The sequence below is a fragment of the Microtus oregoni genome, unplaced genomic scaffold, assembly GCF_018167655.1.
Source record: "Microtus oregoni isolate MIOR12 unplaced genomic scaffold, Mior012 000032F_ref0000030, whole genome shotgun sequence".
Lineage (NCBI taxonomy): Eukaryota > Metazoa > Chordata > Mammalia > Rodentia > Cricetidae > Microtus > Microtus oregoni.
The window spans coordinates 1868046-1940134 of record NW_024543091.1 but is presented as its reverse complement, the minus strand read 5'-3'; the positions used below and the strand labels follow the sequence as shown (position 1 = coordinate 1940134).

General features: G+C 39.6%; 1 long non-coding RNA gene across 1 annotated transcript; it reads right to left on the bottom strand.

Annotated features, from left to right (window-relative positions):
* Window positions 1-32999: 32999 nt before the first annotated feature.
* LOC121466026 lies at window positions 33000-63887 on the bottom strand. Its single transcript, XR_005976708.1, has 3 exons — window positions 63851-63887; window positions 62669-62719; window positions 33000-33061 (listed from the first exon to the last, which is right to left on the bottom strand). It is a non-coding gene; the product is annotated as an uncharacterized LOC121466026 (long non-coding RNA).
* Between the last annotated feature and the right edge of the window lie 8202 nt (window positions 63888-72089).

The window sequence follows — 72089 nt, the reverse complement described above, 5'->3', positions numbered from 1 at the left end:
TTTCCTGCTCCTGCAAAGTTCAGATCCCAGCACCCGCACTGGCTGGCTCACAGTTTTGAACTCCAGTTTCAGAGGGTCATGAACCTCTGGCTTCCAAGGGCACCTACACCCCCATGTACAAACCATAGCTAGACACACATACACATAGATAACTTTTCTTAATTAAAAAGGAAATATTAATTGTCATTTAAGATTCTAGCCTGTCTTTAATTACTTTATTCTGCTATTGTTAATTGAGGTGTTCAGTGAAGAGAGTCACTAATAAGCAATTGATAGCTCACCCATCTCTAATTTTTAAGTCACAAAAATATAAAATTATTGTAACAAAGTATGTGAATATTAGACTTTATCTTCCAGACTTCTAAAGGAAGCCCCAGGCGGAGAGCATAAATATGGAGCAACCCAAATGGAAAGCCCAACAGAAAGAAATGGAAGACTGGCTCAAGCAGAGGCTTTATAGTCAGGCTGTCCTGGCCTGAATTCGAGTCCAAACTCTACTACTCTTCAGGAATATATCTTCAGTGACTCCTTGAAATCTTATGTTCTCTTAGCTATAAGCTGAGAACAGTAATTCCCACATCAGAAAAGTCAAAGGTTGTTTTCTCTGCATCTACTTTTCTCCCTCCCTCTCTCACTCCCTTCATCCCTCCCCCCCCCCCCTTCTTTCTGTCCAAGCTCACTTAGCAGATTAATTATGAGACCTATTATAGTTTGCAAGACTTCTCAGTCCCACCATGTTACTGTCTGTCCTCCACATTCACAGAAGCTGTGGGGAGAACAGTTTTAGGGGGGAATCAGTTTTCTAAAATCATCAATGTGATGTCTTGCATCCCATCTATGATACCTGGCGTCTGCTCATAGACTGCTCCTCCACTTGATGCAGGACAATGTCAGATGCATCGGTTGTATTGGGGGTGCCCTGAACTGAAAAGGAAGGAGCAAGAAAGAAAGGAATGGCACGAGAGAAGTAGACTTTATGGCTTTATTCCCTGAATGTCATCTAATAAAGAAAAACACTCAAATTATCTTCAGGGATGCATTACTAGTGAGAGAAGCTATTATAAAAACCTTACATAGTTGATTATTCAATTCCTATCACATTAAACTATAGATATGGTGAGCAGATCAATGGTTACCAAGGACAAGGGGTTACCAACAGGTGACTCAAGAGGTTCAATTTTAGGGGACTACAAAGCTAGCAAGGTAGTTTGAATGAGAATGGCTCCCATAGGCTCATATATTTAAAGAATTGGACCACAGTTAGTGGAATTATTTGGGAATGATTAGGAGGATTCGGTGTGGCTTTTATGGAGGAGGTGTGTTGCTGAAGGTGGGTTTGGAGTTTTCCAAACCTTATACCATTCCCACTTAGTTCTCTCTTTCACTCTGCCTTCTGGTTGTGGACCAGATGTAAGCTCTGAGTTCCTGCCCCAGCACCATGCATGCCTACCTCCTGCCATACTCCCCATGGTGATGGTCATGGACTCTAACCCTCTGAAATGGTAAGTCCCAATAAACTCTCCTATAAGTTGGCTTGATCATGATGTCTCTTCACAGCAATAGAAAAGTAAGTAGACTAGGTCCTGAATCACATACAGTGTGCATACAGGTTAGCATAGCGACATTAGTTTATCTTGTCAGCTGAGAGTTATCCTAGATCTATTTTCATAGAAATGGCTGACATCAGGCTCAGGGCTAGAGAGGTTAATGAACAGGAAGCATCTAGTAGTGGGAGACATACACAAGGTCTAAAGACAGCAAACAGAAACCTACAGTGATATTCCACAGAGCCATTTTTTTTTCTCTAAGGCAGTCATAATAGTAATGTCTCTCTCTCTCTCTCTCTCTCTCTCTCTCTCTCTCTCTCTCTCACACACACACACACACACACACACACACACACACACATAGTATAAGAACAGTATAAAGACTGAAAACAAAACAACACCGACAAGAAGCACACCAAGGAACCCCGAAAGACGAAACAGTCTGAGCAACCATGTGAAGTCATGTCTAATCTGAAGCCTAGAATATTCATATGCTCATTGTGGTTCTAAATGATTGACTAAATAAAATGGGCAAACTTATCATGCAGAGGAATTCCAAATAATCTGTATAGATTAGATACTGGGCCATTTGGAAAGAGTAATGTGACTCCCCACTCAAAATGCACAGGGGCTGGAGCACGGAAGAGAAAACGTTGGAAAACCCCTACCTCAGCCAGGGAAGCAATGTTACCATCAACACAGATGAGCCCCTTTGACTCGCCTCTGTTGACACACTTTTAACTTTGTGCAATCAGACTTAATGTTTGGCCCTGCTGTTCTTTCCCAAACTCCACTGTGGCTAAAACAGCACACGTATCTAACTAGTACTACCCTTCAAGCATGGGAAGCTCATCAAAGCCAAGGAAACCCTCAGAAACAGAAATAGCCAACGGGCTTCTAAGGAGACATGGATGTGATGATTAAATCCTTGCTGGGATTGTACCTCTGAGTTCAATAGAATTGTGAGAATTCCCATGGTTTGCAGAATACATCTAACCTGGGCCTTCAGGCTACATAGGCTACCAGGTCTGCTGAATAACCTTCTGTACTCTGTTTGCTCTCCCTGCTGGAGAAATGGAGACAAGAAGCCACTGTTCTAACTAAGCATTCTCTTCACACAGCACACGTCTCCTCCTGGCCTGTCCAATGCACCTCACGGCTTCTGTTTCTCAGCTCACAGTTTGCAGCGTCTCCCTTTTCCATCAAAGACGGGGCTTAGTACGGCTCACATTTTTCAAAAACTAACTTTTACAGTGAGGTACAGAAGATCTCTATGGCAACATCCTTGCTAAGAAGTAAAGTATAACTTAATTTTTTAAAAAGACAGCCCAAGAGTTAACTGCAGGCTCAACAATCTTCCTCTTCAACTCCAGCATCTTCTATGAGTTTGATATTTTACAACAAACTGGATTGCCGTGGTATTTTGTGGAGCTGTTTTGACCTCTAAGGCAGATAGAATAGTAATGTCCTATATACACTTTAGTACAAGAAGAGCAGTATAAAGGCTGAAACAAAAATAAAATCAGCCTATGCTGCCCGTCAGATTTTGCTAAGCTTGTAGATAAGAGCAAAGGGTTCCTGCACAGGTTGACCTTGTGATTTCTTTGTGTCTACCTAGACTTTGCAATAAAATTTCTCATATTTAAGCATTCACACTGCCCCAAATAGAATTTTCAAGTGAAGTTATTCATACCTACAGTGCATGAGGCTTTGAGCCTCAAGTGCTGGTTAAATTTGACTTTCCTAATTTTATTGAAAAATGCACATAAGACTTGATATTTCCATCAAATGTTTCCCCGTGATTATTTTCATCAGGCCACTTCTTTTCTCTCCCCAGTATCTAGTTGGTGTGTAGTAAGCAAGAGGGCTCAGAAATAATAGGGAACTATAAACCAACCACAGTAGGTTAGAGGTTTGTTTAGAACGTCTCACTGGTGAAGGATTTGGGAGAATAAAAACGGTAATCAAGAGCCAGTTTTTAAAGAAAAGTGCGTAAGGAGGAGACCAAATTGCAGTCGACAGTGAAAGTGTGAAATCCAGCAGCTTCCGAATGACGATGCGAACTTTCCAGAAGTCCCAGAAGCTCGTTAAGTTGCACATGTAGACTTTGGGTCTGGCTGATCCCGCTGCAGGATTTTCATTTGCAAGTCCTTTCCAATATAGTTTTAATTTATTTTTAAAATTATTTTTCAAAGAAAAGCACACAAGCGTAAGATTCAAATATGTCAATTTCCCGAAGAATTAGCCAGTGAAGGAAGATGGAGATTTCCTTATATCTTTCTCCCTGTTCCCAAACCTCCACACCCCTCCTGTAAGTTAAGACTGCTCTGTTCAGCTTCTCATGATATTTGAGTGGCTAATGTTGCTGTCAGAGCAGCACTGGGATGTGAGGTGAGAGTCCTTTGTAGACAGTACAAACCGGAATACTCTCTTTTAGGGAAGGTGTAGACTGTAAGCCCACTGCCTTCTGCACTCAGCATCCATGCCAAGCCCCAGAGATACAATTAAGTCAAGCCCAATCAAGTCACCTTTGTTGATGTCATTAACTTGGTCTTTGCCTTCTGCCTTCTTCTACCTTTTCATGAGAATTGCATTTATCTTAAGCTCTCCGCAGATTTTTCCTTTAGAATTTCCATCTTTACTGATCTTTAGTATGCATAGCTAAAATTCCAGAATCTCAAGACAGTTGGCCTTGCTTCAATTCAGGGCCACGACTTTCCAGCCACTGCCAGAATGTCTGACCTTGCTTTGGAGGGAAACAAAGGCAGTAGCAATGACCTCCCAGAGACAGGAAAATAAGCAGACAAGCCGGCTGATAGCTTAGCAACCCAGGAACCCTGCCCAATGCTTCCCTTTTCTATCAACACACTTAGCAATTCTACACCCCACCTGTATGGAACACCATGCATATACCTTTCTCCTAACAAAGGCAACTGATTCAGTCGGATCTACAGCACCCTAGCAGCTCTTGAAAACTTGCTACTTGTGACCAAAGACACCCAAAACTAAGGTAAATGGAGCACTGTAGACTGGCTTTGGGCGCATACATAGTAAGGCAACCTGTGTCTTCTGACTGAAACACACCTATTTACCACCTGTGCCTATTCACGTTTAAATGTGCCTAAGATTAAAATCAGATATATCCTGGGAAGGGACAGGTGGTGCAAACAAAGACTTACAAAAACCATACCTACCAGTCAAACCAAAAGGCCACCTACATCTCCCCACGTCTTCCTCCATAACCTAACAACTCAACCAACTCCTGGACCCATAAACAAAAGTGCCCAGTAGTAACCAGAGGCTCTAGAACTCTCTAGCTCAAGCAGTAGGCTGCTCCCTTGCAGTGTATCTAACCTGCACTCTTGCATTGCTTCTGAATTGCTTATAACCTCTGGCTGCTTTGCAGTCTGTGTATATTTCTTTGATTCATGGAACAAGAAGCTCTTAACTTGCAACATCTGGACCAGACAGTGACCACCAGTAACAGAAGGATTACAGGGATTCGTGTAAATCCCTGGGATCTACTAAGTGCCTAACTGATATGGCTTTATTCTCAGTTGTTGCCATGTTCTAAATGTGTCCTGAGCCCCCGGGTTGGAAGATGAACTTTAAGCAGAACGGCACTGGGAGACGACTCCTAATGAGAGGTGCTTGGCTCCTGGATGAGCTAAGGCGACTATAAATAGAGTGTGCTCTTTTCGGCCCTTCTGTCCTGTGAGGCTGAAGTTGGCTTCTCTCTTAGCTGTCTGTCACCCACCTCCCCTATAGACACATTAAGAAGACTCCAGATGCCTACACCTCGGTCTTGAACTTCTCATTACTGGGAAAATAAGTCAGCTTTCATGGATTCCTCTCTGTGTCACTCGTAAGAGCGGCACAAAGCAGAATGAGACAAATGTGTTGTCTTCACACCTTTGTATTTTTTATGTTTCTTGATTTTTACCATTTATCTTTCCAAATGGTTTTATTTTACTTTGCTGCCATAATATTTTTATTCATTCCTCCAAAAGTTGAGGTTTTATGGGTTCTTTTACTTATTTCTTAGATTTTATCGTTATAATTAACCTTTTTCTTTACTAGTCATTGTTTGTTTTAGTTCAAAAACTGAATTTTTCCACCGTTTTTTTTTTCCTTCTTTTACTAAACACTCTGTATTCCCAAGCCTTTGAAGGTTCTTTCCTCAGGCTGTTTTTGTTTTAGCTGTTTTCCATTTATATATCTCAGTGTCAGACCTTTAGCATCTCTTGTTTTTTTTTTTATTCTTTTGCTCATTCTATACTTTACATGTCAAGGCCTTGATTTCTGCTCTTTTGAACCGTTTACCTTGTTGACTTGAACCTCTTTCTAGTGTCCTCAGCTTGCCATTGGCATTTGTTATTTGACTTGCTTTGTTGTTTATTTCATATAGACACAGGAGTTTGGAGTGGGCACCCCAGAAGCAGGAGTGATTAGCACTTATTTGTTCAGTTGTCCCTCCAACTGTCCCCATGGCTCTCACTACGGAAATCATGCTGCCGCCAGTGTGGAAAACCAACACTGACTAGGAACTCCAAACATCACAGGCTGAAATCCTCCCCAACCTCAGTAGTATTTATAGGAATGGTATATATACTGATTTTATAGAAATGGTATTATTTCCTTTTATCTAAAAATAATTTCTTTTCTAATTATAAAAATAACATATTCAGAGGAAAATTGGATAATGCATTTTGTAAACTTAAAAATTATATATGGTTTCATTTACAAGGAGATTATTATATTATTGTGGGCTGAGTGTATAGGTCTGTTTGCACTGCGCTTGCCTAACATGCAGGAAACTCCAGGTCTGATGTCCAGCATTGCATAAACTGGACATGACAATAAATACCTGCAGCTCTAGCTCTTGGGAAGTGGAAGCAGGAAGATAAGAAATCCAAGGTCATCTTCAACTACATAGCAAGATTAATGCCAGCCTGGCATAGAAACCCTGTTTTAAAAATGAAATGAATAAACAAACAGAATTAAACCCAATAAAATGACATGGCTGTGTTTTCATTTTCCACATGTATGATTATTTTCCTTTACCTTAAATATCTTTTTTTTTTTTTTTTTTTTTTTTTGGTTTTTCGAGACAGGGTTTCTCTGTGGCTTTGGAGCCTGTCCTGGAACTAGCTCTTGTAGACCAGGCTGGTCTCGAACTCACAGAGATCCGCCTGGCTCTGCCTCCCAAGTGCTGGGATTAAAGGCGTGCGCCACCACCGCCCGGCACCTTAAATATCTTTTTAAATTGAAAAAATATCTTCTCTAATATGATACATCCCAACCACAGTTTCCCCTCCATCCATTCCTCCCAAGGTCCCTGCCAAGCCCCCTTGTCCCCCAGATTCTCTCCCCCTCTGTTTTCTCTTCAGAAACGAGCAGGCCCCCAAGAGACAACAGTCATATAGGACAAAACAAGATATAACAAGACAAGGCAACGGCCCTCATACGGAGGCTGAACAGGCAACCCAATGCGAGGAAAAGAGTCCCACGAGCATTCACAAGAGTCAGAGACCCACTTGTTCACAAACTCAGGAGGTCCATTAACAATATTAAGCTAATATTTATAACATATACACAGAGTACCTGGTGCATACCCATGCAGATCCTGTGCTTCCTGCTTCAGTCTTCTGTGAGCTCATGGGAGATCTGCTTAGTAGATTTGGTGGGCCGTGTTCTTAGTGTCCTCCATCCTCTCTGACTCCTAAAATCTTTCCTCCCCCTTTTCTGTGGGTAGGGACCCAATGGAGACCTTCGGTTTAGATTCCCTGCATACTGACTGGTTGTGGGTCTCTGTACCTACTCCCATTTTGTACCAGAGAAAGCCTCTCTGATGAAGATTGGACAAGGTACCAATCTATGAGTATAGCAGAACATCATTAAAAGTCATTTCATTAATTTTTTTTTGCCAGTCATGTTTGGTTCTACCCTAGTCTCTGGTTCTACCCTAGGTCTCTGGGTTATTCAGTCTCTGGGTCCTGGCCATCCAGGTAGTGTAGGACATGGCCTCACTCTCCTGGCATGGGACTCAAGTTAAACCACATATCAGTTGACCATTCCCATAAGTTCTATGTCACTGTTGCCACAGTACATCTTCCAGTCTGTAGGTCAAGGGTTTGGTGATTGGGTTGGTGTCCAAGCTTCTCTTTTTGTAGTCTGAAGAATACATACTGTCTTATGCCAAAGAGACTAGAAAGTAGGGGTGAAGGCTCCATGAACATACCGGCTTGACTTCTCTATATTCAGTAAACTGTGTGGGTGCTGTCCCTGGCAATGGGATTCCACTGTCAGTTTTCAGAGAGCAACTTTCTGTCCTAGCATCAGCCTAAGGAATCTCTATGGGACCTCCTCAGCCAACAACTCAACCAAATGCAATGCAGTCTTACCAATGGAAGTCTTTCCCAGCTACAAAAACAGCCAGTTCAGAACTTATATCCTCCATCACAAGGAGTCCTCACTGGGGTCATCCTCACAGATTCCACAAAGTTTCAACTGAACTAGGTTTCCACACCACCACCAGCTCAATTTCCCCAATTCCATTTGTCTCTCCAGGTGGGGGTTGGGGTGTGGAGGAAGAGAATTCAGGGAGAGACAGCTAAAGATCTCTTTTTGGTAAATCTATTTTAATGATAGCCTATATGTCACCAATAGAGGGCTGAACTTAAGCAAGTCTTTATTTGGTCACTATTTCTTTTCACACAAACCTCCTCTGTTCATTTGAAGTTAAATCTTTTTAGGCTATAGTCTGTGCTGTATGTCCAGTAGGAGGAAAAGAGACCAGATGTATTCTTAATAGATAGCAATATCACTCATACTTGACACTAGAAGCTGGAACTAAATAAAGCTGGATTATTGTATAGACAAGAGATTATGAACTCAGACAGGGCTAATTCATGAGTCCTAACCAGTAACATACACACATGGGCTAGGCATGGTGGCAACAAAGGGAAGCTATGGAGGATGGTGGTGGTGAGCCAGCAAGCACTGGTCCCATTTCGAGAGGGCAACCTCACCAGTGTGAAGAGGCCTGAAATCAGACCCTGTATTCTTATCTTTTCCAATAGACATACGTTTGGTCTTGGAAAGTTGACAACTAAAGGAAACTTTTAAGAAATATTCTTTGAGCACATACACACACACACACACATACATACATACACCATATATAGATTATACACACATACACATATACATTTATTATATATGTGTGTGTATGTGTGTTTTTTTTCAAACCAAGCTAGAAGTTAAACCTAGCCTGGGGCCACAAGTCTGATGTTTCCATAATAGCTATCACGTGGCACTAGATCGAGAGCCAGTTACTAGTGAAATAGAGAATCTGGTTGAGGTTCACTGTATTTTTTGTAATTTTAGTTTTGGCTACTTATCTCTTTTTACCAGACATGTTCCAAAGGATAACATCTACTTTTCTAGAATAGATCCAAGAGTGGATCCATGCATGTTACTAGATGAGTAACCAAAAGGTCTTGTGAACCTTCCCTGAGATAAAAAAGAAAGTTGTTGGGAAGGACAGTGTTGGAAGAGAAAGGGGGTCTCCATTCCTAGATCTGATGGCCAAGCACCTGCTTCTCTGCCAATGTGATACAATATTCTGTATCTGGTACAGGTAAGAAGCAGGAGAAAGAAGGGTGATAGAGAAGTTTCAACCTGTATAGTAAAGACACAGTTGCACAGTCCTATAAGGGTTGGGGTAAGTGTTGGGACTGGCTGACTTGTCGCACATGCCTGAAAAGGGGAGTGAGGATTAAGAAAGAACAAGACAAGAGACAGAAGATAGAGTCAGGAGGGCTTCTAATGAATACTATAACAGCCTAAAATGTATTACTCATAGTCCTTATATACTCCAATCAAAAAGGGAGGGCAAAAGACTTCCCTCCCATGATACAAGAACAAATAAGCATAATTATCTCCTTACATCCCAAACACCAAGTAACCATGACCTAAGTTCAACACACTGTTTGAGGAGCAAGACATTATCCACATCTCTGGTAAAACATCCTGTTACTTGTCCTTAAGGAACAAGAATCAGTTTGAACTCTCTGACCTTTGGTCAAGATGGTATGGATTCAAAACTGTGGGCTCCCACAAGTAGGGAGGGCTTTGGAGGAATTGACCTACAGGAGACATACTCTGAAGTAAAGCTGTCATTCACTCCTACATGCCTCCTGCAGTCCTGGCCTGCAGAGCTTCAGCATGCTGTGAAAACCTCAGCAGTTCAGACCAGGAAAAGGACCATTCAGGTCCAAGCTAAGACAGAACCACGAAGAAGCAAAAGTGTTCTCAGAGCTGAGCTTTTCTTGGGATATTAACTCCAGGAGCCTACCAGACTCAAACTTGACTGCGGATAGGGAAGTCAACATTTGTTCTTTCAGAAGTGTTAAACAACGTTACCGCATGATGACGTAAGTCCTTTAGTTGCTGCAGAAGCACCACTGTGAGTAAAACAAACAAGCTTCGTACTGATAGAGCATTTGTATTTTAATAAATAAATCCTGCCTGAAGACCAGAGGCAAAGTGAAAGCCGCTAGAGCTCTGGCAATGGTGACACACACATTTAACCCCACGATTTGGGAGACAGCGGCAGATAGCTCTCTTGAGTTCAAGGCCACCCTGGGCTACATAAAATCACGCAGAAACAAATCCAGATGGTGGTTGCTCACACCCTTAATCTAAGTTCTAGGGAGTCACACACCTTTAATCCCAGCACTAGGGGGAACATAAAATGGGAGGAGAGAGAGGCTTTGTCTCTCTAGTTTACAGTTGCCCAGGCTTTGTATAGGTAAAACTTCTCTAGTTGCTTGGCTGCCTTGTTTTTCTGGTCTTCAGGCAAGATTTATTTATCAAAATACAAATAATAACCACTACATGCTTTCTTTTAACCTTTGAGGGAAGTGAGTATAAAAGAGTAACAACAATTATAATGTGACATCATAATGCCACAACAAGGGCAGTACAAGACATGTAGGAAATATCTAACTAAAACCAAGGTGCCTCAGAAGAATGAACTGGAAGTCTCCATAGAGTTAGGGTTTTGTCTGTTCAGAAGGCAGGGACTGAAAATTGTTTTATAAAGATACTCAGACAATAAAAAGAGACAGCTGCAAAGGAGAGTTGAGAGAAGTTTGGTGTGGCCAAAGAGTCACACTCAAGGATTGAAGCAATGAGGCATAATATAGCCCAGGAGACCTGGAGTTCTGGTAGGGACAGTTGAAGAAAACTACAGTAATGATTGTGGGTTTATGTGCTTAAAAACAGCCATTCTCTGGCTGAGCTGGTGCTTGAGGGAAAACTCCACCCTAGAGAAGCACTAGGATGCCTAGAGCTAGTCAGGAACCAGGAGTGATGCAAACATATCTGAGTTAGAAGGGTGAGGAATTGGGAACCACTCAAGGATGGAGGCAAGCACTCCATCGCACCAATTGGTTATCCAGGACCCACTGCAGAAATAGCATAAACTTCCAGCCCTGCTGGGTTTAGACATGACTGTGTTGTTCATATGGGTTCATGGTTATAAATTACTGGGAAAAATGGAGCCCAAGTTAGAAGTAATTAATTAGTGGTTTCTTACAGGGGAGAGTAAGGGGTGAATAAAGGAGTTGATAGCCTAGAAGCGCCCTTCCCATTAAGTCTGTGGTTGGACTTCTTTAAAAATAAATTCTGTAATAACTAAGCAGAGCTTCATATTCTGTAAGGATACTATTTTGAAAATCAGTTACAGTTTTTAAAATGTCTGTGTAAGTGATAATTCAGAAATTCCATTATGCAAAATTATTAGTTCTACTGATGGACCACAGGGAGTTGCATCACCTTTTGGAAATAAACCTGAAATAACCACAGAAAAGGCACATACAAAACCCAAATAAAGTGCAGGCCTCATTTCTCCATGGTGAAAGAGAAGGTTGCTCAATGCTTTCATTACACATTCATTAATTAGAAACACATTAGAGACTGAGAATTAAAGTGAGCTTATCCCAGACAGACAGCATAAGTCCGTGAACATGAACTCATGATACAGAAATAAAAACATATCTTTGCAAACACCCATTAAGCATTAATCTCAAATTCTACAAAGTCATAACACCATGCAGAACATTTTTATGCAAGCCAAGCAAAACAATGAAATCGGGATTCACCTCTTGTTTAAACAAAAAATGACAAAGTAAACTGTATATCAGAGCTGTTTCCCTTTTGTATACGTAAGCTCAACTGGCATTTTCCAAGCAGTTTTCAGTGAAGGAATATTTGATGTCATCTTATTCTCACTGTAATGAAGATTTAACGGAACTGTTTAATCTCACATATAGAGCATCCTGTCACATCACATTCACATAATAACTCAGGAAGGTAGGTACTATTTAAGGCTTAGAGAAGGTATGCAAGTTGTCCAACATGATGGACATGGTCATGTCTAGATTTTGTAGGAAGAGGCTCTTGTTTATTTCTGGCGGCCCAGACCCAAAATAATCACACAGAAACTATATTAATTGCAATATTGTTTGGCCAATAGCTTAAGCATGTTTCTAGCTAGCTTTTACATCTTAAATTAACCCATTTTTATTATTTTATGTCTTACCACAAGGCTCATAGGCATCTGTCTCCTTTGGTAGCTACATGGCATCTTCCTTACTCTGCCTTCTTTTCTCCTCTATCTCTGTTTGGAATTCTTGCCTTGCCCTATTCTGTACTGACATAGGCCCAAAGCAGCTTCTTAATTAATCAATGGTAATAAAACATATTCACAGCATACAGAGGGGAATCCCACATCAAGATTTTATAGCTCTAAACACAGTATTACTTTCTGGAAACACATAGCTGTTTTTTTCTTTAGTGAATAGAGATTTTGACTCCAAAGAATAGTTTTTTGTCTTTTGATTATTGATTTTAAAATCTTCATCTTGTTCTCTACTCTTTCAAATGTAAACATTAAAGCCCAAAAATCTCTTCCTCCACTAGACATGAATGTTCTAGCTACTCATGTAACTCCTCAATAAATATACATTAAGTTCTAGCAATGCCCTTGGAGCTGTGTGGGTACCAATAGACAAGATATCTTCCCTATGTTTACTATCCTAATGTTAGAAAAACATGAGTATATATTGGTGTTTTGCTATTTGGTATATATCCAAAATGTTGACAGGCAGGAAAAATAATCCAAACAGTATAGTTAGTTGTTCCTTCCTAATAGGGTCTGTATGAGCTGTACTGAGAAAAGACTCAGCTCACTAGTGTTGTAAATAAAGGAGCCATCACCAGAGATGCCACATAAAATAATAACAAATTTTATAAGCAAAGAGAGAGACTCTCAGATTTCACACCTTACATGAAATAGCCTTTAGAAATAGTTTAAGTAATACTATCTGGAATTCAAACAACAAGAAAAGAACCATCTACATAGACCTGTAAACATTAAAACTTTAAGAATAATGTTTTACAACAGAAAGCACTTTGGCAAGGTATAATCACCAGTGAATATTTCCAAACATTTAAGGGAAGGGGATGTCAATTTCTCCATAATCTCTCTCAAAAAGCAAAACCGCAAAAGATCCCTCCTTAATTCATTCTATGAGGTCAGCATTTCACTAACACCAAACCAAACAAAAAGATTACTGTATTTTTTTTTGAGAATAGACACAATTCTAGGCAAAATACTGGTAAAGGAAACTAAGCAACACATAAAATAAATTACCCACCTTAGCCATGTGGGAATGACTAGATGTATGCTTCTTGTTCATCTTCAGAAATGAACTGATGTGACTCATCAAATGACTTGTTAAAAATTTTTAAATTAAGTGATTATACTAAGAGATGTTGGAAAACATTTGACATATTCCAAATTATAATAAAAAACCCACATGATATTAGGAATAGATTAGGAGTTCCTCAACCTGACAAATAACATCTACAAAAGTACTGTAATTAATTGAATTTTTTGGAATTTTTTTTTAATTAAAATTTTCCACCTCCTCCCCTCCTCTCATTTCCCTCCGTCCCCACACCGCCTCCCCTTCCCTCTCCAGTCCAAAGAGCAGTCAGGGTTCCCTGCCCTGTGGGAAGTCCAAGGTCCTTCCCCCTCCATCCAGGTCTAGGAAGGTGAGCATCCAAACAGACTACTAGGCTCCCACAAAGCCAGTACATGCAGTAGAATCAAAACCCAGTGCCATTGTCCTTGGCTTCTCAGTCAGCCCTCATTGTCAGCAACATTCAGAGAGTCTGGTTTGATCACATGCTCCATCAGTCAGTTTTTAATGGTCAGAAACTGGATTTTTGCTAAAATCAAGAACAAGACAGAGGTCTTCCTCTCAGCACCCCTTCAGCATCAAACTGGTATCTCTAGTTGCAAAGAAAATCATGGAAAACTTAAAGGAAATGGACAACTTTCTAGATATCATTTACAAAAATTAAATCAAGACCAGAGAAGCAAATTAAATAGACTTATGACTGCTAAAAAAAAAAAATAGAAACAGTCATTAAAAGTCTCCCAACCAAAAAAAAAAAAAAAAAAAAGCCCAGGACCAGAACCAGATGGTTTCAGCTCAGAATTCTACAAGATTTTCAAAGAATAGCTAATACCAATACTCCTCAAATTGTTCCATACAATAGAAACAGAAGGAAAGTTACCAAACTCTTTTTATGAGGCTACAATTACCGTGACACCCAAACCATATAAAGACATTACTAAGAAAGAGAATTACAGACTCACTCATGAACATTGACACAAAACTACTCAATAAAATGCTAACAAATTAAATCCAAGAACAAATTAGAAAAATTATCCACCATGATCAAGTTGGTTTCATACCAGAGATGTAGGGATGGTTCGGCATAAGAAAATCTGTCAATGTAATCAACCATATAAACAAACTGAAAAATAAAAGCAACATAATCTTTTCATTAGATGCTGAGAAAGCCTTTGACATAATACAACATTCCTTCATGATGAAAGTCCTGGAGAGAGCAGGGATACAAGGAACATACCTAAACATAATAAACACAATATACAGCAAGTCAACAGCCAACATCAAACTAAATGGAGAGAAACTCCAGCAATTCCACTGAAATCAGGAACAAGACAAGGTAATTCACTCTATCCATATCTATTCAATATAGTTCTTAAGGTTATAGCTAGAGCAATAAGACAACAAAAGGATCAAGGGAATAAAAATGAGAAAAGAAAAAGTGAAACGTTCACTATTTGCTGATGATATAATAGTTTACATAAACAACCCAAAAGATTCTACCAAGGAACTTCTACAACCCATAAACATTTTCAGCAATGTAGCAGGATACAAGATTAACTCAAAATAATCAGTAGCCCTCTTGTACATAAGTGATAAGAGATCTGAGAAAGAAATCAGAGAAACATCATCCTTCACAATAGCTACAAATAGCATAAAATACCTTGGAGTAACTATAACCAAACAAGTGGAAGACCTATATGACAAGAACTTTAAATCTTCTCTGAAAAAAAGAAATTGAAGAAGACACCAGAAAATGAAAAGATCTCCCATGCTCTTGGGTAGGTAGAATTGACATAGTAAAAATGGCAATCTTACCAAAAGCAATCTACAGATTCAATGTAACGCCCATCAAATTCCCAGCAAAATTCTTCACAGACCTCAAAAGGATGGTTCTCAAATTCATATGGAAAAGCAAAAAACCCAGGATAGCTAAACAATCCTCTACAATAAAAGAATTTCTGGAGGCATCACAATCACTGACTTCAAACTCTACTACAAAGCTACAGTACTGAAAACAGCCTGGTATTGGCATAAAAACAGACAGGAAAACCAATGGAACCAAACTGAAGACCCAATATCAATCCATACACCTACAAACACCTGATTTTGGATAAAGCCAAAAGTATCAAATGGGAAACAAAAGCATATTCAACAAATGGTGCTGGCATTATTGGATATCAACATGTAGAAGAATGAAAATAGACCCATATCTATCACCATGCACAAAACTCAAGTCCAAATGGACCAAAGAACTCAATATAAAGCCAGTCGCACTGAATCTCATAGAAGAGAAAGTAGGAAGTACACTTGAATGTATTGGCACAGGAGACCACTTCCTAAATATAACCGCAGTAGCACAGACACTGAGAGAAACAATTAATAAATGGGACCTCTGAAACTGAGAAGCTTCTATAAAGCAAAGGACATGGTCAACAAGACAAAATAGCAGCCTACAGAATGGGAAAAAATCTCTACTAACTCCACACCAGATAGAGGACTCATTTCCAAAATATACAAAAAACTCAAGAAATTGGTCATCAAAAGAACAAATAATCCATGTTGTAGGAGGCAATTTGTTTATTTCCCAGCTGCCCAGAAGCTCAGACCCAAAATAATCACACAGAAACTATATTATTTGCAATACTGTTTGGCCAACACCTTAAACGTATTTCTGGTTAATTCATATCTTAAATTAAGCCATCTCCATTAATCTGTGTATCACTACATGGCTGTGGTATTCTGAGTAAAGTTTTGGTATCTGTCTCCAGTGGTTCTTGATGGCTTCTCCTGACTCCACCTTCTTTCTCCCAGCTTTCAGTTTAGTTTTCCCCACCTACCTCTGTTCTGCCCTACTATAGGCTCAAGCCAGCTTTCTTTATTCATTAACGGTAATCGCAGCATACAGAGGGGAATCCCACATCAGGTATAGACCTAAACAGAGAACTCTCAACAGAGGAATTTAAATTTCCTGAATGATGCTTAAGGAAATGTTTAACATCTTTAGTCATCAGAGAAATGCAAATCAAAAGAACTCTGAGATTCTATCTTACACCTCTAAGAATGGCCAAGATCAAAACCACTGATGAAAACTTATGCTGGAGAGGATATGAGGTAAAGGGAACATTTCTGCATTGCTGGTGGGAGTGAAAGCTGTTACAACCCCTTTGGATGTCAGTATAGCAATTTCTCAGAAAATCAGGAAACAACCTTCTTGAAGACCCAGCAATACCACTTTTGGGTATATACCCAAAAGATGCTCAATTGTAGCACAAAGACATGTGCTCAACTATGTTCACAGCAGCACTGTTTGTCATAGCCAGAACTTGGAAACAACCTAAATGTCCCTTGACTGAAGAATAGATAAGAAAAATATGGTACATTTACACAATAGGTTATATGATGGAGGAAGGTCATTGGTTAAAAAATAAAGAAACTGCTTGGCCCTCATAGGTTAGAACATAGGTGGGTGGAGTAAACAAAACAGAATGCTGGGAGAAAGAGGAAGTGAAGTAAGACGCCTCAGACAGACTTGATAGCTCTCCTCTCTGGAGTAGACACGATGAAGTTCCGACCCAGGATGGACGTAGGCTAGAATCTTCCCGGTAAGCTCACCTTGGGGTGCTGCACACATTATTAGAAATGGGCTGGTCCAGGTGCTAGAGTTAGCCTAGAAGAGGCTAAATATAATGGGCCAAGCAGTGTTTAAAAGAATACAGTTTGTGTGTTGTTATTTCAGGTAAAGCTAGCAGGTGGCCAGGAGCCAGGCTGTGGGAAGAGGCCCACAGCTCCTAATACAGTTATACTTTATTTTTTTTAAAAAAAAAAGTTACTTTCCTTTTATTGCTTGAATTTCCTTTTTTATTTTTAATTTTTTAAAATTATTTATTTATTATGTATACAACATTCCTTCCATGTGTGCTTGCATGTCAGAAGAGGGCACTAGATCTCATTATAGATGGCCGTGAGCCACAATGTGGTTGCTGGGAATTGAACTCAGGACCTCTGGAAGAGCAGTCAGTGCTCTTAACCTCTGAGCCATCTCTCCAGCCCTCCTTTTTTATTTAAAAATATTTCTTCAAGCAATATATTTTGTTAATGTTTTTTCCTTGCCCTTGAACTCCTTCCTGGTCCTTTCTACCCACCCGACTTTATTCTCTCTCTCTCTCTCTCTCTCTCTCTCTCTCTCTCTCTCTTTCTCTTTCTCTCAAAAAAAAACCCACAAAAAACTAAAGACAAAAAATAACAGGATACAAAATTAATATGTGACATGACATTCAGTTCTGTGTATAAGAGGAATAGACACATAAAATTTAAAATCACAGTGTTATTGATGTTAGTATGAAAGTGTGAATAATTAGAAATATAAGAGCATAGCAGTGATGGTTAGAAGTCTATTTAAGTACAGACAGAACACGTTTAAAAGTAAATGGTCCCCAAAGGCTCATGTGCTTGAACATCTGCCCACATCAAGCTGGGCATCAACCATTAACCAAGAAAATACCTACAGGCTTGCCCACGGGCAATCTGATGAAGGCATTTTCTCTTTCAATGTTTCCCTTCTCAGATAACACTACATTGATTGTATGAAACTGACAAAAAGCCAGTCAGAATACTGTCCTTGAACAGGGTTCTGTGAACCTAGTTTCCAAGGGTGTCTCTGTTTTCTGGTTCCGGAAGAAGCAGTTTCTACTCTGTGCTACCCCCACTCACTTATTCTACACTGCTCTCACCTTGGCCCCCATGATATAATACTCCCCTAAATGCCCAAATCAACAGGTCACCAAATCATAAATCTCTAAAATCATATGATTAAAAATATCTTCCTTTTCATAACTTAATTGTTTCTAGTATTTTATCTTAACAACATAAAAGTAACTACTATAATTACTGACAAATTAATTCTAAAGATTATATGGATGTCCAAACTGTACCAGAAATGCCTACACAAATTAACAGAGAATAAAAATCAAAGACTGGTACTATTCAACCTCAAAACCAATTACAAAGCTGAGTAATCATGACAGTGCTTTTATTGACAAAATAATAGACACACATAAATGGGAGGTAGCCTAAAAGCAGACCCACACTAATATAATCAGCTGAACCATGAGAAAAGAGTAAAAGCAATTCAACAGAGGAAGATTGTCTATTCAACAAGTTGTTCTGAAATGACCAGACGTTTACATGGAAAAATAAGAAGTCTAAGCACAGACCTTTGTATTAATTCATTGTGAACCATACACTTACGTAAAACCACAAAACTATAAAGTTCCAAGAAAACAGCATAGAGGAAAATCTAGGACCTTGCATTTAATGCTGGCTTATTTTTCTTCCATTTATTTATTTGTTTTTGTTTGTTTGTTTTGTAGGTTAGGGTCAAGGGCAGTGCAGATATGGAGGCCAGAACCCAGGTTCTCAGCTTTGCCATCTTCCTGCCAACCCCCGTGCTTGCTTTCTAGATAGTACACCGAAGATACAGCTAATGAAACAAAACTTGACAGTCCAAACTTAAATATAATTTGAAATTTCTTCTCTGTGAAAGATATTGTCAAAGGGTATATAGGCCACTGTCTATGAGAAAATTGTTGTAAATGACATCTCCACAAAAAGCTCTTAAGATTCAAATTAGTAAAACAAGCAGCTAGATTTTTTTAAACAGCAAGGAAAAAAAAAGACAGAACAGCTACGTCATTTAAGAAGTTACATCAGTTACAGTTAAGCATGAAACAACGCTCAACAATAAACATAAGGAAATTGCAAATTAAAAAAAACTGTCCTGCACATCTAATAGGATGGCTAAAATCCCAAACATCAACAACACCAAGTGCTGAGAAACTCATTCATTACTGGTGGGACAAATAAAAAAAAAATGGAATAGCCATCTTGAAAAAGTTTGGCAGTATAGTCTTAGCAATTGAATTCCTTTGCTACCCAGTCTATGGGTAAATTCATGTCCATAAAAAAAACTGTATATGGATAATTTTAGCAATTATCCTTGTATTTTCTCAAAAATAAAAGCAGCCTACATACCCTTCAACAAGTGAGCAGATGAATAAATTATGGTACATTTAGATGACAGACTAATATTGCATGCTAAAATGAAAGTGAGCTTTCAAGCCACGGAAGAGCATGGAGGAAATGCTAGCATATCATTGCTACATGGAAGGAACCAATTGGAAAGAATGGCATGCTGTGTGAGTCTAACTACAGATGGTCCCCAATTTGTGATGCCTTTGCTCATGCTGTATCTTTTCCCCTTACAACAGTGCAAAGGGGATATGCATTCAATAAGAGCTTTGCTTTGATCTTTTTCCAGAATACTGCTTTGCAGCACAAAATTCTTTAGGAATACTCCCCTTTTGGCAAGTGTAACTGTTCAGAGCACACTAGAGCAGGTAGGGTTAACTGAATGACTCTCAATAGATTAGACATAGTAAAAGCATTTGCAACTCATGGGCTATCGTTAACTGACAGTGTGTACATCAGGATGACTCCTTATCATAAGTTAAGGAGCATCTGTGTGTGACATTCTATAAGAGGCAAAACAGTGAAAAGGTATCTTTTCAAAGGCTTAGAAGGACAGACTTTTTCTTTTGTAAGCAGAGCACTTTAGTGCCGAAACCCCTTTGCATGATTCTTTAATGATGGCTGTGGGTTATAGCACATTTGATATCACCCACAGAATACATTCTGTCAAGAATCAATTTTAAAAACCTATGAAAGAGCTGAAGACAGCTGTTGGAGGGGGTTGCTTGTTGGTTCCCGGTCACTTAGCCCCCAAAATAATCACACAGAAACTGTATTAATTAGCTCACTGCTTGCCCCATTAGCTCTAGCTTCTTATTGGCCCACTCTTACATATTAATTTAACCCATTTCTATTAATCTGTATCACTACGTGGCTGTGGCTTACCAGATAAAGTACTGTCTGGCTCCAGCGGGGCTACATGGCTTCTCCTTTGACTCTGCCTCCTTTCTCCCAGAATTTAGTTTAGTTTTCCCTGCCTACCTACGTTCTTCCCTATCAACAGGCCAAGGCAGTTTCTCTATTCACTAATGGTAATCACAGCATACAGAGGGCAATCCCACATCCCCTCCCCTTTTCTGTTTAAATAAAAAAAGGAAGGTTTTAACTTTAACATAGTAAAATTATATATAACACAAGCAAGAATTATAGCTACAATATTTATATCTACTTTATCTTTTATCATAACTAAGGAAAGCTACATTATTACTATCTACTCTTAACTCCATCAAAGAATCCAGAAGGATGTTACATAAGTTAACAAGAAGTGCATTGTAAGCAACTTTCAAAACTCTAGACTTGACAGAGATTTCTTGCTGCCTAGACAGTCACTCAAAGTTCTTATGCACTATTGGGGCATTCATCTTCAGCCTACTGGCCAATAGTATCCAGCAGACATTTCCACGAAGTGGGAAATTTCAGAGATAGTTCTGCCTATATTGTCAGTTTTTCAGTCACTTTCTTCTGTATCCTGCAGAATGTCTGGCAAACTCTTTGATGTAGCAGGGACCCTGATGATTATCACATGTTTAGGCAAGTTCAGCAGTCATTTTTCTGCAGGTCCTGCATGTCCAGTTCATCAAGCAGTCCAAGCAAGAGCAGTTTCTTGCCCAAATGGCTAACAAACTCCATGAGGAGCCTCTTTAATACCCATCTTTCTCTTGAAGTAACTGGTGTTGCCAGGAGTAGATGTGTCTCACTGTCATAAAAAGTCATAAATTCTTAAAACATTGTAAATGTGATATTCTGAAGGTCTTTGAAATATTTGAAGAATCCCAAGCCATCTGAAATACATCTCTGTACATCTTAAAAATCTAACTAACATGACTACAAGCTTGACTATTATAGATGACTCTCTATTAACCTATACTATACATTACATTTTTAAATGAATTACATAAACACAATACCTTAACAAAGAGTAATATATATATATATATATATTATACTATATATAGTATATATATATAGAGAGAGAGAGAGAGAGAACATATCCCCCTTTAAATGTAAATAAACATTTACAAACAATATTTGTAAATATGTGTGTAGTTCTTCTCCAAACTTCTTCCTGCTGTTTATTGGGTGAAGTAATTTTTTGAGGGGTAGTCAAGGTCTCAGGGGGTCTTGTTCCATCAAATCACATTAGTCTGGAAGGAATCCATAGGTTCTCATCCTCTGTGAAAACAAATGAAGAACCCTCTTTTCCAAAGCAACAGACAGCCGCTGTTCCCACTGGTAGGAGTCCCACAACAGGACCAAGCCATACAACTGTCACATGTATGCAGAGTGCCTAGGTCAGTCCCATGCAGGCTCCCTGATTTTTGTTCAGTCTCTGTGAACCCCTATGAACCCAGGTTAGTTGATTCTGTGAGTTTTCTTGTTGTGCCCTTGACCCCTCTGGTTCCTACAGTCATTTTCCACCCTCTTCTGCGAGATTCCCTGAATTCTGCCTAGTGTTTGTCTATGGGTCTGCATCTGTTTCCATCAGTTGCTGGATGATGCCTCTCTGATGATAATTGGACTAGGCACCAATATGGTCACAGGAGATGACCAGTTCAGGCTAAGTATCCTCTACTGCTAGGAGTCTAAACTGGGTTCTTCCTTTTAGATTCATTGGAGATTCCCTTGTGGAGGTTTTACCTGACCCCAAAATGCAAGCTCTTTCCAGTAGCCTCTTTCAGTAATCTCTCCCCCCCTCAACCTGATTGTTCATGCCTTCCTCCCCACACATACACACCCTCAGTCCACCCATGAAATCTGTTTCCCCTTCTCAAAGAGTTCCAGGCATTCTCCCATGACACTCTCCTTATTACCCAGTCTCTCTGGGTATGTGGATTATAGCATAGTTATTCCTTATTCTACAGCTAATATCCAATTATGAGTGAGTATATTCCATGTTTGTCTTTCTCAGTATAGGTTACCTCACTCAAGATGATTTTTTTTCTAGCTCCATTCATTTGCCTTCAAATTTCCTGGTGTCCTTGATTTTAACAGCTGAGTAAATGTACCACATTTTTTTATCCATTCCTTGATTGAGGTATATCTAGGCTGTTTCCAGGTTCTGGCTATTACTAATAAAGTTGCTATAAACATAATTGGGCAAGTATCCTTGCGCTATGATTGAGCATTCTTTAGGTATATGTCCAAGAGTGATAGAACTGGTCTTGTTGTAGATTGAGTCCCAGTTTTCTGAGGAATTGCCACACTGACTTCCAAAGTGGCTGTACAAACTTGCACTCCCACCAGCAATGGAGGAGTGTTCCCCTTGCTCCATATCTTCTCCAGCATGAGCTGTTGCTTGCGTTTTTAATCTTAGCCATCCTCATACTGGGTCTATTTGCCCAGCCTTAATACATGGGGAGGTGCTTAGTCTTACTGCAACTTGATATGCCATGTTTTATTGATACTCATGGAAGACCTGCCCTTTCCTAAACAGAAATGGAGGAGGACTGAGTTGGGGGGGGTGGAAAAAGAGGGGTAATGGGAGAAGGGACTGGGAGGAGAGGATGGAGAAGAAACTGCAGTTAGGGTGTAAAATGAGTGAGTAAATTCATTTTAGAAAAACTGAGAGAGAAGTATATGGGAATTCTCTATCCTCTGAGTGTGCAGCTAGCCTCTCAACTGAAACATTCTGTTCTGAGGCTTATAAAACTCAAGAAAACAAAAAAGATACAAAATTCATGAGCTCCAGCCCTAAAGGTTCAAAAACCAGTAAGCAGTTGCTGGCCAGAGAATTTAAGGTGTGTGTCTTCTGTGAAGAGTCAACTCTTGCTGGAGTAGCTTTCCGGAATGCATCTGCCTTTCAGCCATTCATATGATGAGAAGTATACCTAACCCCGGCTTCTGAAACAACCCAACACACTCACTGCACTAGGGTGGAACCATTTCTTTGGTCTGCCCTCAGACATTTATCTGGTGAATAATACAATATATGTTAGAGACACTTGGAAGAGAGACACCTCCCCCCAAAAAAGTCATTTTACAACAGCACCCATTTTTTTCTACAGCTGCTTGAAAGAAACAAAACTGTCATGGAGGTAGAAGAGGGGCTGGGAAGGCAATGGGGGCATTTCTTGAAATTCAAGGTGTAGTCACATCTTCAGCTTCTAGAACACCTGCTAATCAGCCCCTGGAGAGCGGGAGGGGTGATGGGGCATTCACACTAGACTTCTAAATTAAGGCAACAGGAAAAGAGACTTCCCTGGTCCAAAATGAGCTAGAATTTTGGAGTTAAGGGAACTTTGTAAATTTTGGAGTTAAGGGAACTTTGAAAATAGATCAGGTTTCTATTTTCTTTTCCTGATCAGAATTAAAAGGAGCAAGTGAATTAGCAGATATGAGTATATCCACTAATACAAAACTGTTTTCTGAAGGGTTGAAGCCATAAGCAGGCGTCGTGTAGAGATTAGTAAAAGGATCCCAGCCTGTCCAAAACAAATTGGAACTATCCTTACTGTGGGGAAGGAAAAATTTACCAGTTCTAATGAAAAATCATTATGGGGATGGCTAGGACAGGGACCCCAGAATCCTTACTGGTGTCACAGGAACAAAGTGGGGTGAGAGGTAATCCTTCAAAATCAGGACAAGTTAAGGCAAGTATTCAGGGAGAAACATCCAGTAGATAATTTAAAATATGTGATGAACACTCAGAAGAGGGATTGGGGCCAGAGATAAAGCCAAGAGTTGTCGGCTTCAAGCTGTTGGGTGAAAATATGGGTACCAATGAGATTAGAAGCATAGAGGAAAAAAAATCACAGGACTACAACCCCTCAGTTGCCAAGTCTCTGAGATGCTCAGACTCTGAGTTGATGCGTGGCCAGTAAAACAAATTTACTGCACATCCATCCAGCCCTGCCTTTTATGTCCTCTTTCTCCTATTTAAAGACAAGGTAATTAATCAAAAGAGACAAAACCTCCCAAAAATTTGTTCCTCATTGCCCCAATCCTGTCCTCTCTGGGCCCCTCTCCAAAGTCTTCATTGAATCTTTAAAGCATGTTTGGAGCTGTAACCAGCTGTCCCTTTCAGTCAATACCTGCCAAGGAGCGTCTTCAAGTATGTGGCATCTGGAAAACTGGTCATTTAAACCAGTGATGAAAATAGGGTTTGTGGACATGACAGCTCATGATAATAGCTAAAGGACTAGAGGGATGTGTAGGTTAAGGGTCTTCCAAAATTTTTGTTTCTTTTTAATTCTTGGAATGCTGCCCTCATTGGCTTCCAGGTACACACTATTGTGTGAGTTCAATCCTTCCCTGACTATTGTTAGGGTCGACAGTAGCCCTGTCCTTTCTGGCCCAATTGTGTCTTTGGTTCTGTGCCATGTCTGCATTTGTCTACACAGTTCTTTATATTTCTAGGACAATGAGTGTCCAAACTTTGACCACTTTGAGAGAAGTTTGTATTTTCTTTCACCGTTCTTGTTGCTCATAATTTTAGGAATTTAGAGTCACAACTCCAGTTAAGAAGTCCTTCAGGGTTTTGTTTGGTTTGAGGTTTTTGGCCTTGGATCTAGGCAAAAGTACAATGCAAGTCATTTTTACCCACGTGTTTTAGTCTCTGTCTCCAGGATCATGTTTATTATCAAATGTCATGGTAACATCTTCCCTACCTCTCCTGAGATTTAAAGATCTGAGAAATGAGTAGTTAGAGAGAATAGAATCAGGCCACCTTTCCCTCACATCCACTTTGAGATCCACATGGGTGCTTTAGTTCAATGTGGGTCCATGAATGTGAACTTGGAAGACTCATTCACACACACAGAATTGAACACCCACTCCCTGTATACTCTAGCAACACTTGTGTCTCTAAGAGACTCCCTATCAATTAAAACAATTCTAAAGGAAGGCTAAAAACAATCATGTGACATACATTTGTTTTAAGTAATTCAGAACTGGATCCCTTTCTGCTTTTCAAAATTGACCCGTTATTCAAGCCCATTAAATACGTTCTTATGGGTAGGATGTGCCAGGTAGTTTACAAAGCTAATTAAACTGATACAATACCTAAGCTCTGGGCACTTATGATGTAGAGGAGGCAGCTTAAGTGGTTTAGAGGAATGAATTCAAAACAAAAGAAACCGAATGAGTGGCACACAGCTCTGCAGATATGTTACAAGAGGAGATGTGTCGATAGGTATCAACTGGCATCGAGAGGACCATCCATCCTGCCTTGGGATTTCAGTGGGACTGGGTGTTTCTGCTGTGCTATATCTGTTGCTTCTTGGTTGTCTTTGTCAGTCTTGGAGCCAAGTTCAACAAAACTGGGTAACGTTTCTTCTTCCCATTCTGTAGAAAGAGCTCCTCAGAAATATACAAGCATCTTGAAGACAGGTACCTGACCTTCCTCACTCCTTTTCTTCAGTTCCCCTACAGCTTTGCTTTTTCATGTGGAGCCTGTCCTGATCAGTCTAATCTGAGAACCATCTCTCTTCCAGGTTTTCTTCCCAGGGTTATCTGCCCATCTCCTAAGCACAAAGCCTACGTTTCTCTGGCCCATCCAAATAAGGTACATAGTCCAGACAGCCAAAATAGGAGAACAATAATGATAGTTAATGAAAGCACTGTAGTAACCAGAGTTACCACATAACAGGAGTGCCAAGCTCCCCAGAAAATCAAGCATTGTATTTATTTTGAGTAATTTAGCAAAGTAAATTAGGAAGAAAATGCACTATCAATGTTTTAATTTTTATTTACTTTTTAGAATTTATTTGTTTCTTTATGAGTATGAATGTATAGGTTACCACATGTGTGCCTAAGTATTAATGGAGGTTGAAAGAGGGTGTCAGATTCCCTGGAACTAGAGTTATGGACAGCTGTGAGCTGCCATGTGGGTGCTGAAAATTAATTCTGGGTCTTCGGCAAGAGCAAGAAGTGCTCTTACCTGCTGAGTCATCTCTCTAGTTCCCCGTTGCCAGCATTTTAAAGAAGAGAGCAAAGTTCTTGTTACTGATCTGTAGCATAGCAGGGTACATTTTCTACTAAGAGTGGCCAGGCCAGGTGGAAAGGTATGGCTGAAGCTGCCTACAGAAGGGATCTCTGAAACCATGTGAGGGTCACCAGGTAGGGTCAGGCTAGGATCTGTGATCTCTTGGGAAGCCCTGGAAGCCATTAGTTCTATCTGCTTTGGCTGACTCTGAGATATCCAGTCTCTGCGATCCCATCAAATCCAACACCGCCCTGAATTGGCGCCTCTGTGGGAAATGAGTATCTTTGGTGATGTTGGGAAGTCACCTGAAACACACCACTGTCTCAGTAGCTTCCTAGGAGCAAAAAGCAAATTCCTGCTCTATCTGAGAGCCACGATATCTATCCTCCAGATTTTACAAACTCTCCCCATCCTCTTTTTGCAGCTTCTCAAAAACACTCTCCTCTCTATACTGCTGACTGCTGATGGAGCTTGTATATCTTTTTAGTGGATTTAGGTTTCTCAAACCTCACAAGCGATGTGTCTTGCCAGAAACTTTGGCTTTTGGCCTGGAAACATAAACCACTCCTGAGATAAGTAGGCCAAATGTTCTGGCTTTTTGCTTAAAATAAAAAAAGAGAAAACTACAAGAAGGATTACAGGAGCATGAGAAGTGGAATGCAGACGTGAGAAGTCAGGGGCCGAGGGCCTAACTCTTCCCGAGGCAAAGGGGAGGCCCACAGATAGGTTGAATGATTCAAGATGAATCTTCAGAGCTATAAAAGGTATCTCTTATTTGACCTTTCAGAATATATATTTTTAATTGGGAAATATCTATATGAACTTTTCCCCATCCCATAGTTCATAACTACACTCTAGGTTGTCCAGAAATGTAACCTAAAACATCACAGATTTTACTGTGTGGTACTCTTCTAATGATGACAATAAAGCAGTGACCCTTAAAATAAAACTACAGGATGGTGTGAAACATTCTGCCATTGCATAGACACATACTCTGTAATATATATATATATATATATATATATAATATATATATTAGATATATATCTAATATATATATATTCTGCTATTGGATATATATTCTCTAGGTTTGCTTGCAGGAACTGTGGAGATCTAGTTCACCCATTTTTTTTCTACCAGCCTTACTTCCCATGCCTAATTGTAACATGCATAGATACTGACATGAATTTGAGTGATTGAGTGAAATCAGACATACCAACCATCCTAGGTCCAGTAATTAATACCTTGTCAAATAAGAAGACAGTAGTGCACTCAAGAGGAACAGCCTAGGAGTAATTATACAGTGGCCAGGTTAGGGTTTAGGAAGTGACACTGACTTATTGCTCTTCAGCTTCTGACATTGCCTGTCAAGATCAATTTATAATGGAAATGATTCATCTACCCTTCTCATTCGAAGATCAAGCGTGTGTCCTCTGCTCCAGGGAGACTAACTTTCCTTGGCAGACTGATGGAGTCGAGGCCTAATTAACATGATGATAAATCACATGGCAGCCATTGCCTATTACCCAAACCTCGGATAACCTAGCCATGATTAAGGCTGTCTTTTGCTAGTTCCTGTCCTTATAGAGGGTCAATCAATACAAGAACTATGCTGAACTAAATTATACTGTTTCTTTGAGGGCAATAAACAAAACAAATCCTGAATCCTTTGTAAGAGAAAATATAGAAAAGAATGAGGAGAAGGAGGAAAAAAAGGATAAGTACTGAAAATAAGACAGTTTGACCCCTACTCTTACAGAGCTGAGTGTATTCTCCATGTGTGGTTATAAGTCAGTGAAGCAGTGACCAAACAGTCTGCTCTGGGCAGGAGACACAGTCTGGCTTCCCTAGGACTGCACCGAAAAAATCAAAGATCTTTCCAAAGTACCTAAGGAGGCCTCATGTCAGTGATAGACAAGAAGTTGAAGCTTTAGTAAATGTTGCAAAAATGAAAAATGAAAAAGTTTATGTAACTTATCTACATGGCCATGTTGCTCAGTGGCCAAGCTAGCAGATGTGAGGTTAGTCTCAGCTCTCTGACACCTAACGTTGGGAATTAAATAGCACAATGACAATGTCTTCATCCAAGTCCCTGGCATGGAGGCATTTGGTAGGAGAGAGATCACACATGGGAGCCAAGGGGTAAAGCTTGAGGCCCAAGGAAAAAGGACAACAGCTTATTATATTTTCTACTACCAACGAAGTTCACAGTGCTCTATGTCAGGACTGATTTGATTTTTATAGAAATTGGATTACTCATTTGAAGCCTTTATAAATTCCATTAAGATGTTTATAATATCTATGAAGTAAGGTTGTATTTTATATCTCTATATCTAAAATGTTACTTGTGACTCATTTCGCTGAACTTTCTATGGAACACTACGATTTTTATTAAGAACAAACAGCCAACACTTACAGAAACCAAGTTTCAATTATATAAAATAGTTCAGCATTCATAGGCAAGATGAGATATAATGTCAATTCTGGCCACGTAGTGGCTAGTCAATACATCCTTGTCCAGAACAAAATGTAGAAATAATGGCAACACAGCTCTGTCTTCCATGTGGATTTTTTGGAATGGCAACTGGATTCAGTCACTCTTTCAACAATATTCTAAAGTTAGAACCATAATTTCCATGACTCTGATATTTTACTGAGGTATCGAAACATTTATGCAGGCTAAGGAATGGTGTGCTAGTTGATGCTGATTGCCAGCTGGATAGGTGTAGATTCACTTAGGAGGCAAGCCTCCAGGCAGACCTGCAAGCTATTATTTAGATTCGGTTGACCTCTGGGCATACCTGTGAGGGATTATCTTAATTGGGTGACAAAATTCTCTAGGTTTGAGTCCTGTACTGCTTAAAAAGGAAAAGTTAGCTTAACATGAGCCCTGCCATTTGTTTCCTGACTGAAGACACTGTGTGACCAGTTACACCTCACGCTTGCTCTGACCTCTAGGACCTCCCAGCCGTGGGGACTGCATCCTTGAATTGTGAGCTAAAACAAAATGCACCCTCCTAAATTGCTTTTGTCAGAGTGTAGTTACTATAGCAACAGGAAAAGAACTAAGCCAGATGGGGTGTGGATGTTAGAATTGAAGAACCCGTCCCAGCTTTAGTCAGGGACGACAGTGAGAGAAAGAAAACTTACCTCACATCCTCATTTTGTTTCAAGCACTTGAAATCTGGGGTAGGGGAAACTTTGGGTAGACTCTACAAAAAAAAAAAAATTTAAAGGAAATCACTGCTCTGTCCATATCCTGTCATGATTGCCCGTGTCATCAATGGCCTGGACAATCAAGGTCTGCATGCTGACAAGGGAGAAGCAGTAACACAGAAGAATGCTCTAAGACTCTAGTTACAGCAAAAGTCATGATTTGGTAGGGAAACACTTTGAAGGAGATTCCAAGAGCTGCACCAGTTTAATATTTACAATGGGAATCTGGTGAAGCAAGAGGCTACTGATGAGTCCAGTGTTCGTACAGGATTCTCCAAGCAAAACAGAAGGGAATGATCCATGACAAATAATTTGTCTTATAACCAGGCAGGACCTTGTCCTCTTGGCTAGACCATGTGGATACAAATCACAATACAAGGTTCTCGGCGTATACCTGGAGGCTACACCCAGCAGGACTCATAGCTGCAGACTGACAGGAATAATGGCCTCTTAGGCTTACAGCCAGGCAAGTCAGGTCCATTCAATAACTAACTTACCCCATCATGAGAACACAGACCTTTGCCTATGGTAGAAAATCTAATTCCGGTAGTGAGTGTTCAGTTTTGACTCTGTGCTATTGGAGGCTAGCGGACAGTCTCCCTGCACCGAGCATGTGGTTCTGACTCTGTAGAGGTAGAATTGTCAAGTCATACATAATGCCACTGTATGTCTCTGTGTGTAACATGTGGGCATGTGTTTGGAGGACAACTGTGGCTGTTATTCAGGTGCCATCACTTCTTTTGGAAACAAGTTTCTCACTGGCCTGGCACTCACCATGTAAGTTATGTTGTCTGGCAGTGAACCCCAAAGACCAGCCACCTCTGCCTCCCCAGTACTGGAATAGCAAGAGTATAGGACCATGTCCAGCTTTTTTCTTTCGTGTATGAGGGTGTGTGGACTCAAGTACATAGGCTTGCAAGACAGGTACTTCTCTGACTGACCCACTTCCCCATCCCTAGAGTTCTACTCCAGTTTCCTGAGGCACCGTGATTCCGTCTTCTCTCCTCTGTCATGTCCCATGCCCTGGCTCTTCATGGACGCACAGCCACAGTATCATCCTAACATCACTTTGTTACTTCTGCCTTGCACAATCACAGAACTCTCAAAACTCCTTTCCTGTTCCAATCCACTGAGCACATTAAGGCTATATTAATTTTTCTTTAACTGCAGTTCTGATATAATTTCTTTGCTTAAAGGGGGTGAGGGGAAGGTAAGAAAAGAAGAGAAAACCCTTTGGTGGTTCCTACCTGTTGGAGCAGTAACTCGCCAAAACAGGCCAACAGGACTTCCCTCTGTCTTCCAAAACAGCATTACTCCAACCTCTCCTAGCCTCTTTTTTTTTCTGCTATGCCCTCTGCCTTCCTGTCTGTTGTAGTTCCACCAGCCAAAATACCTTCACCCCTTCGAACTGATCGCGCATGGAGCTTTCACTGCAGAGACAAAATGGCCCTTCAGAATTCAACTACCTATCAGTCCATGATTCATCTCTGTAGCTTCCATGCACCCAAGAAATCTGTCCTAAGACACATTCACCATATTCCCCATAAGGACATGGTGACTGTTTTCTTCCCAATCATACTGAAAAGCCCAAGGTCAGGTGTTCACTGTTGAAGGTGTCATATTTTCCTGACTTATGATGAGAGTCATCTATCTGTCTTAAAACTCTAAACCCTTAGAATTGAATCAGGTTCATAAATAGACTTTGGAGGTATCCTGGGAGTTCTTTATTATGGGTCTAAATTATTGAGTTTGTCTGTTTGTATTGATTAGACCACAGAGATAATACATAGATGGCTGTCCCCCTTAGGACAGTATAGAATCAGTAGGCATTATATTTCACATTGGAACTTTTGCAATTAACTCTTTTTTATTATAATTACTGACTTCCAAGTGCTCTGTCTGCGCTAGCATATGAATCATGATTACCTCACAGTGTGGGAGTCTCGTGGAAATAGATCCAAGGGATATTCATCATTAGGCAGAGTGTCAGGTATCAGTGAGAAGTTTATAACTTAGCTACTTTTTAATTGCTTTGTTTTATTTCCTCCTATTTGACAGAGTAAAAAAAATTGCTACTTTTGCCAAAGAGAAACAACTTAAAAAATAAGTTAAAATAGGAGCGAACTCTGCATGCATGGTGTAATTTAAAGTAAAATTATAACACATTATGAAACTCGAAAAGAGTTGCAGCTGTGGTTTGAAAACCTTAAATATATCATTGAAAAGAAAACTGACTAATAAACAATCTCCCCCACACTAGCAAATCAGTGTACATATGCAAATAAAATTAATTCATGTTGTAAAAGGTTAAAAAGAAATCCATAAAACATGTAGGAAGCTCCCGTTCTCCAGGATAGTTACAGGGGAGAGGCAGAGGGACGCCGACTCTGTTCAGTCAGGAAGATCAAGAGAAGATAAAATCAGGAAGCCAGAGTCTCAGAAGGCAGATGGGAGGCAAACCAGGAAGTAGAACCAAAACAAGCAATAAGGAGGCCACAGAAACTAGACAGGAAGACAGAGCAAGCCAGTTAAGAAAGGACACTAAGGAAAGGGATGAAGCCTGTGAGTTGAAGCTTCCAGCAATACCCACCATTGCTCACACTAACTTTGGATAAGTCTGGAAGCAACATTGCAAGTTAATCAAGCCAGCTGTATATACCTGACTTTTACTTCCAATCTGATTTAAGATTCTTGACTTTATAATCTAAATATGATCCCAGCACATATTTAAAACACCAAGGACTTGAGTATCTTAAAACACTTAGTGGGTGTGGAAGAAATGAAGAGTGTATGTTGCTCTTGCAGAAGACCAGAGCTCTGCTCCCTGGACCCACAGTTCCAGGGAATCTGACACCCTGGAAACCTGAACTCATATATGCACACATCCACACAGGCACACACACATACACACATCTTTCTAAAGTAAATCCTAAACAAGAAATTAAAAAATGAGCGAGATCGATATCTACTATTATTGTTTCATTTTGACTGATTGTTCTATGATTTCTAACCAGGGTCCTCGCATATTCTAATGCCTGGGACAGTCCCAGTGAGCATCCTTGGGCCAAGCATAGTTCTCACAGTCAGTCTCAAAACCTCCAAGACTGAGAACAGGACTTAGAAGAGAAATTGTATTACATGTCTATGTACTCGTCTAGTTTGTAGTGCCGTTAGAAAGCAGATCTTTATTTCTGTAGAATCCCTGCTTGTCAAGTTGTTTACTGACCCTTAAAAGAATATTATACATGTAACTTAGCTTTACAATAAGCTTTACATTTAGGTAAACAGATTTTAGTGAACTAGTAGCAAGGAGAGCTTCAGGTCATCCTTACTACATAGCAAGGTGAAGGCCAGCCTGGGCTAAAAAGATCCCGTCTCCAACAAAACAAGGACCAGCAAACAAAATAGATACCTCACATAAAGACTATGAATTAAGTCCCAATCTTTTCTAGCTTATATTTTCGTTAAAATTTTTCTGAACATTCATGCATTTACCTTTAGAATTGGGTTGCTCTCAGCCTCCATCAGAGAAGCTCCTTTTTGCAGTGGGCAGCAGTCTATGGAGGGATGCAGAGCTGGAAAGAGCACGGAGGATGAGAGACTGCGTTCTCGGCCCCCCCCCCATGTGACACCTTATTACCCCACCCGCCAGGGCTCAGGAAAGATTGTTTAAGGGGAACAGAAGGAACGTAGGAGCCAGAAGCTAGGGAGGAGCGCTGTGAATTGCTGTTCTCTGACCGTGGCAAGGCTATTGCATATGAATGCATGACTGTTGAAGTACCTGCCCAAGACCAGCGCAGGATCAAGCCAACCAAAATTCTGACGTAGATGAAAAATGTAATTTCCAGGCCCCACTCTTTTCTGAGGAGTTTTGAAATTGATAACTGCTAGGGTAAAGAGAATCATTCTTTATTGACAGAGTGGCCACTGATAGCCTTACCATGCTTCCATGAATGGTCCCATATCCATGTATATACGGGTAGCACTAATTGGACTTCCTATGTTACAAAATAAAGAGGAGGTTGAGAGAAGGGGGAAAAAGAGGAGGAGAGGAGGAGAAAGTAGGGAGGGGGATATGTTGGGAGCTATGGGGAAGAACTGGAGTATATGTGATCATTTTTCAACATATACATATAGGAAATTCTCAAAAACCATTTCTTTAAAAATTTCAAAAATGTTCATCTGAGGGAAGAAAAGAAGTATAAATAGTATAGATTTGTGTGTAGAAAATATGAGGGGATTCCATTTCACGGTGTCAGAAAGCTTTAAAAAACTCTAAATCTAAGGAAACAACAAAGTCTCTAATTTACAATTCAAATAAGTAAAAAAATCTATAAATTAAAAATAGCCAGAATACATTTAGCTTTAGTATCCTATGCCAAGGACCAAGGGATTGAAAGAACAAACCACGCTGAGCTAGAGAGTCTCGGTTTTAAAATTGAATCTCTAAAACACCAGCGCATGAAAACACCGTGTTCTCTTACGTGAAGCTCAGATGAGGCTCTTAGCAGCTTTTTGGGAGAAGCCGGCTAACCTGATGATGGTGATGGTGGTGATGTGGCTCCCAAGTGGACGGGGAGGACAGAAGAGGAAGGAAACATAAATGCATGGGAGACTGTGGTCCACAGTGTGGGTGATATCAACACTAAAAGAGCAGATTAATATGCCCACAGCATATTATCTAGAATCCACATGGTCACCACAGCCGGAAGGGGGCTGCACGTTCATAGAAAATATGACTGAGAGGGTCCCCAGGTTCTGAGAACAAGCCTTGGTAAAAGCTATCACAAATCACCTCCCCGGGTTTAGAAGACTAGTTTGGAGTCCATTTCCGTACATGTAACACCTGAGTCAGGAGACACACTGGTAGCTTTAAATTTTACCTCATGATATAATTGCAACATAAAAATAAATCTGCCAGACTGGCTCAGCAGAGCTCTTGTAATTGGAATGTTGCTGTGCAAAGAGTATTTTTATATATTTTGAATAGGTGTGCACATTCACTATTTCCATTAGCGTCTCTATGCCCCCTCCCCAAATTGAAAACAAATAAATATTTAAAATGTGATTTTCTTTAAATAAAAAAATCAGAACACCTACAGTTTCCTAGAAGGAGAAAACTGCCCCAGGTTCGAATGGAATATTTTTCCTGGCAGGCCAAACAATGCCCATTGCATTTTTCTGTGAGGAGCTGAATGCAGAATGCACAACTCAGAAAGAAGGTATTTGTTTAACTATAAAGAATCCACACCATTAATTGTATTTCTTGTCACAGCGTTTGCTTTTGACATCTGACTTCTGTGCACAGCTACTCCAAAAATATATAAGTTAAGAAAAAGCCAACAGGCTTACTTTTTTAACGCTGTGTTTTACAATACCTGTCTATTAAAGATTTTGTGCATCTTAACAGTTAATCTGTGCAGGTTGGGAACAGAGTCCCTTAGGTCAGTGGTTATCAACCTGTGGGCCATGACCTCTTTGGGGGCGGGTCAAATGACTCTTTCACAGGGGTTACATAAGATCATCAGAAAACACAGGTGCTTGCATTGTGATTCATATCACTAGCAAAATTACAGTCATGAAGTAGCAATGAAAATAATGTTATGATTGGAGGTCACAACATGAGCAACTATATGAAAGGGTAGCATTAGGAAGGCTGAGGACCACTGTGTTAGGGTATTGTAGTGGTTTCAGTAAGAATGCCCTTATAGGCTCATAGATTTGAATACTTGGTCACCCACCAGAGAGTGGCATTATTTGAAAAGATTAGGAGGTGTGTCCTGGTTGGAGGAAGCATGTCCCTGGGGTGGACTTTGAGGTTTCAAATAGCCCATGCCAAGCCCAGAGTCTCTCTCTTTCTGCTGCCTGTGGATCCAGATGGAGAACTCTCAGTTACTTCTCCAGCACCATGTGTGTCTATGTGCCACTAGCTCCTGCCAAGATTATTATGGACTAAACCTCTGAAACTAAGCCAGCTCCAGTGAAATTGTTTCTTTCATAAAAGTTGGTATGGTCATGGTGTCTCTTCCCAATAATAGAATAGTGACCAAGAGTGGTAGCTCTTCATTCCAGAAATTTTTACATAAATTACAATATATGTAAATGTAACTTTCCCTCCAACTTCCACACCTGCCATTGTTTGGATAAGGGCTGTGCCAAAATTTATTCATCTGTGTGTGTGTGTGTGTGTTTTTAATTCCCTAAAACAGCTCAAACAGTGAATCTTTATAATTAAGTTGAGTGCTCTCAGCCCAAACAGTGCCTTACACTTATTCCGGTTTCTGGTTCCTGTTCCTTGCAATGTTGGAGACACAGCGTGAGTGCCTTGGACATGTTGACTGTTTAACAGCCATTGTAACAGACAAAAGAGCCCATCCTCAGAACGGTGATTCCAGCAAATATAGGAATGGAAGGTGCTTTTCAACAGGGCAGAGAAGAGAACCACAGCACAGTAACACGATCTACTAAATTTCACTATAAAAACCATGATCTCTTTGAGGAATCTTGTACAGAGAATAGACCAGAAGTCTTAAAAGTAAGAACATGAGAACAGAGCATACGCAGAGCACTGTACTAGTCTAGAAACCTGCCTGTGTAGCCTGCTGTGTGTTCGGGTGCTCTAAGCTTGGAATCTACAAATGTGCCTGACAGCCCTCCTTCAGCAAACCTAAGGGCCCACACTCTATGGTCATTCTCTGCTCAGAGCAGCACAGTAACACCTCACCTAGCAGATGTTTTGATATAAAAGGCCTTAACAAAGGATACTGCTTGCCGGGGAAAATAAGAATAATTAATAGCTTTCATCTTTCAGCTCAGGAATCTCATCATAGCATGTCAGTGTGAGGGTATAGAACTAAAATATTACTCGCAGACCACGGTGTCAATGAAGTCCAATTTTCATTGACAAGAAAGTGCACGTATTTAGCTGGCAACTAAAGCAAAAGGTCCTGAGGGTCGATTACTGCTGTGTATACCACATAAATGAATGAAGTCATTAATTAACCTTTCAGAAATTTAGAATGATCAATTGGTAGTTGTTGGAAATAATTAACAGCACCAATCATGAAACGTGTTTGCTGTTGCATTGCTAGGCTAAAGATTCAACAGGCTAGTTCACATAAGCTCACAACATTCCTGGGAGGAAGCGCCATGAACAGCCCTAGAGAGATCACTGAGGCTCAGGGAGGGTCCCTTTCCCAGTCCCATCACATAGCCAGTACGAACTAAGTATGATCATAACTGCCCGTATCCGCGGCAAAGCCTGACCCGTGCTGTCTTCAGAACGAAGGAAAGATGAAAAATCAACGTTCCTTTGAGAAAAACAACCTCACAAAGTTTGCTGGAAAAATTCTGGACGTGTGCATGCCACTCCTTTCCACTCTGGTGCTTATATTCAATCTGTTTTCAGAGGAGAGAGCGGGGCGGGCACGTATTAATCACCTATACATCCATGACGCACTGGCTATCAGCAGCAAAGCGGTGGGAACCGAATACTGCTCAAGGGTTCTCCTAGGCAGTTGGTCGTGGTTAATGACACATGATGTCATGGAGTCAGTTTCATTCCACTTCCCCCATGATGCAGTGAAGGGTGAAGATACCAAATGCCCAAGCTGGGAGCCAGTCCAACTCAGTTCCTATTCTTTACAGTTTACAACATTATCCTAGCTTTTCCCAGTCTTGCTTTTTCTTCTTCAAAAAGGAAATGTAAAAACCACAATCCTGCCCACGAGGAGCTGTCTGTAAGAGGCTCCTCCAAGCTCCTCACATCATCCTGGTCACAGAACAGTTGTGGTAACAGGAAATGCTATATACAAAACCCTCAGGAGGGCAAGATTCTTAGCACCAGATAGCATTCTTGCGTTCAGTAGAAAAATCCTTCAAGAGTCTTTCAAAAGCAAATGCTGCTGCAACTACAAAAGCCCATCCAAGCAATTCTTCTAAGTTGTCAAAATATTGCATCAGAAACTCTCCAGAGCCTATTCAGGCTACCTAAGCCTAATGTCCCAGAAGCAGCAAGTGGTTTCTATAATGATATTGATTGAGAAGTAAGGTCCTTAACAGAGGTTCTCTGGAAGAGAGGAAACATTATTAAGAGACAGCAAGGATGTCCAGATTCATTGGCTGCTTCTGAATGGCAGCCCCAACCAGTGGCTAAAAGTGTCAGCAAGTCTGCCACAGCCAAGCTAAGGGAGGGTCAGCTTGTAGCCAGAAGCCAGTCCATAGCTGATAACATGGATGTCTGCAGTAGGCTTGCCATCATGGCCTGGGGTTACTGTGTGACTTTGTTTTATTGGAAAGAGGATGAATAATCTTTAACAAAACCAAATTTATTGACAACTGTAACTAACCTACAGAATATTCCATAAAAGGTCACTTCTTCCAGGCATGAGCATCATCTGTTGGTTTTCTCAGTTCCTCTTATAAATGAAATGTTATTTAAATGAATACTGTGTCACATGTTATCACCAAAAGTCACATGCTTTTACAAGCAATGTGTGATCTGTTCTTTCTTCTTTATTGGTCTCTTAATGACATTCTTTTGTGGAGACATTAACATTGAACTACATTGGAAACCGTTAAGTTTGTTTAAACACCACAGGCAATGAGGCTAATTCTACTTCTAAAAGATTTCTCTGGACAGCCAAAGATATGAAACAGACCTGGAAGCGTGTCAGATATCACTAACCTTAGAGACACGGCATATAATACAATTCATTAAGCATAATTGAACTAGAAATCCTACTTAAAATTTAACAAAGAACACCGTATAAACTGACTTTTTGGAGTACATCCTTCTCTCAGTGCAGGATCAACACCCATTAATTTTAACAGACATAACCTTCTCATATATCAGCTGAAAGATTTTACCTTCTTCTGTGTAATACAGGCTGTATAAAGAGAAATACTTCCACAAGGAAAAATGGAGGAACCTGCTAAAGAGTACCCAGATAATAAAGAACAAAGGCACTGTAGTCAATCAAGTGTAAGTGAAAAATTATCCTCAGATTAAGAAAGTTTGTTTCCTAAGAAAAAGAAAATTTAGGAAAAATAACATTGAAGCTGTATCTGGCTGACTGCTTTCCCATTCACAATCCAGCTCTTCTGCCCCCCATGTGGATGGGAGTGTGAGGATAGAGCAATGTCTCAGTTTCCAACACCAAAGGAACAGCTTGTGTCATCACACAAAGGGCCATCAACAGACACTTGTTCAACTGAAAAGGACTATCCACTGTTCCTAAAACTGCGTCCAGTTGTTCACACCTCTGTGCTTAAGTTTACACTAATCCCTCTGCCTGAAATAACCCCTCAAATACCCAAACCCAGTCTTCATTAATCCCCATCCAGTCCACAAGAAACATGCAAGCCAGAAGGTTATTACTGATACTCCCAGGAGAATATTGATATCTCAACATATTATATTATCCAGTTATATTCAGAAACTTACAGAAAGCCCCAAGAAGAATTTGTTTAGGTGAATCATATCTCAAAAGTTATTCCAGGAATTAAAAAATAATGTATTTAATAGTTAATTAAAACAATAGTAGGAAATTCATTAAGTATCTGTACAAACAACACATTTTTTATTTTAAAAACTATCCACATGCCCCAAACTGTAGTGATACTGGAATTGCTTAATAGTTTTTAAATTGTTTAAAGTCACACTTTGTGGAGAATAGACAGTTAAATTCCAATATGTGCATCACTCCTCAGAGTATTACAATACACTGTTTTCATTAGCACATCTGAAGAAAAACGGGCCTAACGTGGCATGTAGTTAGAAGAGGGAGGAATATTTGGAACCCTTTTCAGATAAATGTAAATACTTTTCTTTGAAATACACAACAGTTCAATAACTGGGGTAGTTCCTTAATGTTACATGGCATCTGGAAAAAATACTAATGGACTTTTAAAACTTTGTTGCATTAAGTTATTATTCGGTTTTCATTTTGAATAGATATTTTACCTATACGTGGTTTTACAACATGTGTCCATGTTTTTCTAACTCCTTAGAGTATGCCATCTGTAACCTGTAGTGAGCCGGGGATCACCATTACAAGATGGCGCCGACATCCTGTCTTGTTGGAAATAAACAACTCCATATTTGGATATGGCTTTGAGAGCTGCACGTCCCCGCTTCCCGCATGCGCGGTGGATGAGGATCCTTGAGCCTATCCCGATGCGGTCTGGTGTCAGCTGTTGGTGGCAGCCAATCACAGGGCGACCCATGTGCCAATTCCCTATTTAAGCGGCTGCCTAAGCGCCCCCCCCCCCCCGCCCCTTCGCTTCCTGCTGCCTCCCCCCTTAACTCCCTGCCCCTTCACTCCCTGTTCCTCGTTTTCCCGCCCTCTCGTCCCATGCTCCCCATCAATCAAGGGCACTCCAGTAAAAGCGTGATCTGAGTGGAATCCTGATATGGTGGTCATTCTTCGTCGCCGGTCGAGAAGTCCACCCCAGTAACCAAGTTAAGAAATGACCACTCTAGAATATAATAGTGAGAGAGAAAAGAAATAAAATATTTGTCTGATTTCCTTTTCCCAATTCTGATCATAATACTGATACTTCCTATGTGTTCTCCTAGATGTAAAACAAAACAAAAAAAAAGAGTAGTTAGGAAGTTAGGAAGAAATCACTAGATTAACACTGACATCTGTTATTTTATGAGTGCCTAGTGTTCTGCGCACACACCCAAAACACACACACACACCTTTTTTTTCTGAGCTATGAGAGATTATAGCGCCCTAACTTTTTTGACCAAATGCTTCAGTTTGTATTTCTTTACAAGGAAAGAATCTATTAGAATGGCTAAACTATAAAATATTGAAAACATGAAGTGTTGACAAAGATGGAAAACAACAGCAATTCTGAAAGGGCTGGTGAAAATGCAAAAAGAAAAAAAAAGACTGGAAACAGCTGTATTGTGTCTACCAAAACTAAACTTACCCTTGTCTTATAATTCAGTAATTACATTTCTTAAAATTTACCCAAATTAATCAAAAACTTGTATCCACTAAAGCTACAAATGAATGCCCACTCATTTGTAATTGATAAGACTTTCATCCCAGCTGTTTTCCAGCACATGAACATGTATGCAGACAATGGGATATGATTTAACATGGAATGAAAATGAGCTAGCAAGCTAAGAGTACTAGGAAGCCACCATCACTGTTTCTGTGTGGAAGAGGCTAACCTGTACGGGAAATATTAGGAAATATTATGTGATTCCAACTATATGACATTCTCAAAAGTAAAAAGACTAAAAACAGTCTGACCAGTGGTTGCCAGAGTGTGTATGGAAAAGAAGGCTAAATATTGCTGAAGATATTCAGGGCAATGAAACTATTGTGTGGTGTTACCGCAATGGTGGGTACCAATCATTGTGCTTTTGTAAAATGTCATAGGTCAGCCCACACTGAGAATGAACCTGAATGCGAACCATGAGCTTCAGGATTATAAGGATGTGTCAATGTAGGTTCATCAATGCTGAGAAATACACCAGTTAGTGGTGGGGACAGGTGTAGAAGCCTGAGGACAGGTGTACACAGGAACTCTCTGTGCCTCTTACTATACTGTGCTTTGAAACTAAAACTAAAGTTTATCAGTTAAAAAGGGAATACTGATTCATATAAGCACAGTTCAAATATCAAAAAACAAGCCAAAAATTCCTTTTGATTTATCCAATCTCATTATCCAATTTACAGAATTCAGTCAAATTTCATGAATGGGTCCACTCATGTGTTGTAGAAGGCCACTTGTTCATTTCCCGGCTGCCCAGACTCCCAAAATAACCACACACACACTGTATTCATTAAATTACTGCTTGTCCTATTAGCTCTAACTTCTTATTGGCTAGCTTTTATATATTAATTTAACCCATTTCCATCATTTTATATTTTACTACGAGGTTCGTGGTCTACTGGCAAGGTTTTGTTGTGTCTCTTTCCAGCAGAGGCTCCATGACTTCTCTCATTCCACCTTCCTTCTCCCAGCATTCAGTTTAGTTTTTCCTGCCTAGCTCTACTCTACCCTATCAGGCTAAGCTAGTTTTTTTATTCATTAACCAATTGTATTCACAGAATACAGAGGGAAATCCCACATCACTATGCCCTTGATTAATATATCTATATCTATATCTATATATATGTATATATATATATTTGCTATAAGGTAACACATTGCATTCAGTTGTCATTTCTTTTTATTAAGAGACTAACACCAAATGGCGGCAATGGGCTCGTAGCCAAGTCTCAATGATATGGTGGGCGGCTAGGCGCGCTACAAATTATCCCATTAAAAATAAGTGATCTGCCTTCAAAACGGACAGACTCTTCTATCATACACATTCTACATTTAAGCCTACTCCACAGACAGTTAAAATTCATATATCTTCAGCTCTAGAATTTCTAGCTGCTTCTTTTTGAATGATTTCTATTTCTCTACTACTGCAGTGGAGAATGCCAAATTTCAGTTGTCTTAGTGTATTGCATACTTAGCATATCAAGTTACAAGCTAGAAGGTTGTAACTTGGCCCTTTTGTTGATTCAGTCTTCCCTTGTAATTTTTAGCATCTATGCATCAATAGCAAGTTCAATGATCAAGTTCATAAATGAAACAATATTATAGCTTAAATCACACATGGAACTTCATACACCAAAAGTAGGAGACTTCAATCCCCCAGTCTTGTGAATAGACAGTTCATTCAGACCAAACTTAAGCAGAGGAATACTGGAGCTAACTGAGGTTATACATCAAGTGGACCTAACATTTATCCACACATTTCACCCAAACACAAAAACATATACCTTCTTCTCAGCACTTCATGGTACTGTCTGTAAAAGAGACCACATATTTAGACACAAAGCAAGTCTCAACAGACATTAGAGAATTGAAATAGCACTCTGGATCCTATCTGACTACCACAGATTAAAACTGGATAGAAACAACAACAGAAATCTTATAAACTCATGGAAACTGAACAGCTCACTGCTGACTATAAAATGGATCAAGACAGAAATTAAGAAAGAAATAAAAAAACCTTCCTAGAATTGAAGGAAAATGAATGCACAACATACCTAATATGTCCAATGTGGACATGATGAAGGCAAGTTCACAGCACTATGTGCCTACATAGAAAGAAAATTATGCATTACTAGTATAAGAATCTCACACTAGTAACAGCACACAAAATGACAAACAGACTGAGAAATAAATCAGGGAATCAACAGTTTTTTAAATAGTCTCAAAATAATACAAAATATATAGGGGTAACTCCAACCAAGCAAGTGAAAGATTTGTATGATAAAAATCTTGACATTGAAGAAATAAATTGAAGATAATATCAGAAGATGAGAAGATTCCCCATGATCAAGGATCAGTAAAATTAATATAGTGAAAATGGCCATCCTATCAAAAGCAATCTACAAACTCAATCACTCAAAATTCTAACACAATTCTTCATGAATATTGAAATGACAATTTTTAGCTCCCATATGGAAGCACATACAGAAAACAGAAGCTTAAACAATCCTGATTTATAAAAGAACAACTGGAGGTATCACCATCCCTGACCTCAAATTGTACTTCAGAACCATAGTAATAAAATCAGAGTGATACTCGCTCAAAAAGACGTGTTGCTCAATGTATCTGAACTGAAGATCCAGATATAAATCCACACATATGTAGACACCTGTATACACTGGATAAAAGACAATATCTTCAGCAAACGGTACTGGTCTAACTAGTTGTCTGCATGTAGAAGAATCCAAATAGATCCATATGTATCACCTTGCACAAAACCCAAGTCCAAAATGGTTCAAAACCTTCAACATAAGTTTTAGATACATTAAACTTGGTAGAAGAGAAAGTTGTGAATAGCCTTGAACTCAATGGCAAACAGTACTAATAGCATAGACACAAAGATCAACTGTTAACAAATGAGACCTCATGAAACTCAGAAACTTCTGTATGGCAAAGGATACTGTAGTGGTTTAAATAAGAGTGATCCCTTCATAGGCTTATGTATTTAAATTCTTGGTCACCAGGGAGATGCATTATTTGAGAGGAATTAGGAGACATGACCTTGTTAGAGTAGGTGTAGTCTTGTTGGAGGAAATGTATTCCTGGGGGTGGGCTTTGAGGCTTCAAAAGGTCAAGCTAGGCTCAGTGTCTCTCTCTTCCTGCTGCCTATAGATTCAGATGTAGAACTTTCAACTTCTTCTTTAGCACTGTGTCTGCCTGCGTGCCACCATACTCTCTGCTATGATGGCAATGAACTAAACCTCTGCAATGATAAGTAATCCCCTAATTAAATGCTTTCCCTTATAAGAGGTTTTTGGTCATGGTGTCTCTTCATAGCAATAGAATACTGGGTAAGACAAACTCCACAGAATCTTCATAGGATTCTTGAGTATTAGAATAAGTAGGTCTCTGCATCTGTATATGTTTCTTACACCTCTTCTTGGGTTTTTTCCTTTCTATTTGTTTGTTTGGTCCTATTCTGATGTGTTAGTTTGTGTTTAATCTTGTTGTATTTTATTTTGTTATTATCTCTCAGAAGCCTATTTATTGTCTAATGAGAGACAGAAAGGGGGTAGACATGGATGAACAATATTTTAGTTAGGCCTCCTATTACTTTAAAGAGACATCATGACCACAGCAACTCTTAATATTTTTATTGTTTATTTGAAGTTTGGGAGACAAAAATAGGATGATCTTGGGGACTCATTTCCTAGCAAATGCAGACTTTCATAAACTACAGGCCAAGAAGAAATGCTACATCATGTATAACCAAGGCTGATGGCGCCTATGAAATACCATGCAATGTTGTCCATTATACTCCACATGCATGTGTATACATGTACACACATGTATACAATCATTGTATATATAAAGTAAGGAAGATATACATTGATCTATCTAAATTTATTGAAAATAGATTGTTTTCTCATACAAAATATCCAAATCAGAGTTTTCCCCTAGCTCTACTCAATCCCAAGTCCCTTGCACCAGCCCTTGATCTGGATGTCCTTCTGTCTATGTGTTGCTTTTATTGGTTATTGAATAAAGCTGTTTCGGCCAATGGCTTAGCAGAGTAAAACTAGGTGGGAAGTTAAAACAAAGACAAAGAGAAAGTTTAGGCCAAGTCAAGGAGATATCATATAGTCGCCAAAAGGAGAAAGCTTTCGAACATTACTGGTAAGCCACAGCCTCATGGTGATAAACAGATTAAAAGAAATGGGTTAATTTAAGATGTAAGAGCTAGCTAGGAATACACCTAAGCCATTGGCCAAACAGTGTTGTAATTGATACAGTTTCTGTGTGCTTATCTGGGCCTAGATGGCTGGGAAACATAAGGGCAGCCTACCTTTACATTCCCTTTCTCCCATATCCACACACCTCTGTTTCTCTTTAGAAAGGAACAGGCCTCAAAGAGAAAGCAAACAAATACAACAAAACAAGATACAATAAGACAAAACAGAAGCCCTCATATCAAGGCTTGACTGGGCAACCCAATAGCAAGGAAAGAGTCTCAAAAGCAGGCAAAGGAGTTAGAGAAACACACTTCCACTGTAAGGAGTCTGGCCAAAACACCAAGCTAACAACCATAACATATATGCAGAGGACTTGGTGTAGACCTATGCAGACACTGGAGCTCTTTCAGTCTCTGTGAACTCATTTGAATTTCTGCTTAGCTAATTCCATAGGCAATGATACCCTATTCTCTATCCCCTATGATTTATATACAAAAGCTCCCTCTTCATGAGATTCCCCAAACTCCAAGGGAAGGCACTCAATGGGAACCTATAATTTAGGTTTGCTGTGGGTCTATGCCCCTGTGTCCTTCTGCTGCTGGAGGAGGCCTCCCTGGTGAACCAGACAAAGCATTGATCTATGAATATAGCAGAATATCATTAGCAACAATTTCCTTGACTTTTGTTTTTCTCTGCCTGGTATGGGAAGATACTGTAAAAGACACTAAAAAAGAAACCTGGAAAGCAATCCAGTTAGAAAACCCTCCACCTATAGTCTGCCCTGACTGCAAGATCTGCTGGAGAAATGGTGGCATAGAATTTGTGACACTGGCCTACCAATCTCTGGTGTAACCTGATGCCCGTGCCAGGAGAGAGCCCACATCACACACTGCCTGGATGGCCAGGAACCTGAGAGTGGATAGCCCAAAGATCAAACACAACTAGTTCCTCCTGCAAAGACCATGGCAACTCTTATAAAGGAAAACATTTCATTGGAGTGGCAGCTTAGAATTTTAGAGGTTTTATCCATCATGAAAACATTTCATTGGAGTAGCTTGCTTACAGTTCAGAGGTTCAGTCTATTATTGTAAATGGAGACTGCTCATTTGTTCCCAGTTGCCCAGACATGAATAATCACACAGAAACTATATTAATTACAACACTGCTAGGCCTATTATCACAGGCTTCTTGATAACTAACTCTTACATCTTAAATTAACCCATTTCTATTTATCTATGTATTACCACAGGGCTGTGTGGTCTACCACTAAGGTTCTGGCAGCAGCTTTCTCCTTCAACAGCTACATGGCATCTCTCTGACTCTGCCTACTCTCTCTATATATCCCTTCTAACTTGCCTATATTCTGCTCTTTCATAGGCCAAAGCAGCTTTATTTATTAATCAATAAAAGCAACACATACAGAATAACATTTTATATCCCATTATCATCATGGCAGGAAGCATTGCGGTGTGCAGACAGACATGGTGTTGATTACATCTTGATCAGAAAGCAACAGGAAAGACTCCACATCACACTGAGGGAAGCTTGAACAAAAGACCTCAAATCCCACCCCTACAATGACACACTTCCCCCAACGAGGCCACACCTACTCCAACAAGGCCACATCTCCTAATAGTGCCAGTGCCACTCCCTATGAGATTATTGGAGCCATTTACATTCAAACAGCTACAGGAGGGAAGGTGGAGAAGAATTGGGAAGAATAAAGTGAGAGAATATATTATGTGAGGGGAAAATCCATTTTCAATAAAAGGAAAAAAGGAAAGAAGAAAAAGAATATTAAAGTTTGAAAAACACTCTTCCAGAAGTCAAGAGGAGGGCTGGAGAGATGGCTCAGAGGTTAAGAGCATTGCCTGCTCTTCCAAAGGTCCTGAGTTCAATTCCCAGCAACCACATGGTGGCTCATAACCATCTGTAATGAGGTCTGGTGCCCTCTTCTGGACTGCAGACATACACACAGACAGAATATTGTATACATAATAAATAGATAGATAGATAGATAGATAGATAGATAGATAGATAGATATTTAAAAAAAATAAGTCAAGAGGAAGTACTTCTTAAGTGAAGTTTAGTAAAGATTCCACACAGAATATGTGATTTCAGCAAAGATCATTTTTAGTGGAAATCAAAGGACAAAATTGGCAATAAGTGAAACTAGAATGTGGTTAAATAAAACCCTAGATATAGTATCCTTTGAACCAAGTAGAGCATTCCCAATTGCAAAGTAGAGAAGTTTGCCTTAAGTTTATAAAATGAGAATTGTCATCATTTAGTCTGGCTCCAGGTAGTTCTGGGTTGAGCAGTAGGGATGAGTAACTCAACAATGTCATCCAAAAAATAGATCCTTTCTATTTTGTTGTTATCCAGTTTCCCAACTATTTCAACTCTGAGGTTCACTTCCCTCATTAGCCTCAAGATATTTGCTCAGCTCAGAGTGTTCCATGAAGCATTAAGTATGTCGACTTTGCTTTATGTTCTCTTTAGAGATAAAACATATTTTCTCAGAGCCCTCTCTAGATTTCCCTTCATGTGTCATTGACCAGTACTTTGAAATTTCATGTGGTTCTACCAATTGCTTGGGGAAATAGTGCCACCATTTTTATGGGAACATAAGAGCTCTTCTTCATTGTGGTAGTAACACAAAATGAGCAGCCTCTTTGGAAGATGGTTTGAAGTTTTCTTACAAAACTGAACATATTCTCATCATATGATCCAGTAATCATGCTTTTTTATGTCAAGTGGTCATGAATTATCTTCTTGTCTGGGGAAGAGCCCAGCATCTCTTGAAAGCAATATGCCTAAGAAGAAAGTGAACAAAAATTTGGGGGTTGGTTTACAAAGAAAAAATATATCTATTAATCAAACTAAATGCCAGGCATCCTTCAAGTTTGTCTTCTTGAATCTAATTCTGTAATCAGCCTTCTTTATCTTAAGAAAGTGCCACCCTTGAAACAAATAGTTTTTTTTAAAGCAATAGATAAATATAAAGATGGAAATCATAGTTATCTAGTTCTTCACTCACAGCATGGCTTATAAACCCAAAAGAAATCCTTCTGTACCTCAAGTTTTAAAGAGCAGTCTCGGTTTTATTTTGGAGACCATCAGTTGCCTTAATAACTCTAAACTACATCACATTAATCATGTAAAATCCAGGCCCCCTGTTCACTGGTTTGCATTTGGTCTTCTGATACAGAGACTAACACTTAAGATTTATTGAGTGACATCTGGTTAATTAAATGTCTATTTCCTCCTGCCTGTTAAAGGGATCATAATACAGACAGACAACATTGGGAGGATAATTAAAGTGCAACCAGAGATCAGGACTAACCCTGAAACTCACTTTAATTAAAATTAAAATGGGAGCAATATTCGGAAAGAATTACTGCCTTTATCTGAGCTGTCTGTATACTTGAAACCTTACTTTGGAAATCTGTATTGTGCCTTTCTTTATTTTTTGTGTGTGGCTGAAAGTTTCACTTTTCACGGATATCTCTTGTCCAAATATTTTTACATTCGGCCTTCAAGAAAGCTCACCCTTAGCATTCATAAGATCTATAACAAGTTCAAACAAGACAAAAATCTCAGCACGGAGAAGAGGAAGTGGACTCAAAGTTCCACCCCTAACAGAGAAGCTATTTGCAATTGATACCCGCTGGGGAAGAAAAAAATCAGTTCTCTCCAACAGAGTGACACTGGGCTTATCAAGTACACTCCAGGGCAGGCCCTATGCCCAGAAGTAGCTGCCCAACAAATAATAGATTCCATGTCTTGGGTTTGGCTCTCTCTCCCTCCTTCTCTCTCTCTCTCTCTTTCTCTCTCTCTCTCTCTCTCTCTCTCTCTCTCTCTCTCTCCTCAAGTGTCTAATTTTTGTTTTATTTGGGTATTTTTTTTGGTTTGATATTTGTTTATTTGTTTTTTGTTTGCTTTCTGAGGATTTTGTTTAGAAAGAGAGAGAGAGAAAAAATATGAAATCAGAAGTAGGGATGTGGGGAAGATCCCAAAGGAGTTGGGGAAGGGGAAAGTATGTGACCAAAATGTATTGTATGTAAAAAATAAACAAATAAATAAATTTTGGAAAGAAAAAAGATAACCATTAAATCAATTACGAAATATCACTCACCTGCCACTAGTTAATTCTAGGGCTGTCAACAGTAAAAATGAAGTAATTCAAACAAGGCAGGATAAGTACCTTATCTGACAATAGTTGAGAAAAGAATAGTGATGTTAAGCCCTGGAACCCTTTCTGTCTGGGGGTGAGATAAGTCTCATACATGCATATATGTTTGATAAACTTCAAGTCTCTTTTGCCACCTTCCAACTTCTCCCTTAACTCCCATTGTTATTCCTCATCCCCAATTTCATGTGTTCCTTTTCTTCGTAAACTCACATAATTTACTTAGTGCTGCCAGACAGGCACTACTGTAGGGCCAGCTAATGAGGTGAGGGTAGCCTCTCAAGGGCTGATTCCTGGAAGGAAACAAAACAAACAAAACAAAACATGAACTGGTTCTCTCTCTCCAAACAGTCATCAGTTGCCAATAGCCCCCCCCCCCCCAGCCAGTGATGGGACTTTATGACCATCTCCATCCACGATGTGATTTTTATTGCCTTAATCTTGCACAGGTCTTGCACATGTATGCATGGATGCTGTGGATTAATATGTGCAATTGCCTTGTTGGCTCAGAAAATACTAAGTTTTACTAAGTTTTCCACTGGGCAGGCTCTTAAAATTTTTCCACACCCTCTTCTGCAATGATACCCAAATCTTGAGAGGAGGAGGGTGTGATACAGATATTCCATTTAGAGCTGAGCCCTACACAGTCTCTAATTTTCTGCATGTTGACTGGTTGTGGGACTCTGTGTTAATCACCATCTACTGCAAAAGGAACCTTCTCTGGTAACAGTTAAGAGATCAAGCCCATTTACAAAATGATAGTGGTAGGTTCATCCTAGGAGACCAACTACTGACCCATCTAGCTAGTTTCTTAGCCTCATTAACAAGAATAACCACCAGTTTCATCTTGTGAAGCAAACTTTAAATCCTGATAGAAAGTGGTTGGTTACTATCATAACATTTGTAGCACCATTGCACCAGTGGCAGATCTTGCTAGACATTTTGATACTTAAGTTAAAAGGTTAATACTTAAGAAACTGATGATGACTTTTCTCCCCATGAGGATGCATAGCAACTTCTAGCATTATGAAAATTAGCCAATAGGAATTGTGCTTCTAGGCTAGTCCCAGCTTGAGTTTTCATGTCCTGTGACTCAAGTATGTAGTGTCTTTAGTAAAAGAGTCTTACCATCAAATTCTGGAGTATAACCAAAATCAATTACAATAGCCTGCAATCTTTGATGGTCTATGGGACCCCACTGATGAAAAAAATCAAAAAGAAGGGACTCTTTTCTGGCACTGGGCATATCTGATAGTCCATGATGTCCGGAAGAAGCATTGTCCCCTTGGTAATGGGTAACTCCACTTGAAATATTTTATGTGCATATGCATACATTTTAGAAATATTTACAGTATTAGGTTCCATGTGGCTTTTGCTTTTTCAAAGATCAATAGTGTTAGTTTTCCTTCCATGTACTTTCCTCCTCTACCCTTTCCTCCCACCACTACCCAGCTTAGCCCTTATTGCTCCATGATTCCGACTTCGCTACCCGCGTCAGGTCTCCTGTCCCTGAAAGCCACCTCCCCCAGCCATTTACTAGCTTCCCAACTTCTGTCATTATTCTAATTTAAGCACACATCTAAAAACTCAAAGTCAGAATCCATGCATGAAAGAGAATCACGCATGTGATGTCTGTTTTTCTGAATTGGAGTTATGTCATTTACAATGATTGCACACAGCCCTATCCATTTATCTGCCGATTTTATAGTCTTCTTGTTTCTCAACAGCTGACTAGTACTCCATTGCCTAGATGTGCACCCTCTCTATGTATTCACTAGCTGGTGGACAGCAAGGCTATCTCCACATCACAGCAATTGCAAACAGTGACGGGCATGGATGAGCAAGTATGTCCAAAGGATGTAAAGTCCTTTGGGTATGTGCCGCCTCAGAGTGATACAGCTGGATCATGTGGAAGATCTATTTCTAGCTTTCTGAGGAACTTCCACACTGATTTCCATGGTAGCTGCACGATTTCACACTCTCACCAACAATGGGTAAATGTTGCCCTTCCCTTCATTACTCACACCAGCATTTGTTATTTCTTTCCCTGACCATAGCCATAGCCATTCTTATTAGTCTAAGATAAAATTTGAAAGTAGCTTTCACTTGCATTTCCCTCATGAATAAGGATGCTGAACGTTTTAATATTTTGCATCCATCCATTCATGTTTCTTCCTTTAGAACTTTCTATTTAGTTCCATGTCACAATTTTAATCATGTTATTTGTTTCCTTGATGCTTGTGAGTGCTTTGTATATTCTAGACACTCGCTTTTTTTCTAATTCTGTAAGTTTCCTTTCACTATTAAGAAAAGATAATAAAACCATTCCCTGCTGTGCTTATAGCCATATACTTTATGTCTGCCTTATTTTTTTAAAAGCTTATAGACTAAATGTTAAAGAAAGTCTCAAGTACATGATTTGTGTGTTCTAAATACTCTGCCTACTTTGGAGAAAAGAGAAAAGTATTTTAAAGGGGATTAGAAGATTCTTACTTCTGATCCGGAGTCCTTATTACTGTTCGGATTGCAGTACATGTTCAAATCTCTGCACCTCAGTTTGTCTTGACACCACTTCTTAGGCACATCATATGATTTGACTCAAGGAAAATGGAAATTATGGTAACTGGGCCTGCCTGTGCACTGTGAAGATTAAATGAGAAAATCTGTTCAATATCTACCTCCTAGTAATAGCCTATTCCTACCACTACCAAAAAGCAACAATGCAATGGTGATTTGCAATTTTTCCTTACAATGTCATCCTAAGTAAAGAAAAGACATTTTGAGCACCATTGACATTTGCGACTTTTTAAAAAAGAAGATGTTAACTGATTCAGACCCTGGGCTAGACATAATCAGGCTGTCCCTAAATCTGACTTCTCTACAAAGCCCCTACCACATTTACAGACAGGGAATTTGGGCATTTTTTTCTGTGACAGTATTTCTAGACTAAAATTGAACAAGAAAGCCCAGATCATAAGATTATGGTAAAGACAGAGAATATTTCTTTATGTCACTCATTGACAAAATGGTAACTTACAGATACTATTGAAGAAAACAAAGTTCAATTCACCATGGCCAGCCCATACTTTCAAACCTTCTTCTTCTTCTTCTTCTTCTTCTTCTTCTTCTTCTTCTTCTTCTTCTTCTCTTCTTCTTCTTCTTCTTCTCTTCTTCTTCTTCTCTTCTTCTTCTTCTTCTTCTTCTTCTCTTCTTCTTCTTCTTCTTCTTCTTCTTCTTCTTCTCTTCTTCTTCTTCTCTTCTTCTTCTTCTCTTCTTCTTCTTCTTCTTCTTCTTCTTCTCTTCTTCTTCTTCTTCTCTTCTTCTTCTTTTCTTCTTCTTCTTCTTCTCTTCTTCTTCTTCTTCTTCTCTTCTTCTTCTCTTTCTCCTCTGCTTCCTTCTTCTGTACTATCTCTGTCCATGACTACATCTAAACATTCTTCTTTAAGTTCTCTTTATTCTTGCAGTCTCATCCCATCCTTATCACCCTAGCACCATAGTATATTTCCCTGTCCTGCCAACTCAATATATTTCCCTCATCCTGCCCAATCCCCTGAACTCCCACAATGCAATCTCTCATCTCCTTGCTCCATCTTGTTCTGCCATGTCATAATTTCTTTAGTTCTTGTCTTAACTCTCTCATGCTTCCTCAGCAGAGTGAAAAACTCTAAGTGGCTTTCATTTCACGAATAATTGCTGCCTCTTGAGTGCAAGACATGATCATATACCAGTAATGGTTGAATTAGATTGGATTAAATTTAAATGAGTTTTCATTAATGAAATATTTCTTTTGATGATGAATCATTGTTTCTGTTCATTAAAGTTTCATCTTACCTTGGGAGTAAAACTGTAATTGTACAATGTGCATTGAGATCAGGAGATGAAATATCTAAATAAACTATTGATAAAAAATGTAAAAGAATCATTTTATTCCAAAAGTCCTAAGAAAATGTGTTTCAGATCTTCTAGTTCTCCTGTTTGATAAGTCAAGATAAAACAATGGCTATGTAAATGTTTGCAAAGGGGACCATTATATAAATATACTTTGGAAGTATTTAGTTGCAGAATGCAAAATGTCATTTCCTTGGCTTGAAACCATGAAAGAAATTTCAGTACTAAGAATAGGAAGACAAAGTCTATTTTTGTACCTACCCAATTGGACAGATTTATGGCACATCAATAAGAGCTATTTTATGGCCATTTTTACAACAAAGATGAACTGTACCCTTTAAAAGATTCAGTTTTTAATATCTGGAAAGGGCATCTCAGAGATTTTATTTTGCAATTTTTTTCTCCCATGGTGATGACTATATGACTGACAATCACCTTGCACATAACCACCAGGACAAAGTTTTTACTCATTCAGACAATCACTTCCATTTTCTCTGGGTCTATCAGTTTTTGTTTTTCATATTAACATATTAAGGATAATTTAAAAATTGTAGAAAATAAACATTGGATAGGTGTCACTATTATATCAAAAGTTTCATGAATATCCTATAAAAATAGGTTTTCTCGACTTCTCTGTATGATTTCATCATTTCTCCCTTTCTTCATGTACTCTGATATCACCTAATCCAGGCCAAACAGGGCTTTCTTCTCAAAGACTCCTCAGTGGTTCTCAACCTATAGATCATGGCCCCTTTGGAAGTTACATATCAGCTATCTTGCATATCAGATATTTACATTATGATTCACGACACTAGAAAAGTTATAGTTATAAAGTAGCAACAAAATAATTTTATGGTTGGAGGTCACTACAACATGGGAAACTGTATTAAAGAATCATAGTATTAGGAAGGTTGAGAACTATGGCTGCACAGTGATTATTTTATTATTATTTTTTAGTTTTTCATGTGGTTTCTGACCTCCAGCCCTACATCTTGTTAGGGCTGGACAGGAGATGGGTGACCCAGTAGAAATGAATGTTGACAACTTGACATGTCCCTGGAACCTATCTAAAACCACCCCCTCCGATCTCCCAAGGAAATTTACCAGAGTGAGAATAACTAGCAATGGACCTTGTTGAAATCATGACAGCAATAAGCAAGAGTCATGATTTCATAAAAGTTTTATAGAATCTTTCTGTATGTCACAGTCCCACCTTACACTACACTACACCTCACCTTAGATTAATTGTGACTTTTAGAGATCATTAGTCTTTCCTCCATAGTTCTGTTTTTTAACATTAGTCCTTTATTTCTGTGCAAAGATTGACTTTGCATATCCAGTTCTGGTAACATTACAATAACCAGAGCAGAGTTCACATTGGGTAACGTGATCAATTCTTTCAAAAGCACTGTAGACCTTCCTAGAAGTGCAACCATTATTTCACTTACTTGCATTAATGACAAGGGAAGCTTTTTATAACATATTCACATTACCATTTTTAGAAAAACTGAAATTTATTTCATTCTAGAAACACATTAATCTGCCTCTGCATCCAGATGACTTCTTATGTAACACTTTAGCATATCCCAAACTTATCCTACCTCATTTTATAATTTCACTTCTTAAATACCATTTACCATAATTTTTGCTACTCTCAGAGCATAACATCTCATTTGTAAGACTTTACAAAAGGTCCTTGTATACAGTCTGCTTGGGTTTTTTCATTTGTTTATTTGTTTTTGTAAGCAAGCAGTGGCTAGAACTAATTATTCCCATGAGTTTTTTATTTTACACAAAAACAAAATTTGCAGTCCTAAAATGTTGAATGACTATAAATCTATATTTACCTGTTTGATCATTGCCTTCATAAATCTTCTGGACCCAGTACCCCTAATTAGTATCCAAAGCATCCCAGGTGTGCACAGATGTGCTTGCTATCTGCTTATGCATGCTTATCTATATTGATGAATTAAGGAAACATGCTGAGAAATTTATTTTGCAATGTGGTCAAAATATACTTTGCTGTTTACATCTTTATTTAAAAGAACTAAATTCCTGAACCTGGAATAGAGACTAGGGAGATGAGAAAAACTTATATTGGTATATTTAAGAAAAACTTAAACTGGTTAATTTGTTGGGAATTAGTCAACAACAGTCAATTTGACTCACACTAATAGAGTTTATTAATGAGTAAATTGAAACTAACTACATAGTGCTAGATTATAGTCAGAAACATTCTCATTGCTGCACCTCGAACTAAAATCGTACTGACGTATTGATTCAAAAATAATCTTTTAATGTGTACACACCTAAGTTAGTGTTCATACCTATGTTTCCTGACTCTGCCCATTGAGAAGCTATAACATTCCAGGAGTGACGAGCATACTCAGTATCTTGATGCTGACTAATCCTATTCAACAATGAAAGGAACAAAGGATCCTGGAACAAATGGATGATCACAGGACTAAGGCCAGAAAAAAGTAAGATAAGCATGAAGGGCTATAAGGTAAAGAAATAATAAATAAGATGATGGAGATGTCTCAAAGGGACCTCTGAATCAATATAAAATTCTTCTCAAAGGCCAGAACTAAAATTATTTGACCAAAAAAATAAATAATGAATCAGTCAATTGCAATTCAACATATAGAATGCAGTTATGAGTCAGTAATTATGTAACTAAGTGAACAGACAAATGGGAAAAGGAACAGTCCCCTCCTATAAAACAGTTGCAGGTGATACACGCATGCACAGCTCTCTCTAGACAGTAGCACCTAACTCACCACCTCCTCTGCACGACCTCCACTTGCTGACTTGCTTTCAAGTATGGGGACAGGTCTAGATGTTCAGAGGTAAACCTGATGAACAAGGTTAATAGTACCATTCATAAATAATGCTGGCAATCTTCCCTTGCTATGCAACGAGAAGAACATTTTTCTTCTGTTCTACTTCTAAAAATCTCATCAACTCCAATCCAGTCATGAGAAAGAAAACATCAGGTAAAACCAAACTGAGGGACTTCTACAAACTCTGCAAGCAGCACTTTTGGGAATGATTAATGTCACCATAAACAAGAAAAATCAGGAGGCATCAGCGCGGCTGCTGAAGGACACACAGCTGAGAACAGCTAACGAGGCCTGGAAATAAATACAGTGTGCCCTTCGTCTAATGGGATCCTGCGATGGGGAAGCACACAACAGAAGGAGATTTAATTTTTAAAAAGCGAGGAGTTCAGTTGGTTGGAACATCACCGTTGGTTCCCTCCTGGTGACAAATGTGCTACTGTTAATATGGGAGACTCTGGTACATGAGAGCAACACCAGTTCTAATTGGTCTGAAAAATAAAAACCCCGAGTCAGATACAGGGGTAAACACTGAAAGATGGCCCATGCTCTGATCTTCAGGCAAGTTTTATTTGTTAAAAGACAAACAAAATATCACCTCACATGAGAACGCGGTACAGATTTTCTGTGCATTTAACAATATGCAAAAAAAAAGTTGGGTGAACTGGAGAGATGGCTCAGTGTTTAAGATCACTGAAGACATTTGCAGAGGATACTAGCTTGGGTCTCAAAACGCACAGTGTCGCAAACCATCTGTACCTCCATTTCAAAAGGATCCAATACTTTTTCTGTTCTCCAAGAACATCAGCCAAATACGTGGTGTGTGTGTGTGTGTGTGTGTGTGTGTGTGTGTGTGTAAAACATGTGGTATAGGCAAACTCATACACATAAATTAAACAAATATTTTAAACTATTTCTTTATTTTATGGGTATTGGTGTCTTATCTGTATGTATATGTTAGCATGTCAGATCCCCTTTTTAAAAAAATATTGGAGCTGGGTTCAGTTTCCAGAACCTAAAATTAGCAGTGCAGAACCAATTGTAACACTAGCTCCAGGGGGTCCAACTACCTTTTCTGACCTCTGAAGGTACTCACCCACGTGCATATATACACATATAAACACAAAAATTGCTTTTAGAAGCTTATTTCCACCCATATCCATGTATAAATATAAAATTATTTTTAGAAGATCCTTTCCATTTTAAACATGAAAGCAAGTTTCAGTGTATCTTCTAAAATAAGGAAGTGTAAATTTCAGTTGTTTTCCTTTGGCATGATCAATATAGTCCTTTTACATATGCAAATACAAAAGAAATACACTTTTAAAATTTCTTGAGAAAAACCTAATCACAGTGAACTAAGTCCACTGCAATATTTTGCCCCTAGAGGGAGAAGCTGAGAGCTCTGGTCAGGTACACTGACTTCACAGTAAGTGAAGGCAGCTTTTAGTGACTCAGACTTTCTTACTTTAGTAAAAACAACTTTGAGCAGCACAGGTTCTGGGTGTAGTGAGGGGCTGGGGAGAAAAAGGCCTCCACAAGCACACACTACAAACCTTCGTAGATGATCAGGGAGGTGCCCTGAAGCCACCGTCAAGGCTGGGTCACATCTAGGGATAGACCACTCTTTAGGAACTCTGAACATGCTTTCAAAGCAGTCATCTTATCCCAACTGATTGGCACTAGAAATCCCTCCTGCCCTTTAATTCAAACACAAGAGAAAACGGACCCTGTGTTTAAAACATGGGGAGTGCTAAAAAGACAATAAGAAAAATGTGGCAATCAATGCTAAACTTACTAGGACTCTAAGAAGTGGGCAGTCTATCTCTAATTTTTTTTAAGGAAGTAGTCTGAGGAAATATAGGTTATGATGAGAATGAAATCTTCAAGTTCAAAGTCAGGAGTCAAAAACCCAAACTCCTACCTACTTTATGTGGCTGCTTTAAGGCAGGGATATGAGAAAACAGACGCCAAAAGGTCATGGCCACAACCCAGCCCCAGTAGACGTCCATCTACGGGAAAGTAGACTCAATGTGAATAAATGTTATTGTTATTTTTCTTGTCTTATTTGTTTGAGACAGGGTAATCCTGACTGGCCTGGAGCTTTGTATATAGACCATGTTGGCCTTGAACTCACAGAGACTCACCAGCATCTGCCTCCTGGATCCTCACCTTTAGTGTGAGCCAAATCAAATGTATCTGTGGTGTGACGAGATGGGAAGCCTTTCATCTACAACTTCTGGCCTAATTACATCATTGCAGTTCTGGACAATCAGAAATTAAAATGTTTTTTGGTGTTGTGAGTGAATCAAACTCAGAGAAGGTATCTATGAAGGCTGGCCTAACACACATTTCTGGGAGAAAAGCATCTCAGGACAAAGTAAGGCAAATCCCTACTTTAAAAACTGATAGATTTGGGAACCAGAGGAAAAAAAATCAATCAGTAAATTGCTTGTCTCACAGCCACTAGGATGGATCCCTACCACCTACACACACACAAAAAAAATATGTTATTTGAAGAGGTTTGTTGGGGTTTTTTTTGTTTTGTTTATGTATTTGTTTGCTTGTTTAGAGGCAGGTAGGATCTTATTATGTAGTTGAAGCTGGCCTTGATCTAACAATCTTTCATCCTCAGCCTCCCAAGGGCTGAGCTTACAAGCATGTATCGACATATACAGCTCAAAATGAACTCTTTCTTCCCTTTTTTTTTAAAAAAAAGAAAAACTTATCAAGACTATTCCCAGTGCTGTTTACCTTCTTCTTGGCCTATACTTTCTGTAATGAACTTGTTCTGTGACTGCACCAATAGGCATCCTCCTCTCAACAATTGGGTCATCTTCCAGCGTCCCATCTTTGGCAATGCCTCTGGCAGCAGAAGTTGAAGCAAGTGTTGTGACATTTTCCCACACATTCATTCTTGTGGAGATTTTGATGAGGTCACTGTTTGAGGGGCCTCACTCATGTCATTGAAGTCACGCGCCTCTCTACGACAGTAAGATCATCCTTGCCACTCTACTTGCTGCTTGTCTAAGCTTCAAGGCTTTGGGGCCTAGAGAGAAGGCTCAACAGCTAAGAGCACTTTCTGTTTCTGCAGAGGACACAGGTTTGATTGCCAGCACTCACATGTCAGCTCACAAGCATCTAAAACTCCAGTTCTAAGGGATCTGATGTCCTCTTCTGGCCTCCAGGAATGTACAACATGCAAGCAGGCACAACACCTACACACACTTATTATTTACTCTTTTTTATCCCGTTTTGTCTTCTGTAAAATGTCATGTGAATTGGCACTGGGTACTATGGGTACAGTGCTTTCTTATCTGTGCCTGAGCTAGGTAATAGAGATCAATCACCACCAAACATTCAATAAAGAACTATGCCATGCACTTACACTGTCTAAGGAGTTAAGAACTGAGTGTCAGTCCACTTCATACAATTACTCATATACCACAAACAGACACAAAGAAAGAGGAAAGAGGGAGAGAGGGAAGAAAGGAAGAAAGGAAGGAAGGAAGGAAGGAAGGAAGGAAGGAAGGAAGAAAGAAAGAGGCCTGTATTATGGACCAGATGTCACACACTCTAAAGAGCATATTCTCATGGTCTGTGACTCACAGCAAGTGGAAGACAGAAATGTCTTCATTAGATGTAAAAATAATTGAAAATTTTAAATAGGTATTTATTCAAAATAAGATAATGTGGTAAGTATATACCTTAAATTTAAAGCCTATCGACAACAAAAAGTAATTTTTAAGGGCATGTCACAGTGGTAATCAACTTAGCTATAAGAAGTCTAATTTCTTAAGTTTAATTGTTGGTGTCTTTCATATATACATATATAAACATTTTAGTTGATTCTTTGGGAATTTTACATCATACATCCCAATCCCACTCATTTCCCAGTCCTTCCATGCTCACCCTCCACCCTGGTAGTCTCCCCATCGACCCATGCCAAAAGAGAATTAAAAAACAACAAAAATCGTGTTTTAAAAGGAGAAAAAAAAACACTTTCCTCCTCCATCTTTTCCGCCTCTCCATCCCACACTCATATGTCATGGTGGCCTTGGGAACTTCAGTGTGCCAGACGGTGTCACCCTCTTGCCCAAACAGCTTTACTTGAAAATGTTCATTGCAATGAGTTTTTGGTCTGATGCAAGGCTTCTGGAGTCTGGCACACCATCAATACTGGACCCTTTCTGAAACCCCTCTTGGATAGCCTGCTGTTGCTGTAAGTCATGGAAATCCTGCAGTTATTATTCTACAGGACTGGTCCCTTCACTTGCTCCAGCAAGTCATAGATAGGGTAGGTGTTAGGATGGGCCAACTCAAAGCCCTGGAGGTGGGCCTGGGTGGTAGCTGAGCTGGCCAGTCTGGGCCTCTACTGGGACCCCCCCCCCTTCATGCAAGGGTCAGGGCCAGCTTGCTCACATTCACTCCATCTGGCTGGTGGGGGGAGAAGGGACCATTCTCCCCAGAGGTGGTATCTTTTAACATTCTATTTAATAAAAATTTTTGCAAATACCCTGCCCAAAATCAGAATGGAATTTGCTATTTTCTATTTAAAAAGAAAGTTGTCAATTCAATTCAAGAACTCAAGAGCTCGTTTTGCCATTTAATTCTCCAAGAATCTTTATAAAGAGATAAATATTAATTAGATAAGTGAATCAAAGATATTTATAGTGTGAAGAACACTGTTAAGAAGAACAGTCTACAAAAAAAGGGGAAGTGGGGAAATGAAAGATGTCTCCTTTAAGAGAGGAACAGTGAGAAGATGGGCTCCTAGCTATAGAAGCAAACTGAAGGAAGTGGCTGGCTTCAGAATGTTAATACCATCACTGCAATTTACTTTTAATATGAGTAATTAATCAACTTTTGTCACTTTCTGCAATACACTCCGAACATTCTGTATGACTCCCGTCCTTCACTGTGCTCCTTCAAGTTTAAAAGCCTGAGGCTTTCAGAACTTGCCTTGTGACATTGGCGAGGTCCTTTTTTTTATAGACTAATTAACATGCCAAGAATTTCAAACCAGCCAGAGATACAATGGTATTATTTTCCAGTATTGGAAACGTTTTTCATGCCGGCTTCAAAAACCTTGGATACATTGGTCTTGTCTTCTCAACACCACTCAGCTGACTACAGTAACTAACTTCAAATTGATTTCAGAACACCCCTTCCTGCCCATTGAAGTTCAGATGAGGAAATACTATCATAGTATGCAAATTTCTCTCATGTGAGTTCTCCGTGTCAGCCCTTTCCGGTGTTATCACCAGGAAGGAATACATTTACACTTCCAGAGGTAAAGTTACACACTCTAAACCAAGGGCCATTGAAACTAATGTTGACACATGTATGAGCAGGCACACACAGCCAGTCACGTTGTGCTCATCAGTGTTGGGGGATCTGGAACAAATGCTCAGTTCTGACTTTGAGTTATAACCACTAAAGAGCTACCTAGTCTTTTAAGGCTTTAACTTCCGATGCACCAATACACAACTCACATTTGTACCAGCTTCAACCAGCATATTAAAAAGAAGTCTACAAACAACAGCATCTCCTGCTGCCTTGCTACACATGAAGAAAGATTCTTACCCAAGGGGTGACGATCTGAACACATATTTGTTAGAGTTTGCATCATGTAAGTAAATGTACTTTTTTTAAGATTAAAAAAAGAAAACCAGAATGGAATAAAGACAATGGTCCTCCAAGATAGAGCAATATGAACATTCTAGGGCATGTTTATTCCATTTTTATTTTCCTATGTCTTGTGTTTTCCTATGCAAATTCCAGGGAAAAAATAAGTTTTACATCTCTAAATTAATTTTGACCTAATGTTTTACCCAATCCACAAAAATGGAGCTCTGTGGCAACCTCTGAATCCTACGTCTCCTACTACTGTGAGAAGTGCAGAGACTCCCACCAACATAGAGCATGACTCAAGAACTCCTGGCCTGCACATATTCAGTTTTCCTCACAGCCAATAAGGCAAGGCAGAAGAGAACCGCCATCAGAGGGACAGAGACAAATTGCTAGCCTGAAAATGCTTTTAGCCTGGCTTGATTTTTCATTTCCGTCCTCCCCAAAGTGATCAGGCTCTCCCATGGTATTTTGCTCTTGGCTCAGTGACCCATCCATAAACAACAAGCTCAGGGCATCCCCCTGTTGCAGCTCTGCTGCTTGTTCCTTCAAAACCGCCCTCTGAAATCACCCTTCTATTTTGCTTAGGCAATTCTCCCAAGGCCACTTGGGCCAAAGCTCCAGGCTCCTGGGTACAGATGAATTCTAAAATCATCTCTTCCCTCACAGTCTCATGGTGAAAACACACAGGCTTCTCCTGTCACAGAGAGGTCTTCTGCACCCCTCAGAAAGCAAACGTCATGAAAACAAAGCATCAGCCAGCCTCACTTTAATGGGAAGTGGGTTGGCCTTTATTGGGCAAACTAAAATGGCATATGAGCATGGACAGGAGTGTCTGGAGAAGAAAACGAGATGAGGAACCTGGAACCAGCGCCTTGTGTTGGCAATCAGAGGATTGCCTCACAAAATGAAAATCTACCTTTATGAACTAGAAAACATTTTCTAATGCGTGGTGGTGTCTATGCAGCAGAAACACTATCCTGCACAACAAGTTTAGGTATGGTTTATTGGCAGTGGGAGGTATGTATAATCCTTGGCCCAGTGACTCTACTTGTGACCTTAAGGGGGTAACCTGTAGCTCACAGAAAGGCAGATTTATACCTTCCCAGTTGACAATGTCAACAATACAGTACTCATTAAGTAAGGTACCCTTGCTTGACAAGCAAATGGAGGACAAGGTTTGGCAAATACCAAGAGGAGCTGACTGCAAGGCAGCGCGTAGAAATGCATGAACCCTAAGAGGAGTCTTGGGGAGTCAGCAATGGGTGTCCTAGTCTTGGGGAGTCAGCAGTGGGTGTCCTGGAGGACGGAGGAAGGGAAAGAAGCAGAAATGAGGAAGGCACACAGCTTTGACTAGAGGAGTAGGACACATGGGTGTATACCTTGACTCTGCCTCAGTGGGAACTGGGGTGACCGCTCCATAGATTCCGTATCTGTAAAATATAGAGAACGCTGTTTCTTAGAATTTTGGAAAGGATTGAGGAAGGTGATGTTAAGATAATATATATATATATATATATATATATATATATATATATATATATCATACTACTGGGATGAAAGATTTATAAAATTTGTATCTGTAATTGTCAATTTTCTACAATGAACAAATATTACTTCTTTAATGAAAAAGTCACTTCAACAAGTGTAAGCAAATAAGAAACTGTGATTCTCAGGCAAGCATTACTTAACAGCAAGGGATATGTCTGGGAAATGAGTTAAGTGACTTTGTCAGCGTGAAAACATCACTGGGTATTCTCACACAAACTGAACCAGTTACAACATTGTTGACCTATGGAATCTCACAGGACCACCGTCCTGTATGAGGCCTACTGTTGATAAAAACATCATTGAAAGGGGCTGGAACAATAGTTCAATTGGTCTTGCAGAGGACCCAGGTTCACTTTCCAGAACTGCGGAGTGGTTCACCACCATCCCTAACTCCAGTTCAGGGATACTCAATGGCTTTGCCTGGATCTGTGAGTACCTGGTGGTACACAGATATATGCAGTCAAAAAAAAATGCACATAAAATAAAAATAAATAAATCTTTTAAAATCTTTTTAAAATTCATTAAATGCCACATGACTGTATGCTTAAGGAATCAGAAGGGAAGTCCACAATTTACTTCAAAATATTCAAAAAAAAAATAGCCCATGCTGGCAATACAGATGTTTACTATAAGATTCTTCCAACTTTTACAGATGTGTTACAATAGTTATAATAAAATGTTAGGGAAAGTTTATCATTATAAAATTGCTTTTATTTTTATGCGTATGCCATATTTTTAAAAGCTCATACATTAAATGAAGAAAAACTTAATAATCTTTGTGATTGACACCTCACCAATCATACCTCCTCTAAAGATATGCTTTGTTTCCTTTCACATTTTATGCTCATAAATTTAAATCAAGCTGTGTTTGTAAGATCTTATTTATATTACTTAGCACATATTTATATTCTTATTTTTAATAATGTGCATCTGTGTGAGTGTGCCTGCGTGCAGGTGCGAGTGAGTCATATTTTAAACCCTTGCACCTATGTTTTCTCTGTTTAGAAACTTACAGTTTGAGGGCCATCATGCAGTAACTGATGGGAGCAGTGGCAGAGACCCACAGCCAAATATCAGGCAGAGCTCAGGGAACCCTGCAAAAGAGGAAAGGAAGGATTGTAGGAGCTAGCAGGATCAAGTACACCACAAGGACACTGCCCATAGACTCAACTAACCAAGGCAACTAGGGACTCATAGAGGTTGAAGTGACAATCAGGGAGCCTGCACGGGACTGACCTAAGTCCTTTGCTTATGTTATAGTTATATAGATTGGTGTTCTTGTGGGACACTTACCAATGAGAAAGGGGCTGTCTCTGCCTCTTTTTTGTGCTTTAGGGACTTTTCTTCTACAGGGTTGCCTTGTCTAGCCTTGGTATGAGGGTTTGTGCCTAGTCTTATTGCATCTTGTTACACCATGTTTGGTTGGTATTTTGGGGAGATCTGCTCTTTTATGAATGGAAACAGATGAGGAGTGGATATGGGAGAGGAAGAGGGAGGATTGAGAGGAAAGGAGGGGGAGGAGGGAGGGAAACTGCCATCAGGATGTAACATATGAGAGAAGAATAAGCAAGCAAGCAAATAAATAAATAAATAAATAAATAAATAAATAAGAAAACTACTGTTTTTAGGGAAAGTATACGTTTACGTTTTATTAATGAACTATTCTGAGAAATGAATTCCTTATAAATAGCAATAATTGGAGAATATAGCTTCTTCACATATTTGGTTTTTGAAATTTCTTACTTTTAAAGGAATGCAATACTTTGATTTCAAAATTCTGTCTGTTTTTCTCTTACGTTACAGTGGAAGAGTAGAAAAGAATCAAGCCAACTTCTCTACAAGCGGAAGCAGCCTCCTGCCAAGGGCCACCCCCACTACTGTCACATTGGAAACACCTGGATTAGGGAGAAGAAGCACTGAGTCCAGCAGTAGCCTGGGTCACTGCTGGATGTTACTGTGGTGTGTTGAAGGCAGACCCTACTCTCCTGAGTTTCCAAGGAAATGACACCTTCAATCTCCTTGGGGGAAAAGCTTGACTGCTGCTGTGTTTGGTTTAAACTATGCAACAACACTGAAGGGTTTCTTGCCATCTTCCTTTCTATCCAGAACCAAATCACTGCTCTCCGTGCTTAGTACCCACAACGTCAGGACGATTTGAGCAATTTCTTCTGAGATACAATCCCTCAGCTCCCTGAGTATAGAGTAAAGGTGGTTATTTAATTTGTTAGAGGGAAAGTAGGAGTGGGGGGGATCCAGTTGCTTCTTAAATAAATGGTCCTCTTTCTTCTGTTTCTTGATGATCATCCATGCTATGTAAGACCAGCATTCCTGATGTCTAAGAATTCCTAGAACATGACAGGAGAGTCACTGAACTTCTGATCGACAACCACATGCTCCACATACACACTCTCCGATTCGACCCATCTTTGTTCTTCAAAATGGAGGAACATTGACTTTCCTATCGTCCACTGTCCTGTGTTCCAGTCTGAATTTTCAGATGTTTCCTGTCTCTGTCAAAGAGGGAGTGGACACCTGCAACTCCAGCGTGGTTGTTTAGTCTCCTTGTGTTGTCCTGGCTTCTGAATGGGATAATTGGGCAGAGGCGTCATCATTGTTACTTTCCGTCTCATCACTGAAACAGCCTCTTATTAGCGTAAGGAAGATTCCTGTTTGTTTTCTTGAGTGAACATAGAAATTGATTCTCCTCTAATTGGAAACAGCCTGTCATATTTATATTTCTTCATGGGCTCAGCGTGAGTTCTCACGAAATGATTTCCTTCCCTCTCTAAATGCCTGATACACACAAAGTCCAAAAATCTGAAGTAGAAAACCACAAAGCTAATACTGTATCTTTTTTTGTCCTCCGGCAGTTCCTTTGATTCTTTAGTCAGTGTATACTTACTCCAGTAGGTAGGAGGAGAAACACAGACTACATACCTGATGTGTTGAGGGATATTGTGGCATGAGAAGCTAATGGCCACACATGAAGTGGTGATTTTGAACCAAAGTTTTCTTTTGAACACCCAAAGGAAAACAATGGAAAATATAATGCTCAGGATTTTAGTGTATGCTATACCTACGGAAGAAAAGCCAACTCAGCACCTACTAGTACATAGTTCTGCCAACAATGCAAATAATTCCCCCTGGTAGCCACAGCTATCTTAGGGTCTTGTCTTGAGCTGTTAATACTCTCTTACTTTAGTAGAATTTCAGAGACCAGACTCTAGGAAATGCAATGGGCAAGGTACCTAGTACGCCATCCATCCTGAACTATTCTTCAGACATCAGTGTGTTTAGAGAGCCCCTCCAGGTTTCTGCATGCGCATTTTATGCATACTCAAGAGAACAAGAAAGGGAGAAGGCATGACAAGGGAAGTTAATAGCAGCAAGAATCATATTGGAGTGCTCTTTTAATTAACAGAAGCTAATGAGCGTGTCCTTTGTGAAAGAAGTCATTTCCAGGTGGCAGTTTTCAGTACCACTGTAATAAATAAACTAGTTGAAGCTTCAGGGAACAAGATGTAAATTCCTGAGATAATTTTATTTTCTACCCAGGATTTGAATAACTTAAAAAGAAGGAGAAAACAAAAGAGGTTTTTTTTCCAGTTACTAAACAAATAGCTACTTTATAGAGAAGCTCAAAACCAAATATGAAGAGTCACCTCAATACCACACAGCAAACCTGTCAGAGATTCCTGTCATGAACCTGAGGAGAAGATAGAGATGAATGGGGGCTTGGTCCCATCTTTAAGTCAAATTGACAATCTGGGTGATGGAAGAAGAAATTGAAAGAGCTACGTGAAAATAAGAAATCCAAATGGCCCAAGAGCCAAAACATTGTGAAAGAAAAAAGTTGTCAAAGGAACAATATTTTTTATTTGTTTGTCAATGTCACTGTTTTTCATTCTCCACATGCTGTCCTGTAAGTCTCCACACCCTGACTGAAGTTCTCCCTGATTTCAGGGACAGGGTTTCTCTGTCACAGGCACAGTGTAAGTTTTTTGGTGTGTGTGTTTTCAACATAAAGGGCTCAAGGAAAAAATGAAAGTTCCTGTCTCCCGACTGCAAGATGTAGACTCAATGGGGAAGGATGTTTTCTCATCAGTTTCAAAGATGGGCTTTGAGCTATCAACTGACCAAGCAGAGGACTGTGCAAACCTCAAGCACACAGAGAAGGGATGGGAAAGGGCAGGAAATGGGAAAGCTAGAGCAGGAGAGTTACACGGAGCAGGAAAGGGTCAGACAAGACGCAACCCCTTCTGTCTGGAGCAGCTCTGACCCAGAGAGCTTTGTTGCAGCGGAAGGATGCAGAAATCAGGAAGACTGGGGAGACAATGTGGGAGAAGATTGAGGGTAACTGTCCCAGGAAATTTTGGTGAAGGGTGTCTGCCTAGTGAACTGTGGCAATCTGCGCTATAGCCTAGTGGAGCTACATTGGGCTGACAGTGCCTCACAGTCCCTCAATTTTCACTGCAGCACAAATTGAAACTGATCTGTGAAGTTCCTGGGGTCCTTCCAAGGGGACAGGGAAGCTATCTGCTCACAAGATCCATGCCTTGGGGAAGGGAGAACCCTAGCACAAGTTGCAAGGTAAAGGTCAGCCAACCTGGGGAGCAAAGCATTGAAGAAGCAGATGGTGGGAAGACTATAACATACATCATATCGGGAAATTACCATGTGCTGCTTGAGCTTACCTAGAAGCCAGCTCTAGAGACAGGATTGGCCCTTCCACTTCACAACCAAGCATATTTATATTAAGTGTCCCCAAGGCCCCGTGTCTGGGGAGGGGTTGCTCCTAAACTCTGTAACAGAAAGAGATGAGAACAGCAAAACATGCCAAGAGTAAGACCACTGTGCCCTTGAGAACAGCCTGGAGAATTATTTCCAACAGGGATTACTATTGTTTATCCCACCCAGCAGTGGAAAAGAAAAGATGAGAGGCATAGCCATGGAGAAAGCTCAGTGGGGAACTTCAGCTGACTCCCTCAGCTTCCCTAGCCAGTTCCTGTAGGATGTCCATGAGCCCCTGATTTGATGATGGCATCTCTAATCTGTTGCTATTTGTTTTTAATTGGATGCCTTGTCTCGGGGGACAATGTTCTCTGTCAGGATCTCTCTCTGTTGGGAACTCCAGCTGGCTGTCTTAAAGGAACTTCCCCAGTTATTTCTGCTGGGTATTTTGTGCATCTCCACCATTTTATGTTGTTTTGCTGTCTATTTATTGGTTTATTGCTTTACTTTGGTTTTCTGTATACTTAATGAACATTAATTCAAAACACAATGCATGGCTGTTTTTTGACTGTATAAAACAAAGAGGCGGGGGCATAGGAAAACAATAGATGATGACTTATACCATGGAGAAATATCTCCAGACAAAGGCAGGGAGACTCACAGAAGGTCATCCAGTTGTATCTGCCTGCTCTAGGCTATGAACACTCAGTGTTTCCCATGTATATATCTACATGTGGATAGACAGCGCTTGTGAGGGGCGCCAAGCCATGCATGGAGTGTGAACCATAGTAACCTAAGAAATTGAACAGGAAAAATGGAGCTTATGGGTGGCTGATGGGATGAGTCAATGTGTATACGGAGCCCACCATATATATATCAGATGTAGGGATATTGAAGAGAGGAGATATTGTACTACTGTGGGAGACAGAAGGATTAGGACAGAGCATGCTTTTTACAGCATAATAGGAGATTTATGGAATCTTGACATATAGAAATAAAACAGGGATTTTAGGTGACAGAAGAGATCAGTCATCAATCAGGAAAAGGGGAAATATGGGTCAACACACAAATGAACAAAAGAGGTCCAATTTGGCTGATATCTGAAGTCCTCCTAAAACAACCCCCATTTGCTACCTAAGCCCTGTGCTTTGTGTTATGTAATGGGAAGAATTTTATAAACATACCCACACACACCCACACACACACTATAAATATATATATATATATGTGTGTGTGTGTGTATGTATATGTATATACGTATATAAAATATATTGACATGTGCAATGTCCAATCTTCAAACCTATTGCCTTGAGCCTTCCCGTCTGTCTGCTTCCTGTTTTTTAATACATGGGTATAAGACAAGTTTGCTCCTAATGATGCCTCTAGTGGAGAATGTTATTTTCTCTAGCTGTTTTCCAACTCAACTCATATCCATCAGCATTTTATCCTCTCACCAGATGATAGGAGAGCCTTCAAAACCTGCCTACCTCGGCTGCTTAGATGAAAGTGTCTCTAACATGGAAGGCAGTTCAGTGGCATCCAGTCACAAATACTTCAACTTTGTAACTTTGGCCTCTGATCCTATCACTTTCTTAGCCTCTCATTTAGTCATTTACAACAATATGTAATAAACACTCGGTACAAAACTATTTGTGTGTGCATATGTGTGTAACGTGTCCATGTGTGAGTATGCATTAAAGCAAGAATTGATGTCAAGGGTCTTCCATAATCACCCAGTACCTTATTTATTATTATTGTTGTTGTTGTTGTTGTTATTGTGTTGTTGTTGCTGTTGTTGTTGTAGACAGAATTGCTCACTTAGCCTGGAGCTCATGATTAGACTAGATTAGCGCCCCAGCAAGTTGCAGGGATGTTTCTACCTCTGTCGCTTCCACTTCTGGGTATATAGGAGCACACAACCAGGCCTGTCCTGTATGTGGATGCTGAGCATCCACACCCAGTTGGCACAGCAAGGACTTCACTAACTGATCCATCTCCCAGGCCATCAAAATATTTGTAAATGAATGAATGAGTGACAGACACAACCATGAATTTCTTAAACGTGATTGTATAACAAAATCAACTGGCAGACCTGTTAGAATACAGACCAGTTTCCACCGAAGAGTTTCTGACTCATTGGTTCTGGAATAAGAGCTGAGAATCTTCATTTCAAACCACTGCCTGGTTAATGGCTCCTGGTGGAAGGGATACAATCTGAGGACCAGTATTATACATTAATACAGAAACCCATAAATACTTCAAAAATAACCTAAAATGAAATGGTATCTTTAAGTACTTTGCCTACCATTCACTTAGGGGCATTTAGAAAGTATTTCCCTATGTTTATTTTATATGTGGTAATAACAACTTAACAACATAAATTATAGGCACTTATTTTCTTGCTAGACAAAATCAAAATTTCATTAAGAATTCCAAGAATCAGAAATGTCTGAATAAAACGTGAAGCATCAGTTCTTATTCAAAGTTTGATCTTTTAACAATGCAATAAAATTTTTCATAGCCACAATATTTATACTATTTTACTCTAAGCTGGTCTGTTTTAATAAAATGACAAAAGAAAAGGTTAAACTGTCCTTTCTGGAATAGCCAAAAAGTAGACACAGAAGATTTTCTCTCTTTCTTTCCAATAGCAGAATTCATTTAGAGAATACAGACTGACCTATTTCCACTGTACCCCTTTCGGAGGTCACTGGGGCTTTCAAGGAAAAGACACATGATGGCATGCTGTTAATTCATGCTCACCTAATCTGTGAATGTGCCCAGTGCATTTAAGCTGCTGTGAGGGCCAGAACTGATGGATCTTGTTACCTCTCTGTTCATATAAGTCCCCTTTATCCTTTCAGTTCCTGAGTGTGTGGCCAATGCATTGAAGTGAAAGAAAGGGGGAATGTCTATATCTGAAATAGAAATCTGAGACAGCAAGATGGTTTAGCCAAAGCAATTTTTAAAAGCAAAGACATGGTTTCAGATCCAAGAGAAATAAGTTATCAAAAAAAAATGTTTTCTAAGAGGTAATATTAAAAAAGGAAGATAAGCCAGGAGGTAGTGGTGCATGCCTTTAATCCCAGCACTCAGGAGGCAGAGGCAGGTGGATGGATCTCTGTGAGTTCGAAGCCAGTCTGATCTAGAGGGAGTTCCAGGACATGTTCCAAAGAAACCCTGTCTTGAAAAACAAACAAACAAACAAACAAAAAGAACAGAAAGAAACAAAAAGGAGATAAACATAAACTTTATAGAAACACGAATGCCATTCTTTTTGAGAATACTATCTAGTGAAAGTTTAGAAAGAGCTAGTTAAAAAGGAAACATATGAGTTATACAGCCAGAAACTTGACTAAGGGTTACTTTGTAAGTGACTGGTTGATGAATATTATCATGATTTGTAAGTGTATTTAGAAATTAAAGCTATTAAATGTTAGATGCAAATGAAGCTAGTCTTGAAGAACACAACAGGTATATGAGGAAAGTAGTAGTCTAATGTTACCATGAAAATTCATTTCGACTTCAGAGTTAAATTGCCCACTGATCCAATATTATATACTAAAGAGAAGCATTCCAATCATTCTCCTAATGAAGAGAGAGTCTTCCTCAAAACCGCAATGATAAAAAGCTTCTACGTCCCGCCCACCATGCTGACTTGAATCATACTTCTGTCCTCATCTTCCATCTTATAGATTGAATTCTTTTCTATGAAACTGTTTCTTGGTTTGAGGAAGTAGCTACCCCCTCTACAATCCTAGTGAGAAAGTATTTTTCATTAATCTGGGGCCCTTGCTAGCAGATAACTTTTAAATATTAATTCTTAATAGACATGTTATTACTTGGTAGCAAAAAGAGAAAGCTAAACAGTAGCCACTGAAATGTAATTTCAAGGGTCTACGTAAGAAACCACATCCTGAAACTTAAAAGCAGTTGGTGTGAGATGACTGTAGAAAATGAAGTGGGAATGGAAACAGATTAATGAGGAGCCGGTGTTGAGTGCACTAGCCTCAGAGACTGTTGGAGTGAACCCTCACAGCCAAACAGCCATCACCTCTTCTCTCTGGACGAAGAAACTGAAGCTTGCAAAAGGGAAATAATAGCATGTCCAAGTTCCCACAAATGACACATGATAAAACTGCAATTTGAATCCAGGAATTTCTGACTCCCAGTTCTGTGCTCTTTTCCTTCACCACACTAGCAAATGGAGTATCTTCTGGGAGCCATATTTTAATATCAATCTTGAACTTAAGACCCGAGAATTCAAATGCAAACATGATGGGCCACCATTAATGAAGAAGAATCACCAATTCACCAATTATCCTTCCTCTTGTGGTTTATGTGATGAAAATGTTGTATTTAACATTAAATCCAGAAAGAGAAGGAATCCAATGGGAATCCAGGTGTGGAGAGTTGGCAACAATATCAAGTGCTTATCACCGACTGCAGCAATCATCATGAAGACACTGAAATATTACAAAAAAAAAGGAGCCTGGGGAAGGCATTCCTGGGGTAGGATAC